Source organism: Carcharodon carcharias, chromosome 5, assembly GCF_017639515.1.
Source record: "Carcharodon carcharias isolate sCarCar2 chromosome 5, sCarCar2.pri, whole genome shotgun sequence".
In the NCBI taxonomy this organism is placed as follows: Eukaryota; Metazoa; Chordata; class Chondrichthyes; order Lamniformes; family Lamnidae; genus Carcharodon; species Carcharodon carcharias.
Window position 1 is genome coordinate 185,061,125 of NC_054471.1, and position 72,089 is coordinate 185,133,213.

The 72,089-nt window shown below is 43.8% G+C and overlaps 1 protein-coding gene across 1 annotated transcript; it reads right to left on the minus strand.

Annotated features, from left to right (window-relative positions):
• Positions 1 to 11,420: 11,420 nt before the first annotated feature.
• Positions 11,421 to 27,270, minus strand: LOC121277792 (tudor domain-containing protein 15-like). The gene is made up of 3 exons (XM_041187429.1): positions 27,235 to 27,270; positions 12,200 to 17,138; positions 11,421 to 11,965 (listed from the first exon to the last, which is right to left on the minus strand). Exons 2-3 carry the CDS (start codon positions 17,131 to 17,133, stop codon positions 11,524 to 11,526), a joined length of 5,376 nt encoding a protein of 1,791 aa, XP_041043363.1. The 5' UTR covers positions 17,134 to 17,138; positions 27,235 to 27,270; the 3' UTR covers positions 11,421 to 11,523.
• Positions 27,271 to 72,089: the final 44,819 nt, after the last annotated feature.

Here is a 72,089-nt window from a genome sequence, read left to right on the forward strand (position 1 = left end):
CCTTCAAAGGTATACTACCGATATCCTTCAAAGATATACTACTTCGAAATGGTTGCTTGTTCCACTTAATTCTTCACTTTTAATTGAAGTCTTCAAGTACGTTTAGCCAATTTTGAGCATGATTCAATGCAAGACATCAGTGAAGCAAATGACGTCACTAGAGGCCAATCTTGAAAGATCTGTTGTTTTGTACAAATATTAGAAAGTTATATCCATACCTAAAAATAAAAAGCATAATCTAGTACTATATATATATATTTCAGCATGCATTTGTTATGATTTATGCTAGTGTAAAACAAAAACAACTTTACTGGAGGATGCTAATTCATTAAAATAACATTTTTCACTTTTGGCATCCAATGTCAGCAGATATCGTTCTCTATTTTCCATCTTCTTGAACCAATTAGAACATTATTTCTGATTTAGTTACATTAAAATATTTTGAGAAAGGCAGAGCACAGTTGTTTATATGCTAAATAAAACATAACCGACCCATCAATGCATACAGTTTGCTGACTTTACATGGCAATAAAGAGACAAGTTTTAATTTTAACTGAGGAATTTAAAATTATATGAACACATAGGTTCAAATAGTTTTCACAATGATTTTTTCAAAATAAGATTCCAATTCCATGTGGAGACAGCCTGAAGAACTTTCAGGTCACTTTTCATTAAGGTATAGTTACTGATGTATAATTTCACCCATCAAAAAGGTAACAAACAAAAAGAATAGTAAAATTAGGTGTAATGGAAATGAGATACCTATCAAGCACCATTTAAATGTATCAAAGACCTGAGTATATGACACTTAAAAGTTAATATGGTGCTCCTGACATCAAGTGGTGTAGACATTAATAATATGCTTTAAGGAATTAAGTTATCTTAGAAGCAGGCAGAATAATTACTATTAACTGTACTAAGGCTAGTATCTCAAGAGCCATGACAATGGGAATTCTGTGGATAACAGTGCCAGTTGTCTTAGATATTATGTAACAATGAAAGGTCAATGTTAAGAGAGACCGTCACCTGAAATGATTAATAGCATGTAATCCAAATTTTAAAGTCAAGAGTTTACACTTTCTACAGCAAGGGTTAATCCAGCTTTTCTGAAATAGACCACTTTTCAAGATGATGCAAGTCAACAAAAAAAAACATGGAAACTTTTCAAACTATAAAATAACAAGAACGTTTCAAATAATGTGTCTCTCCCTGAGCTCTTTCTAGAAGAAATTCCGAATTTTATTTTAATAAAACAATAATGATGACTTGGAACTTCACTGATGTGGCAGACATACAGATTTGCTGCAACAGGAGAAAAATCTGTTGCAAAACGAAGCCTGGCAAACTGCAAAGTGGGAGATGCCCTAATCACTCAGCAAAAATCAAAAAAATATAGAATAGTCATGGCAGGAAAGGGCCAGCATTTGGGGAATCCATGCTGTTATATCTGCTGTACATTCACATATTTATCCAAATCTGTATAATTTCTGTGTCCTAGAGTTGAACTTTTTACAAAAGCATGATTGTGGGTTGTTCAACTTTCTGTTCAGAATAAATGTTAAGTGCATTTAAGCTATAAAATGGATGTTTTCTTGATTCATTTTATATGTAGTATACATGAAAATGTTGAAAGACCTACACAAAATAAATAAATGCCTTAACTTTGTTTGAGCTGGGTACACGGGAAATAAATTACAGAAAAACTATAAGCTCGGTCATCAGTTCTGGTTTTAGAACAGGTTAGTCTGTAGCTAATTGACAACAAAATTAATCCATGTCAGAACTTTCTTTCCTGCTAGGAAGCCCACAGGCAATTATATTATACTTTCATTAGAATACCAACGATCACCAAGAAACAGAAAAGTAATTCTTTACACTGGAATAAATACAATGAAATCAACATCTTTAAGCAATTTTCATGAATCATAGTTCAACAGTGACCAGTTTTGTTTTCTACCTTATTAAATAATGTGATTTTAAATCTTGATAACATTTGGCAGAGATACTACAGCACACATCCAGTTTATTCAGTGGATAAAATCAGAAAAAGGGAATTCACTATCCCTGCAGACTAATCTTTCACAAAGTTGAAACAAACTCAAAGTACATCCAAAGATAATTGGCCTATTAAACATATGTTTTTGTTTAATGCAAATAAAAAGTTTCATTTAGCAAACAGCAGGGTTTTAAACAAGTGCAGCCAATGATTTTCTCCTTTGTTACCTTAACAAAGTGAAATCAAAATTAGACAAATATCCAACACAAGTCGGATAATTTACTAGTAAATTATAAATATCTTTAAAATGTTTTTAATCCTCTGAAGTACACTATGCCATTATGAAATATCAACATCACATTCTATTTCTTGATTACTATTCCTTCATGCCATGCATTCCAAGATCAGATCACTGCTATTTTTTTTATTCATTCATGGGATGTGGACGTCACTGGTTAGGCCAGCATTTATTGCCCATTTCTAGTTGCCCTTGAGAAGGTGGTGGTGAGCTGCCTTCTTGAACCACTGCAATCCATGTGGTGTAGGTACACCCACAGTGCTGTTAGGGAGGGAGTTCCAAGATTTTGACCCAGCGACAGTGAAGGAACGGTAATATATTTCCAAGTCAGGATGGTGAGTGGCTTGGAGGGAAACATCCAGGTGGTGGTGTTCCCATCTATCTGCAGCCCTTGCCCTTCTAGATGGTATTGGTCATGGATTTGGAAGGTGCTAAGGAGCCTTGGTGAGTTTCTGCAGTACATCTTGTAGATGAAACGCACTGCTGCCACTGTTCGCCTGTGGTGGAGGGAGTGAATGTTTGTGAAAGGGGTGCCAATCAAGTGGGCTGCTTTGTCCAGTATGATAGAACAAGAATTAGGAACGAAACTAAACCATTCAGCCCCTTGAGCCTGCTCTGCCATTCGATAAGATCATGGCTGATCGAATTATGTCCTCAACTCCACTTTCCTTCCTTCCCTTCCCTGCTAACTCTCGGCTCCCTTGTTTATCAAAAATTGAACATTTGCAAAAAAGCAAAGCCTTGAGGTAAAAGTTGCAGAAGGGCTTACGGAGTGGCAATATGTAAAATACAGCCATTTTCAAAAATTAATTATTTCTCAAGAGAATTCTGTATGTTAATTGTAAATACATTGTGTTTAATTGTATGCAGGTGGTTAGCATTAACTGGTGACTCACCTGGGTTCCTATAAATAGACAGGTGGTGGTGTTCCTTAGTTGGTCAAAGCACCTCGCTAACAAGCAGTAGGTGCTGAGTTCAAAGGGTGGTCTGACCTGACTGTCTGCCCCTCTTCTGCAGCTATGTTCGCGGCCGAGTATCCCTGGAGAGGGAGCACACAGTGTCTGCCGGCACCATCGAGATCTTCCTTGCTAGGTGGGCACAGCGGGGATTGGGATGTTTTATTGACCCCCTTAATCACATTTTGGTTTGATGTTTGTATATTTCCTTTAAATTTTGCCTTTGGTTTTGCGGTTCCTTAATTTAGGGGCTGTGTTTATTTTGTCCCTCATTTTGTTAATTTAGTTCAATTGGTTGAGTCTGAAAGAGTTAAATAGACAGACTGAAATTGCAGTTGCTTTGGTTAGGCGGTGTATGCTTGTAATGTGTAACTCTGTAAATAAGTGTGTGGTTCCAGTTCTGTTCTTGTTCTGGAGAAAAACACTGTATACTGAAATTAAAGCACGCTTCTAACTGAACAATTACAAGCTACACTTCTCAAAATTTGATACTGTTTTGAAGTGTAGCTAAATACAGCATGATATAGACATAAATTATCTAACCCACAATGAATATTTATTGTTAGTACAATGGTCAGTCTACCACTGTATTCTCATCTTTGGTGCTTTTGGGCCACATGACTTTAATGAAGACATTCAAATATTTGAGAATAGTACCCTGATTAATATCACAACAGTCAATCAAGCTCTGAACTCAAAACTTCTGGGAGAAAAATTCTCAGGTGTGCTAATGTGACGTTACCCCACTTCATTTGTGTAGCCAACTGAGTACCCATCAGATCTGACATTGTAACCTTATTGTTTAAGACCTGTTTCCAAATAATCAATACAAGATAACTTTTACAAGTAAACTAAAGCTTAACAATAATAACAGGCTCAACTCTTATCAAGCCAGCTGAAGGGCTCAATCTGCAGCCTAACATCACTGTGTGTGTATCTACACCACTTGGACTGCAACAGTTCAAGAAGGCCACTCACCAGCACCTTCTCAAGGGCAATTAGGGATAGGCAATAAATGCTGGCCTAGCCAGTGAAGCCCAAATCCCTTGAATGAATTTAAAAAAGTGACCTTTGCTTTTTCTGCCAATTACTTTAAACCAGGGCTTTCTGGTTCTCGATCTTTCTAACAATAGGAACAGTTTCTCTCTATCTACTCTGTCCAGACCCCTCATGATCTTGACCACCTCTATCAAATCTCCCCTCAACCTTCTCTTCTCCAAGGAAAGCAGTCCTGACTTTTCCAATCTATCTTCATAACTTAAGTTCCTCATCCCTGAAACTATTCTGAATCTTTTCTGCGTGCTCTCCAATGCCTTCACATCCTTCCTGAAGTGCAGTGCCCAGAACTGGATGCAATACTCCAGCTGAGGCAAAACAAGTGTCTTATACAAGTTTAATATAACCTTCTTGCTCTTGTACTCCATGCCACTATTTCTAAAGACTGGTTAGTGAAGCATTCAGTATCCTACTCTTTCAATCTGTCCTATCACCTTCAAATATTTATGCATGTATAACACACAGGTTCCTCTGCTCCTGCACCCCCTTTAAGGTTGTAGCTTTTATTTTATATTGTCTCTCCCATGTTCTCCCTACCAAAATGAATCGCTTCACATTTCTCTGCATTGAACTTCATCTGCCACTTGTCCGCCCATTCCACCAATTTGTCTGTCCTTCTAATGTTCTACACCATCCTCCTCACAGTTGACAATGCTTTCAAGTCTTGTATCATGTCATCAATCCCCCATCATATTACCTAGAATGTCATATATTCTAAAAAGGTTGCCCATTCAAATCTACAAAACTAAGGAAACAAAGGGATTAAGCACAGTTTAAGAATAAGGTGCACCTTGGGAGGGTGGTGAAGAGGGAAACAGTGAAGTCAAATATAAAGTATCAGGATTAGAGATGAGCTCACGCGTGAAGGTGAGATAGCTGGGGTGGGGTGGGGGGGGGGGGGGGGGGGGGGGGGGGCAGATATTGCACATGGGTTGAAACATGGGGTTTGAAGTTCCGCTCAGGGTTAAGGCCGCACGGCGGTTAGTTGAATCCAAGTGAATACCAAGGAGAGGGGATAGAGTTGGGGCAGTAGTACAGATTGAGAAACTTCAGTTTTCTCCATGTTTAACTTGAGAAATTTGGGCAGTCTATCAACACAGGGTGGCCCTTGAAGAAGGTGGTAGTGATAAAGTAATTAATACTTTTATGATATGGCAGGCGGTATTTGCCAGGCTGACCAAATCCCAAAGGGAAACTTGGCCACACGGTCACAATGATTTTGCAATTTAAATTTATTACAAGAAGGTTTATGCATTAAAGTCAGAAGCAATGAGTCCAAAACCAACTTTAGAGATTTTAAAGATTAAATTAAAACATTTATTAAGGAAAGAAAACTTAAACACACAAGACTACAGTTACATTTAGTTTTAAAGCAGTTCTCTCAAGATTTCTACTTAATTAGACTCCCAACTACACACCCCTTTCAGGCAACAGTCCAAATAGATTCTTAATCTATAAAACATCCAGCAACAAACATCCATTGTTGCTGTAAGGGAGGTATTTCACAGCTTCTTATACCTCTCACTCGACAATGGAACTTCAAAGGCTTTTAAGGCAACCATGGTTATTGGAACGCAAACTTCTCTAGGGTAGCTAAAGGCTTTTTCCAAAAGTCTGTTTCACACAGTGTACGTTTCAAGATCTCACACAATCACACCACACACAGCTTTCCATCTTTCTTTAAGTATATGTTCACCCTTTTGATCTGTATATCCCATTGTTTCAACCTTCCTCTGGAAATTACTTTTCCCAGAATATAAAATCTTTCATGTTGTCATCATGGCCAGCACTTTTGGGAAAAATAAACTTAATAGTTTTCCCTTATTTATCTTGCCAGTTGTAAATATCTTATGTCCCTTTGAAAATTAAACAACCTCTCAATTTATCTAAAAATGCAAATGCCATTCACACTATCTGCTGAAGCTTCATCCTAGTTTACCCATCTCTATTTCAAATGCCTGTTTTACACCTAATCCCCTTCTGATGATTCACACCTTGCAGTCTGACTGTCTACAGTTTAATTAAACTAGACACACACAAACATACATACACAGTTCTCATAGGCCTTTGCTTCAGTATCCTACCATATTAGGGAAAAAATATTTCCTTTACAGTATTGTTCAAAATAATGAACTATTTTTGAGTCTTTTCAAAATAAGTGTTAATTTGACTGAGTGACATCACTCGCTTTTCAGTGTGCCTGGGCCAGTGTACACTGGGCAGACTATTTCTTCCTCCAAATTTTTCAGCTCCTAAATAAATTATATTTACAATTCTGGGAATGCAACTGTATTATAATTAAACTGATGCCATCAGAAAATCCATGGTGTGTTACTTCAAAAGAAACTTTTCTTCAAATCAAATGTGATTGCAGCATAGTGATGTCTACAAAGAACCACTAGATGGCACTGTCAATTAAATTTTCAAAAGATTCTTTTTAAAATCATTTACACCTTCAACAATAAACATAAGATGAGGTAAATTCACACTTTGTGAATTTCCCTTATGATTACTACAAATAAGTAAAGAAAACCAGCATGATGCTCTTCCTTGCTATGGGGCTGCTTGGGTTCTTTCTGGCTGCTTTAAGTGAATATCGATTACATCAAACCCCAACCTCGGTCTAAGTGCTCTTGATTTTGTGTTTCACTGTTACGCCATAAATTCAACAAGAGCTGCTCTGCTATAGCCCCTCACGATCTCTTTCTAAAGGCGGTCAACAGAAGCTAAGAAATCAGTCGAAATGTTTTAAGAATGACTCAATTAAATTACTTTTCTAATATTTGTCACAGAAATCAAAGAATGTCAGAACACTAAACAGGCCATTTGGCATATCAATTCTGTGCTCACTTAATTTATGGACTCTGCTTTAACAAAGATGTGTGGTAAAGAATTCTATATTCAAAGAATTCAAGGGGACATTAAAAAAAAAATCTGAGAACAAATAGAGTGAATTTGGTCAAGAATCTAGTTAATGACTAGGGACCGAATGGAACTAGGATGCAATGCCAACCAGTCGTTAACATAAGTGAGGAAGAAGTCAAGGAAAAGTCGGGGAAAAGAGTCCAAGTAGGACTCGTTGTATTGTACAAACAGGGGTATACCACTACCCATGCAGGTTCACACTAATACCATCCCCTACAAGGCACAAGTCAGGACTGTGATGTAATATCCAACAACAATTAGAACAAGGCATTTCACATGATCGGTACCCCAACCATCAGCTTAAACATTGTGCCTCCACCACCAACACAGCCTGGTTACAGTGTGTTCCATCTACAAGATGCACTGTAGCAAATTGTCAAGGCTTCTTTGACAGCACCCCAAACCCATGACCTCTACCACCCAGAAGGCCAAGTGCATCAGGCACATTGGAACACCACCACCTGCAAGTTCTGCTCCAAGTCACACACAATCCTAACTTAGAAATATATCTGTTCCTTCGTCCCTGGGTCAAAATCTAATGGTTCGCACCCAATTTGCATCATGTGTAGCACTCTCCCATATGCAAATATGAAAATAATTCTATTTGGGAATAAGCTAGCATCCCAATTTGTCATTTATAAGCCGCAACACACCACAAAATTGCCAATATCTACAGAATGGAAATCAATTTTCCTGCAATATTTGTTATTTATGACCAGGTCTACCTCCCAAAATAACTGAATATTACAAAAATGTAAAAAAAGCTGTGACAACTAACATTAGAATCCTGAACGAGTGTGTTTCACAGAATATATTTCCTGAACAAAGATAGATGGCAATGGAGTCATTAAATGACATTTATATTATTTAAAAATCGAACCTTCAAGTACTAATAACTGACTGCTCTGTACTGCAGTTGTTGCTGGGTCAAAGGAACGTTTAACCGCATGCAATATGAAAAAAAGTGACACAAAAATACAACTTATATCCTTCCCCTTTTCCATAGGCATGCAATAACAGAAGTATGTTATTCAACTTCTTGAGCTTGTTCAGTTAGATCATGTTTGATCGAATACTTCAACTCTATTTACCCATCTTTAATAACTATCTCTTGATACACTTACTGAACAAAGATCTGTCGATTACAGTCCGAAAATTTCAATTGGCTGAAAGCTCACAGCTTTTTGGGGAAGAGAATTAGAAATTTTCCGATGCTTTGTTCAGTGAAAATGCTTTCTGATTTCATCGCTGATTGGCCTGGCTCTATGCAACATTAAGATTGTGTAAAAGCAAAAATACTGTGGGTGCTGGAAATCTGAAACAAAAACTGAAAATGCTGAAAAAATGCTTGATCTTCTTCCACCTCTCCCAGGAAAATATGGCATCTTCAACAATTTGCATGCTTATAGCATTTTTAATATGTCTGAAGCACCTTGGCACATTTTGCTGAATGTTAAGACAAAATTTGACAGCTGGGGCTTGAGGGTAGAGTCTCTTCATATGATGCATAAGGCATCACAACCATCTGGACCAGCTAAGATAAAAGCAAAATACTGCGGATGCTGGAAATCTGAAACAAAAACCAGAAAACGCAGGAAAAACTCAGCAGGTCTAATAGCATCTGTGGAGAGAAAAATCAGAGTTAATGTTTCAAGCACATATGACCCTTCTTCAGAGAGGTAGAGTTGTGTTCCTGTTCTTTTTTTCCCCCCAGTAGAATTTGCTAATCTGCCTCTATCCCATCAAATCCTTATATCATTTAAACACCTCAATTGTATACTCTCATGAGTACCTGAATTTGGTAAAATGGGTCAGTTGCATGGCAGTCACACTCTGCAGGGCTGTGTGCCTCAAAATGGGGATGGGAACATAAACACATCTGCAAGGCTTACAATTGTTTCAGGGTCTTCTAGCTGATGTTGGAGCTGCTGCTCCAGGCCAAAAGACCAAAGGCAAGTTACAAAGGATACTACTTGCTCAATTTGCAGATGATATGAAAATTCATACCCGGTTTAGGACTGTGAAGGACTTCACAGGCTGGGAGAATGGGCTTGCATTTGGCAATGACATTTAACTTAAGAGAAATGCAGTGCTATTGTCCGAGGCCTGAATCAATGCTCAGCATACCTACAATTAGAGCTAAGACCTAGGGTAAAAGAAAAAGATCTTGGTAAAATGGTTCAAAACTCTCTGAATTGGTTTCAACAAATGCAGTGAAACCATAACTGAAGCAAATAAAGTCCTGTATTGCATTCAGAGGGCTATCCATGAAAAAAAATGACCTAATTTAGAATGATGTGTCGGACTTTAGTCCCCCTTACGTGGTAACCTAGAAGCTTTGAAAAAGCATCAAAGAAGGACCACAAGGATGATTCCCAGTTTAAAATCACTTTAGTTACCCTGACAGACTTAAAAAGGATCTACTTTCAAAGAAGCTTATATTAAAGGATGGATGATTTGATTGGGACGTATAAAAGAACAAATTAGATTGAAATAATTTGTCAATATGCGCCCAATTAGGTGGGTTGGAGAGGATGAGTCATATGCATAAATTATACTAGGGAAGAAATAGGTTAGATGTTAGGCAGTTCTTCTTTTCCCAGAGATCAGAAGACCTATGGAAAAAGTTTCCAGCTTTGATGTTTAGTGCTGAATCACTTGAAACAGCTGGGACCCAGTTGTTGGCTGAGGTAGAGATTGCATCATACAAGAGATATGTACTAAGTAATATTGTCACGGTCAGTGTAACCTCCTGGACTAGTATGCATTGCCTAGGCGGATGAGAGGGGAATGTTCAAGATCGCCCCACCACCCCACCCACATGCTAGCCTTAAGTTTTTGATCTTTTTCCACCTCTCCCAGGAAAATATAGCACCTTCAACAACAATTTGCATGCTTATAGCATTTTTAATATGTCTGAAGCACTTGGCACATTTTGCTGAAAGTTAAACAAAATCTGACAGCTGGGGCTTGAGGGTAGAGTCTCTTCATAAGATGCATAAGGCATCACAATCATCTGGACCAGCTAATATATAATCAAAATACTGCGGATGCTGGAAATCTGAAAGAAAACCAGAAAATGCTGGTAAAACGCAGCAGGTCTGGCAACATCTGTGCACAGAGAAAAAAACAAAGTTAACGTTTCGAGTCCATATGATCTTCCTTCATAGCCTCTGGACCAGCTGTTTTTTCCTGACATTTTTGTATTATTTTATACTCTGAAGCCTACTATCCCCACACATTAGACACCAGTTACTCAGAGGAAACTTTTTCAGAGGAAAGGGCCAAAAACACTTCCTCACAGTTCACCTCCTTGGCAGCCGTTGTTGTTAGTCCAAACCACATTAGGAAAGTGCTGGAAATCCTGAAGCAACATTAAGGTGGAGGATGAGGGAATGGTCCAATTGACTGAGACCCAAAATAGCTGATATTCACCCCATTTTCCTCTCCATAATATTTGGAAATTGAGCCACTATCCCAGATGCTATTAAGGAATAACGGACAATGACGTTTAGTGCCTTTTATAACTTCCATGCAACTCAAAAGATCTTCCTTATTTGTGATAAATTTTCAAAATAAGTTGAATTAAGTGCTTCAAGGACTTTGCAATATTTTGAAATTACAAAATAATTGTCAAATTTGAAAGGTACTCAGTTCTATTAGTTTTAAACAAACATATAGGAATGTCATGTATTACAACATGAAAATTTTAGAAAATACTCACATTTTGTGGAATAACTGGAGTCAAATTTCTCAATGATGGGCTCTTCATTTAGTGAAACGACTGTAAACTCATCATTTTTATACGTTTGTTGCTCTAAAATGGGTTCATCAGTGCTTGAAAGATCTCTTCAGAACTGATAAGTCTTTCATAGAATTGGCAATTTCCTTCAGAAAAGCAACATGGCCCGCAACAATCAAATCTTCTGCAGCACTCTTGTTATTTACAAGATGATCTACTGCCCAAAGCAAATCAGAAATATGCTGTCTGAAAAATACAGTCAAGAGCTGTTCATTTAAGGAGTTCTGAAAGAAAATTATGGCTTCGTCTGTGCAATTGTGTCCAACTGAAGGCGCAACACTACTTAAACTGCATCGGTTAGTTAAGTGCGGTACTTCTGCAAGTTCTTCTGATTTTCCCTTTGTCTGCCCAAATCTGGTGATGGCACAAAAATATAAATGTCCATAATCAATAGCTCTAACAAGAACAAACTGTTGAGACACTTCATAAATTTCCATCCCAGACCACTGCTTATCTGTGTCAAGCTTGATTAGCTACTTACACCAGGATTCTATATGTCTTGAGATGAAGGATGAAAATCCTCTGATAGTTGAGCTACAAGTAAAGAGAGTGTTTCCATCATTTCAAATGTATCTTCGATATGAATGTAGAATTCTGAAGGGTCAATCACAGAAGTAGCAAAGTCAGTGTACTCTATTTTAGTTTGGATAGAACCACACAAAATTGGGTTCAATGATGATAAGCATATCTTGCTGTTATCAACAGAAAGCAAAGTTTCTGATGACCCCAAACATTGTTTGTTTGCTATATTGATCGCCATTTCTGTAAAAGTAATTTTATTCATCCATCCATCCAAATCAGGTGAACAATTTTGTGAAGCAATAAGTGTGTCATTTTTGCGGACCATTGCTTGATATTTTTCAGCAAGAGAAGTAGCATCTTGGCCAATCACAGCCTCCCAAAATCCAGAATCCAATTTGATGTCAATTTCTGGTCAATTAGAACAATCACAGGCGATATTGGATATTTTATTAGCTGCTTAAGATTTTCAATGGTATTCCATGGACACGATGACTTGTTCGATAAAGTTCAAAATGCTGTCATTCGGTACTTTAGGCCATCGCAACAATATGTCAATACTACCGAATTCCATCAACAGCATCCTTTTATCTTCAACGTAAAGAAGTTTGATTATAGACTTGTCCTACTCAGAAAATTATTGAGACTGGAACAAACATTTTCTTCTTTCAATTGCATTTGAGGATAATACATTTTCTCTTTCTAAATCTTCATCAACAACCACAGTTAAGGGAAACAACTCCTCAGTGCTTGCATTAAGTTTAATACTGAAGTTTTCACCGTTTGCCACACTTATCAAAGTGACAGCTTTAATGAGCCAAATGATTCTTCCCCAACACATAAGTTTCTCAAGTAAATGTTTATCTATCCGAAATAGAAATTCTGTGTTGACTTTATACTGTTGTTCATAAGACATAATTTTTGTACAGTTGTGTTTATCCTCAACATCAATTTTCTCAGGTACGTTCCTTATGCCATGTAAAGATAGATCTAGCTGAGAAATAAATGTTTCTGTTTCTGAAGCCTTGTTGAGCATTAAAGCCTCTGGGCTGCTAGACATGCCAATTGCCATCTCACTTGTTAAGAATTTGCCAGCTGAGGATCCAGTGCAATGACTAAGATGTACTTTCCAAAACTGACTAGACTCTTGGACAAACTCACAAACTATATGTTCTCGAGTGAGCTCATTTGTAAAAAGTGAAACAACTTGAGAACACGGCAGTCCATCAGATTGTGTATGTTGCAATGTTGGCTTTAAGAATTTCTTAAACAGGCCCGTTTTAGAATAAGCAGAATCTGCCATGTTGGCAAGATCAACGAACTTTATGCAGAATGGGTTTAATGTGATTTCTTTTACAACAGCACAATGCCAAGCATCATTTTCTATAAATGCATCAATAACATCTCTCACCTGTGTATTCTGAAAATCCTTGAGTTTAGCTTCAGTAAACGCTGCACCAGCTCTCTCTTTTAGATGATCTGGAGTTCTGTGCTCATCATGTGCTAGTTCTATGAAGGAGTCTGAAGAACTATTTCCACATCCAATACATTTTTCAAACTTTAAGCTGATCACCAAGTTAGGTTGAGGCCCATCTATCAGATTTTGAAGAAGCCGTTTGCCCTGACAGTGCTTTCTAGTTTTACAAATCATTTCAAAGCGATCCCTTGTATTTTGTGCTGCCGGACTGTTTTGCACAACGTGACATATTATGGTAGACGGTAATGTTTTCCTGGAGGTAATCACATGATGAGATGCCATCTTAATCTTCCCTAGCTGAAATGCTGTCTTGCCTGCCTGGTCTGTTTCACCCGAGTTCTTTCTGTTACATATTTTTTTCAGTTTTTCTAACTGTGCAGTAAATTTAGGGATAGTTTCATTTTGGCAATGCTTTGAGCTTTTATTTTTGTAATGTTTTCCTGCCTTACATGGTGTATTTTCCTTTTTAACGCTGCAGTTCTGGTCTTTCTTTCTATGTCCCACATAGGAACGAATCAGTCTGTTTGTTTCCTTGATCAAGTGTGCTAAGTAACGAGGTTGCCTACTTATCAGTTGTTCTGTGGAAGGAACTGTTTTTGCTGGATAGTGAGAATTGCCACTTTGCCATTTTGTTTCATCAGGGCATATTACCTCTCTTCCACATGCCCTAATGTGCTGTTCTGTTATTTGAGCACCGATTTTCACACTTCCATCATAAAGCTCAAGAATCAACTGACCATCAGACTTCTTTGCTACCACAAAGGCTTTTAGAGGTTTTCCCATTAAAGTCTGTTTAAACAAGGCAATGGTTTCATCTGACAGTTTGGGAAGACTAAGAGACAAACAGCACTTCACTGCTTGCATTGGTATCAAAATCAGATCCGTTGCATCTTCAGGAATTGGGACCACGTCATTTTTATCAACTATCTCTGTGTTTCCATAGTCAATGAAAAACACTTTAAAATGTTCAGGTGAATGCACAGAACGGGCTATAGCACGATACCACTGACCGTCTTCAAAGTATTTTGCCAAGCACATGCTGGTTTTGTCAAGGTCTAATCTTTGTTCTTGCATTTGTTTACTAACAATGTCCACCCCAGTCCTAAGTACATCCAAAACTACTGTGTTTTTATCAAGTTGACAATAGAATTTTGACAGACTAGACACATGTGTTACATACACCTTCTCTTCACTTCCAACTTTTATACCATGGGCACCATAAAAAGGTGTGTATAGTTGAACTGAGGGACTAAATGAACAAGTTGATTCAACACAAGTAGCTAGTCCCATATCCAAAAGTAACTGGCATACATTAATAAGTGGTGTATGAAGGTCTACCACATTACATAGGCCCTTTCCATCCATCAGAGCCATTGCAAATATTGTGCATTTAAGACGCTCAGCAGAAATTAAACAATTGTCAATGAATTGCTTAAATTTATTACAGGAAACTTGATCCCAAACAGAAGGGTTGCGGCTTACAGATTGAATTATGCTGTTAAGAGTGCATCTAAATGCCTGTCCTTCTAGCTGAAGAAATTCTGGATTAATAGCATAAAGACTTTTCATAGCTACTTTTTGCTGCATACCATAATCAACAAACAATATAGTAACCTCCTCTTTTGGAAAACTCCTTTGAATAATTGATGCTCTATACCACTGACCATCTTTAGAGCACTTTGCAACACACCCAATATGTTCAGGTTGAAAAGCATCCCTTGGAGTACTATAATAATGCTGCATATTCCTCATAAGTAATTGAAGTTGATTTGAGTTACTTTGCAGTTGACACCAAAATTCTCCTGGAGAATTTACATGAGATACTCTCACATCGAGAACAGACCCAAGTTTAAACACTTGTTGTCTATATGGCGATGCTATTTTTGACTCTTTAATCCATGTTGGCATGATAAGATGTACACATGAAAAGTTATTATTCATTGTAACAGCTGGAAATAAAGCAGTAGACGCTGGGATATTTGAAACTGGAATGCTGCATGAATTTTTCACCTTTGTGTTTTTATCTGCACATATCCTTTTCTCACTTGTGGTTGATTTGGTTGTCCTAGCCCTCGGAAATTTCAGCATACATTTCTGTTGAAGCAACGTAGCATCTGCCTGTACATTCCAAAAATCAGCGTACCCAGCTTGAAGCATTAGTATACTAATAGATGACTGCTCCCTGCATTCCATATCTTTCATATCAATCATATATTTGCTGCCCTGTCTTGAGACTACTTCAATAAAAAGTTCTTTGTTGAATACAGCTTTCTTGAAGAAGTTAGTGGCATCTTTAGTCCACACTTCTTCAAAAGGAAAAACATGAGCAATGGAACAATTCATAGCCAAAGCAGGTAGACGTGTGTACTCAGGAAGCAGGGATTTCACAGCATTAAAATTTACAACTTCAGCATTTCCAAAATCAACAAAAAACACTCTGAGTTGGTTGTCAAGTACTTCAGTAATAACTGCTCTGTAATAATGTAGGTCTTTGCTATACCTAGCACAGCAAAATAAACCAGGTACTGGTTCCCGAATGAGTTCTTCATTTATGCCAATATTGCTGTAGTGGTTTGTAATGCTGATCATTAAGCATTCAAATTCATCATTGTGTTCCAATGTTCGAATCCAAAAGTCAGATGGGTTAATGACATACTCAACAAACCCAACGTAGAAAGCATTTATTTTCATCTCATCAGATCTTAATCTACAATATATTGATTTACACGTCTCTTTCCCAGTCGCTGTCATCTTAGTTTCTGGAAATTTTCCAAATTGTCCATTGATATCCTTATTTTCCTTCTTCTTTGGGCAACACTCAATCTCTGGATTTACTTCAGCCATCTGACTGATATTAATGTTTTTCTGCTTGTAGAGTGTAACATAGTATAAATGCTCTTCACAGGAGTAGGAATCGATGCAAATAGTTAAGGCTTCCTCAAACAGCGATTCCTTGAAAATTTCAGTCTGCAAACTTATCCATTGCTTTGTTTGGTTTGGTAAGCCAGTTAGTGCACAAGGAAATGACATCAGTGGCATCCTAAAAAAAATTGGCATCAATTTTTTAATATGATCAGGAAATACAAATTCAGTCCTTCCATAATCCATGAGCCAAACTTCTATCTGGCCAGAGCTTAAGAGTTGCTTTACAACTCCCCTGTACCATTTTCCATCTTTACCTTTTGCAGCACAAAGTGCACCAAAATTGTCAACAGGTTCATCGTTTAATTGTTTTCCTTTATTTTCATAGTAACACTGCAAGTCTCTCATCATTGCTTCTAGCTCTGAAGCCAGCCTTTTCAATTGGCAGTGGAAGTTATGAAGACCGGAAGCACATGTTATTTTTACTGTCTCTGTAACTCCAGTTTGCAAACTGGGGCTCAAAACATCCAAGATACGCTGGAAGCTAGGAGATAATATAATTGTTTCATCAAGCACAGGTTTCCTGCAGCATTTATTTATATACTGAGTTTTAGTATTTTCATAGCCAGGACATCCGAGTAAATCTTCTGAAATTTCCAATACAAAATGGAAAGTACTGCCATCAAGAACTTTTGCTAAACCAAGTTCAAAGAGCTTTTGGTTAATACTGGGAACTTCCACCAAAATAATTTGGTCCATTAAGATATCTTCAATGTAACCTTTGATTTGAAAAGTTGCTAGTGATGACAAATATTTGACTGCTGTTGGAGACCATATTCCTCTTACTGGTACTATATTGGCAAATATGCCACATACTACTTTTGGAGGCAATTGAAATAAATTCTCCTTGGCAAGGGCAATGTGTCTAGAATCAACTGTCAATACCATCCCAACATCTATGAGAAATACTTCGTATGATTCTTCATCTTTCTTTATTACCCTTCCTCGATGCCATCCTCCATTGTAAAGGTCTTCTGCAAAACAAAACTCACCAATTGCAATGTTGGCACTAGTCTTTGCTGCATTCTGCACTTCATTATGCAATATATGATAGTCCAATTCACAAACCTCACTGTACCGACCCCAGAAATGTACTAATATTTTTTCCGGACAACATTCCACATGGGTTATACTCAGATCAAGGAGCAAGTTGCGAGCAGGTGAAGTAAAGGTTGAACACATAAGGCCTGTAAAACAAAGGTTTGAAAAAAATAGCGATATGGGAAGCTTCAGATATTTGACAATCTTCCTTAAATTCAAAATATTAAAACAATTGGATTTTTGTTTGTCTTGGTGTTGAGTTGAACAAACCAAACATCAAGATTAGTTATGGTTAAGGATAAGTTATATTATGTATATACACACACGTCCACACAACACTGCTTTATTCCCATTGCTACTGTCACGAAAGTATAATAATTCTCATAATATTGTAATTTATTCTAAAAGTAGGTTAATACTGGGGTTTGGATAGAGTGTGTGTGTGTGTCGGTGGGGGGATTTAATTGAATTGGAGACAGCTGGTCTGGAGGCTTTGACTCATCAAAAGCAACTAGGTTTGAAATGCTAAATATGTAAACATAGCTGAGTTTTGGAATGTAAGGTGTGAGGAGAATTTTCATTTTTGGATAAATCAGGGCAGTTTGAATTTCAAGGAAGTAGTAGGATGTTTACACCTAGCTAAATAAGCTAGGCCAAGCAGTGTGTTTATTTTTCCCAAAGGTTACTGACAATATTAGCACCACGAAAAGTTTTATATTATGGGAAAGTACATTTTCAAGGCATATGAGATAATGGAAGTTACAGTTTAAACAGAGAAAATGTATATGAAAGGAGAATGAAAAGCTATGTGGAGAGGGGCCCTGTAACATCTAGCAGAAGCTTGCATAACAGGCTTAGAAATGCCTCCAGCATGTCTCCATAAGTTTGTTGCATCCAGCCCTTAAAAGATGACAAGTGTGCTGCCTGTCTTTCTAACATCAAAATCTATTTCAGACTGCTGCCTTAAAAAGCGGGTATTTGGGAGTCAGGGTAGGTTTAGTATTTACCATAATATTAAGTAGCTGGAATTGTATGTATGTGTTTGACGTCTTATTTGTTAATAAATATTTTAATTTAGTTTTTTTTTAAATTCTGAAGGTCTCAGTGGACTTATTACTTCTGAGTTCAATACATGCATTTCAAAATAAATACAAATTGCAAAACCGTTGTGATAGTGGGATCAAGTTTCCCTCGTGGATTTGATCCACCTGGCACACATCATCTGCCACGTCATAACACAACCCTTAAGCAGTCTGTAATCTTGGTATTGCAAACAATTGTGTTACATAAGCATAGCAAAATTGTAATTAGAAAGAATGCAAAAACTTGCACTAATATCACAACTTTCACTTCCTCAGGAATTCCCACATTCCTAGCCAGCCAACTGATTTTTTTTTTAAAAACATAGGCATTATTTTTATAATTTTAAAAGAAAACATGATATTACATTTACCCACAAGTTCCCATGGACAGCAAATGCATTGAGTGACCAGTTAATATGTCGGTGGTGTTGGTTAAGGGATAAATGTTGGCCAGCTCAAAGGGAGAACTCTCCTGCTCTTCCTTAGATAGCAGGTGAAGATGTGGAGTAACAACATAGGTTATATGCTGACATTTTAAAATGAGGCTTGAACCTTTTAAGTCAATGATGGAACGCTGCCACTTCAGTGTCTAAACATCAGCTTGGTTCAGTTCAAAAAAAAAAATTCCACACAAACAAAGACAGACACAGAATCTTCACAGGTCACCAAAATGTATCCTTACTTTACTACATGTAAAGACTACATGTAAAAGTAAAAGGTACAATGAATAACGTGTTTATTTTTAAAAATTCATTAATGAGGTGTGAGCATCGCTGGTTCAGATGCATTTATTGCCCATCCTAATTGCCCTTGAGAAGGTGGTGAGCTGCTTCCTTAAACTGCTACAGGCCATGTAGTGTAGCTACACCCACAGTGCTATTAGGAAGGAGTTCAAGGTTCTGACCCAACAAGTGAAGGAATTGCAATATACTTCCATATCAGACTGGTGTGTAGCTTGGAGGGAAACGTCCAGATGCTGGTGCTCCCATGTGTCTGCTGCCCTTGTCCTTCTAGATGGTAGCAGTTATGGGTTTAGAAGGTGCTGTCTAAGGAGCCTTGGTGAGTGTCTGCAGGGCATCTAATAGATAGTACTTGAGTTCAAGTCCAGGAAAGAGCTGAAATGTAAGCTGGTTTAAGGTGTGTGTGTGGGGGACGGAGAGATAGAGAGACAGAGAGGTGGAGGGGGGGGGGTGTGGTTGTAGGGACAAACAAGCAGTGATAGAAGCAGATCATCAAAAGATGTCAACGACAATAGTACAATAGAACACATAGGTGTTAAAGTTAAAGTTGGTGATATTATCTAAACGAATGTGCTAATTAAGAATGGATGGTAGGGCACTCAAGGTATAGCTCTAGTGGGGTTTTTTTTTTATAATGGAAATAGGTGGGAAAAGGAAAATCTTTATAATTTATTGGAAAAAAAAAGGGAAGGAGGAAACAGAAAGGGGGTGGGGATGGGGGAGGGAGCTCACGACCTAAAGTTGTTGAATTCAATATTCAGTCCGGAAGGCTGTAAAGTGCCTAGTCGGAAGATGAGGTGTTGTTCCTCCAGTTTGCGTTGGGCTTCACTGGAACAATGCAGCAAGCCAAGGACAGACATGTGGGCAAGAGAGCAGGGTGGAGTGTTAAAATGGCAAGTGACAGGGAGGTTTGGGTCATTCTTGCGGACAGACCGCAGGTGTTCTGCAAAGCGATCGCCCAGTTTACGTTTGGTCTCTCCAATGTAGAGGAGACCACATTGGGAGCAACGAATGCAGTAGACTAAGTTGGGGGAAATGCAAGTGAAATGCTGCTTCACTTGAAAGGAGTGTTTGGGTCCTTGGACGGTGAGGAGAGAAGGGGCAGGTGTTGCATCTTTTGCGTGGGCATGGGGTGGTGCCATAGGAGGGTGTTGAGGAGTAGGGGGTGATGGAGGAGTGGACCAGGGTGTCCCGGAGGGAGCGATCCCTATGGAATGCCGATAAGGGGGGTGAAGGGAAGATGTGTTTGGTGGTGGCATCATGCTGGAGTTGGCGGAAATGGCGGAGGATGATCCTTTGAATGCGGAGGCTGGTGGGGTGATAAGTGAGGACAAGGGGGACCCTATCATGTTTCTGGGAGGGAGGAGAAGGCGTGAGGGCGGATGCGCGGGAGATGGGCCGGACACGGTTGAGGACCCTGTCAACGACCGTGGGTGGAAAACCTCCGGTAAGGAAGAAGGAGGACATGTCAGAGGAACTGTTTTTGAATGCAGCATCATCGGAACAGATGCGACGGAGGCAAAGGAACTGAGAGAATGGGATGGAGTCCTTAAAGGAAGCGGGGTGTGAGGAGCTGTAGTCGAGATAGCTGTGGGAGTCGGTGGGTTTGAACCAGCTTATATTTCAGCTCTTTCCTGGAAAAAAACCAGCTTATATTTCAGCTCTTTCCTGGAAAAATCAATCTCTGGTGATAGACTGTCCACCAATATCCATTACAAACCCACCGACTCCCACAGCTATCTCGACTACAGCTCCTCACACCCTGCTTCCTGTAAGGACTCCATCCCATTCTCTCAGTTCCTTCGCCTCCGTCGCATCTGTTCCGATGATGCTACATTCAAAAACAGTTCCTCTGACATGTCCTCCTTCTTCCTTAACCGAGGTTTTCCACCCACGGTCGTTGACAGGGCCCTCAACCGTGTCCGGCCCATCTCCCGCGCATCCGCCCTCACGCCTTCTCCTCCCTCCCAGAAACATGATAGGGTCCCCCTTGTCCTCACTTATCACCCCACCAGCCTCCGCATTCAAAGGATCATCCTCCGCCATTTCCGCCAACTCCAGCATGATGCCACCACCAAACACATCTTCCCTTCACCCCCCTTATCGGCATTCCGTAGGGATCGCTCCCTCCGGGACACCCTGGTCCACTCCTCCATCACCCCCTACTCCTCAACCCCCTCCTATGGCACAACCCCATGCCCACGCAAAAGATGCAACACCTGTCCCTTCACTTCCTCTCTCCTCACCGTCCAAGGACCCAAACACTCCTTTCAAGTGAAGCAGCATTTCACTTGCATTTCCCCCAACTTAGTCTACTGCATTCGTTGCTCCCAATGTGGTCTCCTCTACACTGGAGAGACCAAACGTAAACTGGGCGACCGCTTTGCAGAACACCTGCGGTCTGTCCGCAAGAATGACCCAAACCTCCCTGTCGCTTGCCATTTTAACACTCCACCCTGCTCTCTTGCCCACATGTCTGTCCTTGGCTTGCTGCATTGTTCCAGTGAAGCCCAACGCAAACTGGAGGAACAACACCTCATCTTCCGACTAGGGACTTTACAGCCTTCCGGACTGAATATTGAATTCAACAACTTTAGGTCGTGAGCTCCCTCCCCCATCCCCACCCCCTTTCTGTTTCCCCCTTCCTTTTTTTTTTCCAATAAATTATAAAGATTTTCCTTTTCCCACCTATTTCCATTATAAAAAAAAACCCCACTAGAGCTATACCTTGAGTGCCCTACCATCCATTCTTAATTAGCACATTCGTTTAGATAATATCACCAACTTTAACACCTATGTGTTCTATTGTACTATTGTCGTTGACATCTTTTGATGATCTGCTTCTATCACTGCTTGTTTGTCCCTACAACCACACCCCCCCCCTCCACCTCTCTGTCTCTCTATCTCTCCGCCCCCCACACACACACCTTAAACCAGCTTATATTTCAACTCTTTCTTGGACTCGAACGCAAGTTCTGTCAAAGGGTCATGAGGACTCGAAACGTCAACTCTTTTCTTCTCCACCGATGCTGCCAGACCTGCTGAGTTTTTCCAGGTAATTCTGTTTTTGTTTTGGATTTCCAGCATCCGCAGTTTTTTTGTTTTTAATAGATAGTACACACTGCTGCCACTGTACATTGGTGGTGAAAGGGGTGAATGTTTGTGGATGGGATCAATCAAGCAGCTAGGAACTAGGAACAGGAGTAGGCCACTCGGCCCCTCGAGCTATTTAATAAGATCATGGCTGATCTGATTGTAACCTCAACCCCACATTCCTGCCTACCCCCAATAAGCAAGGATAGGAAGGTTATCAAGAACCTATTAGCTCTGCCTTAAAAATATTCAAAGACTCTGCTTCCATCACCTTTTGAGTCAGAGTTCCAGAGGCTCACTACTCTCAGAAAAAATTTCTCATCTGTCTTAAATGAGCGACACCTTATTTTTAAACAGTGACCCCTGGTTCTCGATTCTCCCAGAAGAGGAAATATCCTCGCCACATCCACCCTGTCAAAACCCCTCAGGATCTTTTCTGTTTCAGTCAAGCCCCCTCTTACTCTTCTAAATTCCAATGGATACAAGCCTAGCCTGTCAACCTTTCCTCATGAGACAACCCATACATTCTTGGTATTAGTGTAGCAACCTTTGCTGAACTGCTTCCAACGCATTTACATCTTTCCTTAAATAAGGAGACCAATACTGTGCACAATACTCCAGATGTAGTCTCACCAGCACCCTGTACAAACCATAGAACCACAGAAATGTTATGGCGCAGAAAGAGGCCATTCAGCCTATCATGTCTGTGCCAGCCAGAAAAAGATGAAAAATAAACCAACTGCTCATTTTAATCCCACTTTCCAGCACCTGGTCCGTAGCCTTGCAGGTTACAGCACTTCAGATGCAGATCCAAGTACCTTTTAAATGAGTTGAGCGTTTCAGCCTCAACCACTGATTAGGCAGTGAATTCCAGATGCTCATCACCCTCTGCGTAAAAAAGTTTTTCCTCATATCCTCTCTAATCCTTCTACCAATCACCCTAAATCTATGCACCCTGGTAATTGACCCCTCAGCAATGAGAAATGTTTTTACTGTCTACTCTATCTAGGCCCCTCAATTTTGTGCACCCCTCAGCCTTCCCTGTTCTAAGGAAAACAACACTAACCTATCCAATCTTTCCTCATTAGCTGCAATTTTCAAGCCCTGGCAGCATTCTTGTAAGTCTTCTCTGTACTCTCTCCAGAGTAATTGAAGCATAACCTCCTTACTTTTGTAATCAATTCCTTTCACAATAAATGATAACATTCTATTAGCTTTCCTAATTACTTGCTGTACCTGCATACACGCCGTTTGTGATTCATCCACTAGGACACCCAGATCCCTCTGAATCTCAGAGCTCTGCAATCACTCACCATTTAGATAACAAGCTTCTTTTTTATTCTTCTTGCCAAAATGAACAATTTCACATTTGCCCACATTATACTCCATTTACCATATCTCTGCCCACTCACTTAACCTATGTCACTTTGTAGCTTCTATGTCCTCTTCACAATTTACTTTCCTACCTACCTTTCTGTCATTAGCAAATTTAGCAACCATCCCTTCCTGCTTTGTCTTGGATGGTGTCAAGCTCCTTAAGTATTATTTGAGCTGTACTCATCAAGGGAAGTGGAGAGTATTCCATCATGCTCCTGACTTTTACCTTTTAGATGGTGAACCGGCTTTGGGGAGTCAGGAGGCGAGTTACTGGCCACAGAATTCCTAGCCTCTGATCTGCTCTTGCAGCCACAGTATTTATATGGCCAGTTCAGTTTCTGGTCTTTGGTAGCCCCCAGGATGCCAACATGGAAGGTTCAATGTGATAAAAGTATAATAATTTTCATAAATGTTTTTCTGGTTTATTGTGAAGTAGGCTTATGGGAGTGAATATAGTTTGGTCTGACTGCGTGATTTAATTACATTTGGAGTCAAGTAGACTGTAAGCTTGAAATCATCAAAAGAAGCTAGGTGCTTGACATGCTAATGAGTAAACATGGATGCTCGCTTAGCAAGCAAGGTATGAAGAGAGTTTGAATTTTTAGATAAATGAAGGGATTTGGATTTCAAAGGGGTCTTAAGCTGTTTAGCCAGATAAGCAAGGCTAAGGAGTGTGTTTCTTTTTCCCAAAGGTTACTGACAATATTGGCAACATGAAAGTTTTTATGTTATGAGGAAGATACAGTTGCAAAGACATCTGGGACAATAGAATTTACATATTAAGAGAGTAACATATGAGAAAGATAATGAAAGGCTATGTCAGAAAAGGCCCTGTAAAATCTAACAGGGGTGTGGGAAATAGCCTTAATGAAGCCTCCAGCCATTTGTGCATAAGTCTGCTATGTAATGTAACTGAAGTTGGGAAAAAAGCCATTTGGAATTCCACTGTCATGTGGGTACTGTGTTAACTTATTGGATTTGTTTTAAATCTAAAATATATTTTGGACTGTTGTCTTAAAGGGGGTGAAACTGGGGGTCAGGTTAATTAGAAATTTTAGGAGTTATTATAGAAGTAATTGTAGTCTTACGTTTGTGCTTGAAATCTTATTTTTGGTAATAAATATTGTAATTTAATTTTTAAAATTTCTAACAGTCTTGGTGGACTTATTACTTCTGAATTCAGTATCTTGTAATAAATGCAAATTGCAAAACAGTTGTGATGGTGCAACCAAGTTTCCTCGTGGATTTGGTCTGCCTGGCACACATCATCTGCCACGTCATAACATTCAGTGATAATGCCATTTAATGTCAAGGCATGATGGTTAGATTCTCTCTTGTTGGAGATGGTCATTGCCTGGCACTTGTGTGGTGTGAACGTTACTTGCCACTTGTCAGCCAAAGACTTGGTACTGTCCAGGTCTTGCTGCATTTAGACATGGACTGCTTGTCCAAGGAGTTGCAAATGTGCAATGTTCAGCACCAATCATCAGCAAACATCCCCACTTCTGACCTTATGATGGAAGGAAGGTCATTGATGAAGCAGCTAAAGATGGTCGGGCCTAGGGCACTACCCTGAGGATGTCCTGCAGTGATGTCCTAGAGTTGTGACCTCCAATAACCATCTTCCTTTGTGCTAGGTATGACTCCAACCAGCAGAGAGTTTTCCCCGATTCCCATTAACTCCAGTTTTGCTAGGCCTCAATGTCATACACAGTCAAATGCTGCATTGATGTCAAGGCAGTCATTCTCATCTCACCAATGGGCTGACATATGGCGCTAATGATATTCATCACCTAAATGCCAGGCAATGGCAATGTTCACCAAGAGCACCTAACCTTGATGTTCAATGGAAGTAATCACCAAATTTGCCCACCATAATACTCCTAGAGTTGTGATTAACCAAAGACCAGTCACATAAATGCCAAAACTACAAGAACACGTGGATAGTGTCTCATCTGCTTACTTCCCAAAACCTCTCCATAACCTACAAGGCACAAGAAGCGTAATGGAATACTTTCTACTTATATGGCATGCAGCTGCAATAACACTCAAAGTTCAAAATCATTCAGGACAAAACAGCCTGTTTGATCAGCAGCCCATCCACCAACCCCACCATCAACACACCATATCTGCAATAAGAACTATCCAACGATGTATTGTAACAACTCGTCAAGACTTCTTCAATAGCACATCCCAAGCTCATGACATCCAGCACACCGACAAGGGCAGAAGGTGCATGTGAACACCATCAACTACAATTCTACGAGCTCCTGTCCAAGTCTATCGCCACTCCAACTTGGAAACATACCACTGTGCCTTCACTGTTGCTGAATCAAAATCCTAGACTTCCCTGCTTAACAGCATTGTGAAGTACCTTCATCATATGGATTAACATAGTGCTGCGCTTTGCACTTATCTACTGTTTGGCTTGAAGTGCTGATTGATTTGGTAAGGGTGTGCAGGGTGGGGGTTGAATATTTTAAAAATCAGAGGAAAAACTAAGTAAACTATCATAGTGCACTTTCTAGCTAGCTTGCTGGAGTTCAGGTGAGATCACTCATTACCCTAGAAGACAGCTCAATAACATCTTAAGGGAAACTTGGGCAGACAATAAATGTTGGACCTGTTAGTGATGCCCATATCCTAAGAATGAACTTCAAAAAAAATGAAAGGAGAGGGTTTAATGAGAGCAATCAAGATGACTTTCTCTGAAAGGATAGATGCTTAATTTTATTCCTCTACTTTTATTAAGGTACCCAATGGCTGTGCACAAAGCACTAATTGGCAAGTGATCTCACCTGAACTCCAGCAAGCTAGCTAGAAAGTGCACTGTAATAGTTCACTTAGTTTTACCTCAGATTTAAAAAAATATTTAACCCACCCACCATCCCCCTGACTAAATCAATCAGTGCTTCAAGCCAAACAGTGGACAAGTGCAAAGGTTCACACTAGGACAGTCTGTCACTCCATAGAAAGATGCACAACACCTAGAGCAGATCTCCATCCTCTCCCCACTGACAACTTTTTCCAGGCTCTAAACGGTGTACATTTTTTTTTGGTCACCTTGCGAATATATTTCATTGCATCCTGAATGGGCATGGTAGAAATATAGAAATATAACAGAAATACAGTACTATGTGAAAGCTTAGGTTTATTGAAAAGCAATTATGATACAACGCTTTTATTTTAAAGCAAGTGGAATAGGTGCCACACTAAAATTGCCAAAGCAAACCACGATTTAACTCATTGGCTAAAAGAACGATGCTCCCAATGTTTTTGATTAGTAACATACGTGCACCCTTTATGATGTTCAATCTCCATCTCCGAGGTGTTGCACATAGTCATAGTGACGCAGAAAAGTATGAAATATCCCCCCACCCCCACCCCTACCCCTACCCCTACCCCATCCCTTTTAGGAGGTGCATCAGTTGGTTAAATACTGGACCGACAGGCAAGGAGCAAAGAGTAGAGATTGAGACGTCATCACAGCAACACAAGGTCAGAGTCAAAAACAAAAAGAAATGCTGTGAATTACTGAAGCGGATCGCTTTAGCTTTCGCTTCTTGTCGATGTGACGTGACCTGAGGAAGCCACAGGCAAAGGCGGCTCAATCAAGGGATATGATTGGCGAAATTAGGTGTGCCAAACGCAACAGCCCGTCTGTGTCCAGCGGATGAGAATTGGGAACGTGGGGAACTGGAGAGGTTTCATCTCCTTCAGTCAGCAATGTGGAGGAGCGCGAGCACTTCACCAACTTAACAGTGAACGAGATAATAAGCGGGGAGGAGGAGGAGGAGGAGGAGGGGGGGAGAGATGGAGGAAGGAGGGAAATAATTGCCAATATTGGTCACCACTGGAAATATTTACAGAGCTGAGACCAGGCACCAGACTATCTGCGCCCCAACTGGACTCTTCACATTACAACAACAACAACAACTTGTCCTCCTTACCGGCGCTCCCGCCCCTGAGGCTCAGCTCCACCGTCTTCGCTCCGAGCGCGCATGCGCCGGCCCTCGCTCTCCCAGTTATAGCCCCGCCCCATTACGGGCTCCACTTGACCCGTCACCAACCAAACAACACCTGCACCGCCCCCTCCCCTCGACCCCGCCCCCTCCCCTTTAGCCCGCTCCCTCCCACCTTGCCCCGCCCCTTTCTCCCTCTCCCCCCACCCCGCATCCAATCACCCCTCTCCTCACCACACTAAATCTCTCCCCCTCACCTCACCCCTCACCGCCCCACCCCTCACCCCCCACCGCCACTCATCCCGTCCCCTCCCACCACCCCTCTCCCCCCACATCTCTCTCCCCATCTCTCTCCCCCACCCCTCTCCTCCCTCTCCCACCCACCCCCAGCCCTCTCCACCCTCTCTCCCTCACCCCCCACCGCCACTCATCCCGTCCCCTCCCACCACCCCTCTCCCCCCATCTCTCTCCCCCACCCCTCTCCTCCCTCTCCCCCCACATCTCTCTCCCCCACCCCTCACCGCCCCACCCCTCACCCCCCACCGCCACTCATCCCGTCCCCTCCCACCACCCCTCTCCCCCCACATCTCTCTCCCCAGCCCTCTTCCCCCTCTCACCCCCATAGCTCTTCCCCCTCTCACCCCCATACCTCTTACCCCTCTCCCCCTCCCCTCTTACCCCTCTCCCCCCACCCCTCTTACCACTCACCCCCCCAGCCTTCTTCCCCCTCTCCACCCCCACCCCTCTTCCCCCTCACCACCCCCACCCCTCTTCCCCCTCACCACCCCCACCCCTCTTGCCCCTCTCCACCCCCACCCCTCTCCCAACCCACCACTCTTCCCCCTTTCCCCCCACCCTTCTTCCCCCTCTCTCCCCCCCACCCTTCTTCCCCCTCTCTCCCCCCACCCTTCTTCCCCCTCTCTCCCCCCCACCCTTCTTCCTCTTCTTTCACCCCCAGCCTTCTTCCTTCTATCCCCCCACCTCTCTCCTCCCTCTCTCCCCCCTTCTCCCCCTCTCCTGCCCACCCTTCTCCCCCTCTCCCACCCACCCTTCTCCTCCCTCTCTCCCCCAGCCCTCTTCCCCCTCTCACCCCCAGCCCTCTCCTCCCTCTCTCCCCCACTTCTCTCCTCCCTCTCTCCCCCACTTCTCTCTACCCTCTCCCCCCCACCCCTCTCCGCACTCTCCCCACCACCCCTCTCCCCTCTCTCCACCCACCCCTCTCCCCCCTCTCCCTCCTCTCCCCCCCACCCCTCTCCCCCCTCTCACCCCCCACCCCTCTCCCCCCTCTTACTCCCAGCCCTCTTCCCCTCTCATCCCCACCCCTCTTCCCCCTCTCCACCCCCACCCCTCTTCCCCCTCTCCCCCTACCCCTCTTCCCCCTCTCCACCCCCACCCCTCTTCCCCCTCTCCCCCCTCTCCCCCTACCCCTCTTCCCCCTCACCCCCCCACCCCTCTTCCCCTCCCCCAGCACTCCTCCCCCTCTCTCCCCAGCACTCCTCCCCCTCACCCCCAACCCTCCTCCCCCTCTGCCCCACCCCTCTTCCCCCTCTGCCCCCACCCCTCTGCCCCCACCCCTCTTCCCCCAACCTCTCTTACCCCTCTCACCCCTCTCCACCCCACCCCTCTTCCCCCCAGCCCTCTCACCCCCACTCCTCTTCCCCCTCTCCACCCCCACCCCTCTTCCCCCTCTCCACCCCCACCCCTCTGGCCCCTCTCCACCCCCACCCTTCTTCCCCCTCTCTCCCCCCAACCTTCTTCCCCCTCTCTCCCCCCAACCTTCTTCCCCCTCTCTCCCCCCACCCCTCTTCCCCCTCTCCACCCCCACCCCTCTGGCCCCTCTCCACCCCCACCCTTCTTCCCCCTCTCTCCCCCCACCCTTCTTCCCCCTCTCTCCCCCCACCCTTCTTCCCCCTCTCTCCCCCCACCCTTCTTCCCCCTCTCTCCCCCCAACCTTCTTCCCTCTCTCCCCCCCAACCTTCTTCCCCCTCTCTCCCCCCAACCTTCTTCCCCTCTCTCCCCCCCAACCTTCTTCCCCCTCTCTCCCCCCACCCCTCTTCCCCTCTCCCACCCCCACCCCTCTTCCCCCTCTCCACCCCCACCCCTCTTCCCCCTCTCTCCCCCCAACCTTCTTCCCCCTCTCTCCCCCCAACCTTCTTCCCCTCTCTCCCCCCCACCCTCTTCCCCCTCTCTCCCCCCCAACCTTCTTCCCCCTCTCTCCCCCCCAACCTTCTTCCCCTCTCTCCCCCCCAACCTTCTTCCCCTCTCTCCCCCCCAACCTTCTTCCCCCTCTCTCCCCCCCAACCTTCTTCCCCCTCTCTCCCCCCAACCTTCTTCCCCTCTCTCCCCCCCAACCTTCTTCCCCCTCTCTCCCCCCCAACCTTCTTCCCCCTCTCTCCCCCCCAACCTTCTTCCCCCTCTCTCCCCCCCAACCTTCTTCCCCTCTCTCCCCCCCAACCTTCTTCCCCCTCTCTCCCCCCCAACCTTCTTCCCCCTCTCTCCCCCCCAACCTTCTTCCCCCTCTCTCCCCCCCAGCCTTCTTCCTTCTATCCCCCCACCTCTCTCCCACCATTCTCCCACCTCTCTCCTCCCTCTCTCTCCCCTCTCTCCCACAAACCCCTCTCTCTCTCTTCTCTCCCCAAAACCCCTCTGCCCCTAACCCTCTACACCCTCTCTCCCCCAATCACCCCTCCCCCTCCCCGCTCTCCCCCCTCCCCGCTCTCCCCCTCTCCCCCTAGCCCCCCTCCCCCTCTCCCCCCTAGCCCCCACCTCCACCCCCCCACCTCCACACCACGTCTCCCACTCCTCTCTCCTCCCTCTCCCACTCCTCCCCCCTCTCTCTCCCCCCTCCCCTGTCTCTCTACCCCCCTCCCTCCCCCCCGTCTCTCTCCCATCCCGTCCCCCCGTCTCTCCTGCCCCTGTCTCTCCCCCCGTCTCTTTCCCCTCCCGTCTCTCTCCCTCGCTCTCCCGTCTCTCTCCCTCGCTCTCAGGTCTCGCTCCCCCCTCCCCCGTCTCGCTCCCCCCCTCCCCCGTCTCGCCCTCCCCTCCCCCGTCTCGCCCTCCCCCTCCCCGTCTCGCCCTCCCCTTCCCCGTCTCGCCTTCCCCCTCCCCGTCTCGCTCCCCCCTCCCCGTCTCGCTCCCCCCCTCCCCCGTCTCGCCACCCCCTCCCCCGTCTCGCTACCCCTCCCCCGTCTCGCTCCCCCCTCCCCGTCTCTCTCCCCTTCCCTTCTCTCTTTCTCCCCTCTACCCCTCCCTTCTCTCTTTCTCCCCTCTCCCCTCCCTCTCCCCCTCTCCCCTCTCCTTGCTCTGTCTCTCCCCTTCCCCCTCTCTCACCCTCCCCCTCCCCTCTCTCTCTCTCTCCACCCCTCCCGCTCCCCCTCTCTCTACTCCTCCCCTCTCTCTACTCCTCCCCTCTCTCTACTCCTCCCCTCTCTCTACTCCTCCCCCTCTCTCTACTTCTACCCCTCTCTCTCCCCTCTCCCTCTCTCTCTCCCCTCCCCCCTCTCTCCCCTCCCCCTTTTCTCTCCCCACTCCGCCTCCTCTCTCCCCTACGCCCTCTCTCCCCTCCCCCACCCTCTCTCCCCTCCCCCTCCCTCCCCCCTCTCCCCCTCCCTCTCTCCCCTCTCCCCCTCCCTCTCTCCCCCTCTCACATTCTCTCCCTCCCCTCCCTCTCTCCCCCTCCCTCTCTGCTCCTCCTTCTCTCCCCTCCCCATCTCCCTCTTTCTCCCTCCCCCTCCCTCCATCTCTCTCTTTCCCTCCCCTCTCCCCCCTCCCTCTCCCCCCTCCCTCTCTCTCTCTCATCCAAGCTTTTGGTCATCTGGCTTAATATCTCCTTATGTGCATCAGAGTCAAATTTTGTTTGATAATGCTCTAGTAAGGCACCTTAAAGGTGTTATCTAAATTCAAGTTGTTGCTGTTGTAATCCAAATTGACTTGGTGCCACTTTGCCATGTTTCATACCATGGGCATCCTATTTCTGCAAAGGTGGTAAGTATTAGCTACCCTGGAGACTATCATTAGGTGCTACATGTCTTGTGGTTCCCAGAAGTTCAAAATAATCAGTTTTTTAGACAAATACAAGAGCTTCTCATTCAATGTACTTCACAGATCTCACCACAACCTGTGGATTGATATATTATTGCTCAACACCTGACTGATGCAGCTGTGAACGTGGCACCCTGGACACACATGTACTCATTACACATAACACAATCTTCAAATCATACTGGAACAGCACAACAATATAACATCCCTCTTTCTTAAAAGAAAATGCCCCTTCACATCATCATAAACTTTGCAATAACTAATGTTTTATGTCTAAAGAAAATTAACAATCAACTTTTATAATTAAATTGAACACCTGTTTATGGCCTGTTTTCTTTTCTCAAAAATATTATTCATGGTATTGTTTACATGGATGCTTTGCTTCCATCTTATGGATTTGCCATCATGCTGTTTGAAGTGTTGATCTCTTCCTACCTGTGAGTCAGTGAGTTGTTCTCTTGCTTTCTCCATTTGGAGAGTGCACTATGCTTTGCAAAGTCATCTTGTACTTTCTGCCAATGAGGAGCTGTGCAGGCGATTTCATGTCAGATTTGAGAAGTATAGCTCGAAGTGACAATAAGGCAATGTTTGGGTCTCCCTTTGTCTCTTGACATTTCATGAGGGATTTCTTGACCATCTGAATGTGCCTTTCTATAAAGCTGTGCCCCCTTACGTAATGTGGTGATGAGGTGATGAATATTGTGAGAGAGAATATGCTGATGAGTAATTAGCGAGGATGCAAACCATGTAACCAGCAAACATTGTTCAGAGTTGCATTCAGCTAGCAATATATGGTGTGAAGGAGTTGCAGCTGTACTTCCCTGTTGACAATAGCTGATGAATCTTTTTAATAAATCTGCTGAGCAATTCTATACCACATATTCAAATAAACCAAACCTATATTTAGCTTATCAGGCCAGTATGAGATTGGTAAATTTGTATGAAGCAAACATAGAAATACAACATGGTGAGCAGCAGTGATTCCTCTAACACAAAATTACGAAAAATTGAAGATCACAGGTAAAGCTACAGACAAGATTTTGTGCATCCATTGAAGACCCTGGGAGGTAGAATCCCTCTAAAGACAGTGTTTCACAGAGCGGCGAGTATCTGATTTTGGGGTAGCCGGATCGGTGGTGAATCAGGCAGTCGATTTTGAGTCAAACAGTACAAGCTGCAGGACCGTTGTAACATCCTTGGGTGCCATTCTCATGCAATAGAGAGAAAGCATGCAAAACAGAGAGAAAAAAACAAGTTCTAGCAAACTAAAAAAAGGGACGACAAAAGAAAAACACACATCTGCTGCATTGCTTAATCTCCCCAAGGTGTAGAGAAGCTGAAAATCCCCTACACATCAACAGCATTTGTAAAAGACAGCAAACATCAGGAAGGTGACAAAATTCTCTTGCATGAACTGAAAGGCCACAGGTGTCCCACCGAAATTAGGCTTTCTAAATGGAGCTATGCTAGTAGCATCACAAAATTGGATAAAGAAGCAGTGAAAATAAAGATATCCATTGGAAACCATGGGGTTGCGCAGAGTCAACACTTTGGGATAAAAACAGAAAATGCTGGAAAAACTGAATAGATCTGGCAGCATCTGCGGATAGAGAAACAGAGTTTGACGTTTCGATTCTGTCGGAAGAAGAGTCATACAGACTGGTAACATTACCTCTTTCTCTATCCGCAGATGCTGCCAGACCTGCTGAGTTTGTCCAGCATTTACCATTTTTATTTCCCATTCCCAGCATCCGGGGTATTTTGCTTTTATCTTAATGTCAACTCTTTAGACCTGTCTGAGGGTGATCAGAAGGATCCTGCAAGTTGGCAACATGCTGGAGGATCAGCTTCATGTAAAGGTGAACTTTAAAATACAGCGTTTAGAGCTGGTGGCTTATAGACAACAGCCCCGAGAATCAATCAATCATTATGTTAACAGATGTTGTGATGAGGGTAAGGACTGTGATAACTCAGAAGCCGAGCTGTCCGAACGAATAATGGATCTCGTTATAGCTTCATTGCCAATTGAAGCTTTCCAAAATGATCTTTTGGAGGAAAAGAAAGGCCATGATGTTGACACACTGCTAAAAGATGGCCGAAGATATGAAACCATTGTAGCTGGACAACAACACCTCTGCACGCTGCAATTACTAGTATTGGAGTGGTAGTCAGGATGCAGAAAGCAAGCAAGTCATGTGGGAAATGTGATCTGTGGCACCCACCGCGAAGCCTTCCTGTGTTCCAAGATCTTTGTAAGTTATGCTGTATAAAAGTATGTTGGACTCATCTATGCAGGAAATCTGGTTCTGGAGGTGCCACCAGAGGAAATATGCAACCAAACAAATGTGTGTGCAGCGTACTGACAGCAAAAGAAGAGAGTCTGCCAGAGACCCGCATGAGTGCAAGTATATAGACGGCATTAGCAGCAAGACAGACCCAGGTGAAGACGCAGAGTGGAATGATCTTCAACTGGAAAACGAACAGGGTTTTGAAACATTGTGACCATGCACAAAATCACCTAGATACTAACCACAGCGGAAGAGTTCAAGAATAATCACATTGAGTTAGTCCATGATCTATAACAGATATACCCAGACAGATTCGAACCATAGGGAACTTACGAGGTGATGCTGTAACACACCATTGATTGATCATCGTATAACGTTCAGTGTGCTCATACAGGAGAAGTTAAAGAATAAGTTGGATGACATGATGCATAATGGCATTATCTGTGGAATGCACAACTGCTTGCAGTTCCATCACATGTGTACTGAAAAATGACGGCACAATCCAGGTATGCTTGGATCCAGAATGTCTACATCTCACTTTGTGCCCACACAAGATTCCACCATTAGATGGCAGTGGCTTGTCATGAAGGACTCATCTTCAACAACAAGAAATGCCAGATGAATGTGGGTCAGATTAACGTTATTGATTCTATCTATTCTGGGATCCATCCTGACTCAGGCAAACTCAAAGATGTATGAGACATAGCTATTCCTCAGGACAAAAAGTCTTGGATTTTTCAACTTCTTAGCACCAGGCATACCCAACTCTGCCAATAGAACATCATCATTTAGAGAGATGCTGGGAAGGATGTTCCCTATGTACAGCAGGAGGACTATCAACATGTTTGAATCACTTTAAACAGGCGTTGTCAGAAGAGACATGTTCTATAATACTATGTCCCAAGAAAGGATATGATCTTGGAGATCGATGCATGGCAAAAAGGTTAGGCATGTGCATTATGCAAGAGGGCAAACTGACTATGACAAGCACAGTCCAATTATTTGAACATAGAGTGTGAGACACTCACTCTGGTATTTAGTACCAGAAGGTTCCATATCTATCTATTTGGTAAATGATTAATTGTGGAAACTGACCACGAACCATTGGAAATGATTTGATGCAAGCCACTGAAAAAGGTGGCACCCAGACTAAAACGACTTCTGTAAAATTACAGGGCTACGAATTTGAAGTCCGTTACAAACCTGGTAGCAAAATGGTTACCTCAGACGCACTGAGCAGTTTCCCAATTCGAAAAAAAAGGCTGCAAATGTCTTGCTAGACCTACATGTAAACAGCGTAGACATCAATGTAGGAGATGTGCTCAACATTCATCTGATTAATTTTGATCAACACAAGTGTAACTGACTTCAGGAGAAAATAGCAAATTATCAATGACTGAAAGCATTATGAAGAGCCATTGTAGAAGGCTGGCCTGATATGATACAAAAGTGCCAGTTACCCTTGAGATATTTTTGGCCACACAAAGATGAACTAGGTATTCAAAGAGGCGTGATTTTTCAAGGGTAAACAGGTGCTTGTACCTGAAACTTTTCACCAGGACATATTTTCACAGTTACATCAGGGACATGTGGGTATGGAGCGAACAAGACGCCTGGCAAGGTATGCTGTGTATTGACCAGGGATCAACAATGATAGGGAGAAGACAGTGAGGATGTGTGAAGCATGCCAGAGACACCAGCCACATCAACACAAAGAACATTGATAACCTTATAAAGTTCCATTGTACCCTTGGTCTAAAATGACAACAGATGTATTCACTATCCATGGTGACAATTTTCACCTAGTCATTGACTATTTTCCCAGGTTTCCAATTATCAGACAATTGAAGGATACCTCAAGTGCGTCCATGGAAAACCCAGTGGGAGGAATATTCCACTCTTGCCAGCAGCGGGAATCGTGGCGGGTGGGGGCATTTCATTTGGCGTGACTGGAAAAAAATCAGTTTCCCACCAGCAGTAAATTAGGTGGGAACTTTATTCCCCCGATTTTTAAGGCCAATTCAATACAGGCCGAGTTTCCTGCTGAGCAACATCGGGGAAACATTTGCCTTCATTAGCATTTCATTAATACTCATTAAAAGGCCAACTCGCTATAACCATGTTCCCCCTCCAAATAAAGTGCCCAGCCAGCGCCTACTTAGAACATTCTGTTTGTAAGTTTCTGTATATGTGAGGTACACCGAGCAAATTTCACTTCAGCTGTGACTTGGAGGTCGGTAGACACTACTTTCGCCTCCCTTTCACACCGTCGCTTGAAATATATCGGATGCCTGTAGCACAGCTGTTCCACCCTTCTTCCCCCTCTTTCCCCCCCACCCTTCTTCCCCCTCACTCCCTCCCACCCTCCTTCCCCCTCACTCCCACCCATCCTTCTTCCCCCTCTCTCCCCCACACCCCTTCTACCCTCTCTCCCCCACGCCCCTCTCCCCCCTCTCTACCCCACACCCCTCTCTACCCCACACCCCTCTCTACCCCACACCCATCTCTACCCCACACCCCTCTCTACCCAACACCTCTCTCCCCCTTCTCTACCTCACACCCCAGTCCCCCCACTCTCCCCCCCCCCACCCCTCTCTCCCCCCCTCCTCCCCCTCCCCCACCTACCTCCCCTACACCCACCCTCTTCCCCCTCCCCCACCCACCTCCCCCACCCCCACCCTCTTCCCCCTCCCCCTTCCCCCTCACCCCACCTCAACCCCTCCTCCCCTCCCCTCCCCTCTCTCTCCCCCCTCCCCACCTCTCCCCCCCTCTCCTCCTCTTCCGTCTGTCTTTCTCCCCCTCTCCTCCCTCCGTCCCTCCCCTCTCTCCACTCTCTCTCTCCTCCTCTCCCATCTCACTCCCCACTACCCTCCGTCTCTCCCCCCTCCCCTCTCTCCCCCGTCCCCCCTCTCTCCCCCCTCTCTTTACCCCGTCTCACCCCAGCTCCTCTCTCTCTCCCCCACCACCCCTCTCTACCCCCCATCCCTTCTCTCTCCCCTCTCTTTGCTCTCTCTCTTGCCCCCTGTCCCCTCTGTCTCCCCTGTCCCCCCCTCTCCCCCTTCCTCCCTCTGTCCCCCGTCCTCCCACTACCCCCTCCCCCCTCTCTCCCCCCCTCTCTCCCCCCCTCTGTCCCCTCCTCCCCTCTCCCTCTCACCCCCCTCTCTACCCCCTCTCCTCTCTCTCCCCCTCCCCCCTCTCCCCCCTCCCCCCTCTCCCCCCTCTCTCCCCTCCTCCCCTCTCCCTCTCACCCTCTCTCCCCTCTCTCTCCCCTGTCTCATCCCCGCTCCCCTCTATCTCCCTCACCTCCCCCCCTCTCCCCCTATCCCTTCTCTCTCCCCTCCCTCTGCTCTCTCTCTCTTGCCCCCTGTCCCCTCTCTCTCCCCCCGTCCTCTCTCTCTCCCCCCGTCCTCTCTCCCTCCCCCCATCATCTCTCTCCCCCCGTCCTCTCTCTACACCCCGTCCTCTCTCTCTCCTCCCCATCCCCTCTCTCTGCCACCTCTCCCCCCCTCCTCTCTTCCCCCTCTCTCTCTCCCCCAGTTCTCTCTCTCCCCCCCTCTCTCTCTCTCCCTCCTCTCTCTCTCTGCCCCTTCTCACCTCCCCCCTTCTCCATCTGCTCTCTCCCCCCCTCTCTCCCCCTCCCATCTCTCTCACCCCCTCCTCTTTCTGCTGGAAAAACTTAATTCCGTCGGAAGAAGAGTCATACAGACTGGTAACATTAACTCTTTCTCTATCCACAGATGCTGCCAGACCTGCTGAGTTTTTCCAGCATTTACCGTTTTTATTTCCCATTCCCAGCATCCGCAGTATTTTGCTTTTATCTTAATGTCAACTTTTTAGGCCTGTCTGAGGGTGATCAGAAGGATCCTGCAAGTTGGCAACATGCTGGAGGATCAGCTTCATGTAAAGGTGAACTTTAAAATACACTGTTTAGAGCTGGTGGCTTATAGACAACAGCCCCAAGAATCAATCAATCAGTATGTTAACAGATGTTGTGATGAGGGTAAGGACTGTGACATCTCAGAAGCCGAGCTGTCCGAACGAATAATGGATCTCGTTATAGCTTCATTGCCAATTGAAGCTTTCCAAAATGATCTTTTGGAGGAAAAGAAAGGCCATGATGTTGACACACTGCTAAAAGATGGCCGAAGATATGAAACCATTGTAGCTGGACAACAACACCTCTGCACCCTTCAATTCCTAGTATTGGAGTGGTAGTCAGGATGCAGAAAGCAAGCAAGCCATGTGGGAAGTGTGATCTGTGGCACCCACCGCGAAGCCTTCCTGTGTTCCAAGATCTTTGTAAGTTATGCTGTATAAAAGGATGTTGGACTCATCTATGCAGGAAATCTGGTTCTGGAGATGCCACCAGAGGAAATATGCAACCAAACAAATGTGTCTCTCCCCCCCCCACCTCTCTCCCCCCCACCTCTCTCCCCCCCCAATGTACTGACAGCAAAAGAAGAGTCTGCCAGAGTCCCGCATGAATGCAAGTATATACACGGGATTAGCAGCAAGACAGACCCAGGTGAAGATGCAGAGTGGAATGTTCTTCAACTGGAAAACGAACAGGGTTTTGAAACATTGTGACCATGCACAAAATCACCTAGATACTAATCACAGCAGAAGAGTTCAAGAATAATCGCATTGAGTCAGTCCATGACCTATAACAGATATACCCAGACAGATTCGAACCATAGGGAACTTACGAGGTGATGCTGTAACACACCATTGATTGATCATCGTATAACGTTCAGTGTGCTCATACAGGAGAAGTTAAAGAATAAGTTGGATGACATGATGCATAATGGCATTATCTGTGGAATGCACGAGTACTTGCAGTTCCATCACATGTGTACTGAAAAATGATGGCACAATTCAGGTATGCTTGGATCCAGAATGTCTACATCTCACTTTGTGCCCACACAAGATTCCACCATTAGATGGCAGTGGCTTGTCATGAAGGACTCATCTTCAACAACAAGAAATGCCAGATGAATGTGGGTCAGATTAACGTTATTGATTCTATCTATTCACGTTCTGGGATCCATCCTGACTCAGGCAAACTCAAAGATGTATGAGACATAGCTACTCCTCAGGACAAAATGTCTTGAACTTTTCAACTTCTTAGCACCAGGCATACTCAACTTTGCCAATAGAACATCGTCATTTAGAGAGCTCCTGGGAAGGGTGTTCCATATGTACAGCAGGAGGACTATCAACATGTTTGAGTCACTTTAAACAGGCGTTGTCAGAAGAGACGTGTTCTATAATACTATGTCCCAAGAAAGGATATGATCTTGGAGATCGATGCATGGCAGAAAGGGTTAGGCGTGTGCATTATGCAAGAGGGCAAACTGACTATGACAAGCACAGTCCAATTATTTGAACATAGAGTGTGAGACACTCACTCTGGTATCTATTACCAGAAGATTCCATATCTATCTATTTGGTAAATGATTAATTGTGGAAACTGACCACGAACCATTGAAAATGATTTGATGCAAGCCACTGAAAAAGGTGTCACCCAGACTAAAACGACTTCTGTAAAATTACAGGGCTACGACTTTGAAGTCCGTTACAAACCTGGTAGCAAAATGGTTACCTCAGATGCACTGAGCAGTTTCCCAATTCGAAAAAAAAGGCTGCAAATGTCTTGTTAGACCTACAAGTAAACAGCGTAGACATCAATGTAGGAGATGTGCTCAACGTTGATCTGATTAATTTTGATCAATACAAGTGTAACTGACTTCAGGAGAAAAAAGCAAATTATCTATGACTGAAAGCATTATGAAGAGCTATTGTAGAAGGCTGGCCTGATATGATATAAAAGTGCCAGATAACCTTGAGATATTTTTGGCCACACAAAGATGAACTAGGTATTCCAAGAGTGTGATTTTTCAAGGGTAAACAGGTGCTTGTACCTGAAACTTTTCACCAGGACAAATTTTCAGTAACATCAGGGACATGTGGGTATGGAGCGAACAAGACGCCTGGCAAGGTATGCAGTGTATTGGCCAGGGATCAACAATGATAGGGAGAAGGCAGTGAGGATGTGTGAAACATGCTAGAGACACCAGCCACATCAACACAAAGAACATTGATAACCTTATAAAGTTCCTTTGTACCCTAGGTCTAAAATGACAACAGATTTATTCACACAATTTTCACCTAGTCACTGACTATTTTTCCAGGTTTCCAATTATCAGGCAATTGAAGGATACCTCAAGTGCGTCCATGGAAAATACAATGGGAGGAATATTCCACTCTTGCCAGCAGCGGGAATCGTGGCGGGTGGGGGCATTTAATTTGACGTGATTGGAAAAAAATCAGTTTCCCGCCAGCAGGAAATTAGGTGGGAACTTTATTCTCCCGATTTTCAAGGCCAATTCAAGACAGGCCGAGTTTCCTGCTGAGCAATATTGGGGAAACATTTGCATTCGTTAGCATTTCATGAATACTCGTTAAAAGGCCAACTCGTTATAATCATGTTCCCCCTCCAAATATAGTGCCCAGCCAGCGCCTACTTAGAACATTCTGTTTATAAGTTTCTGTATATGTGAGGTACTCTGAGCAAACGTCATTTCAGCCATGACTTGGAGGTCGGTAGACACTACGTTCACCTCCCTTTCACACCGTCACTTGAAACATATCGGATGCCTGTAGCACAGCTGTTTCAAAGCTGGGCATAGGCAGCGTGTCCAGAGGAGAGGAGTAAGACGAAGGCAAAATTTGGGGGGACGAGGGGAGTACGAAAGTGGAGGGATGAGTTGGAGGCAGGACTATGGGGGAGGGTGACACAGAGGCAGCATTGGGGGTTGGGGGAAGCATGAGGGTGGAAGGGTGAGACAGAGGTGGCACAAGGGGGTGCATGGCTCAGACAGGAGGGTAAGATGGAGGTAGGATTGGGGTGGTGGGGAGGAAGATCGAGAGGGGAGGCATGAGACTGAGGCCGGAGAAGTGGGGACATGGACCAGAGGGGAAGGGTCAGAAGGAGGCGGGACTGGGGAGGGGGAGGACAAGAGGGGAATGATGAAAGACTGGGGGAAATTTTAACAGACAGTCTGGGGGAGGGTGAAAGTCTGTTCGGGGGAGTGGGCATGTTTAGGAGACTGTCTATGGAATGAGACCACACTATCGAGGGCATGTTTAAGGAACTGTCTAGGGAATGAGTCCACGCTCTATCTGCCGCGTTAGAGGGACCTACATGGTACGCATGTTTAGGTCCCCCTCTTGGATGGGGGATGTTCCCTCTGATTGTGCACAGAATGGTGTCTGGGTTGTGTCATTCAACTAAGGCATTTGATCCTGCAATTTCAAATCATAGTTTTGAGAAGCAGAGGGCATAGGTACATCCAGGGGGGACATCTGGATTTGATAAGTTGGCAATTGTAAAGTCATGGGGGGTTCTCAAATGGTCTTATGGGGCGGGAGGGAGTCTCAGAAAGTAATAGTGCATGTGGCCTAGACAAGGGGAGGGTCAGTTCAACAAAGGGCATGGGAATATCAACATTGAAGGGAACAGGGGTAGAACAGGAATATCCACGTGAACAATGATGGCATCAAGGGTAATGGGGAGGCTGAATCATAACAAGAGGGATGGAAATTAGCAGGCTGTAACAGTGGAGGGGGATGTGAAGAACTTGGATGATGGGGGGGTTAGAAGGTATTGGTCACACTTGGAAAGGTTAGCAGCACCATCGTTGCCTTGAGAACGAGGCAGGGAAATAATAATGGGGAACCAGGAAATGACAGAGGAGTTGAATAAATATAAAAACAAAAAAACTGCAGATGCTGGAAATCCAAAACAAAAACAAAAACAGAATTACCTGGAAAAACTCAGCAGGTCTGGCAGCATTGGCGGAGAAGAAAAGAGTTGATGTTTCGAGTCCTCATGACCCTTCGACAGAACTTGAGTTCGAGTCCAAGAAAGAGTTGAAATATAAGCTGGTGTAAGGTGTGTGTGTGGGGGGCGGAGAGAGAGAGAGAGAGGTGGAGTGGGGGGGGGTGTGGTTGTAGGGACAAACAAGCAGTGATAGAAGCAGATCATCAAAAGATGTCAACAACAATGGTACAAAAGAACACATAGGTGTTAAAGTTAAAGTTGGTGATATTATCTAAACGAATGTGCTAATTAAGAATGGATGGTAGGGCACTCAAGGTATAGCTCTAGTGGGGGTGTTTTTTTAAAAAAATAATGGAAATAGGTGGGAAAAGGAAAATCTATATAATTTATTGGAAAAAAAAGGAAGGGGGAAACAGAAAGGGGGTGGGGATGGGGGAGGGAGCTCACGACCTAAAGTTGTTGAATTCAATATTCAGTCCGGAAGGCTGTAAAGTGCCTAGTCGGAAGATGAGGTGTTGTTCCTCCAGTTTGCGTTGGACTTCACTGGAACAATGCAGCAAGCCAAGGACAGACATGTGGGCAAGAGAGCAGGGTGGAGTGTTAAAATGGCAAGCGACAGGGAGGTTTGGGTCATTCTTGCGGACAGACCGCAGGTGTTCTGCAAAGCGGTCACCCAGTTTACGTTTGGTCTCTCCAATGTAGAGGAGACCACATTGGGAGCAACGAATGCAGTAGACTAAGTTGGGGGAAATGCAAGTGAAATGCTGCTTCACTTGAAAGGAGTGTTTGGGTTCTTGGACGGTGAGGAGAGAGGAAGTGAAGGGACAGGTGTTGCATCTTTTGCGTGGGCATGGGGTGGTGCCATAGGAGGGTGTTGAGGAGTAGAGGGTGATGGAGGAGTGGACCAGGGTGTCCCGGAGGGAGCGATCCCTACGGAATGCCGATAGGGGGGGTGAAGGGAAGATGTGTTTGGTGGTGGCATCATGCTGGAGTTGGCGGAAATGGCGGAGGATGATCCTTTGAATGCTGGGGTGATAAGTGAGGACAAGGGGGACCCTATCATGTTTCTGGGAAGAAGGAGAAGGCGTGAGGGCGGATGCGCGGGAGATGGGCCGGACACGGTTGAGGGCCCTGTCAACGACCGTGGGTGGAAAACCTCGGTTAAGGAAGAAGGAGGACATGTCAGAGGAACTGTTTTTGAAGGTAGCATCATCGGAACAGATGCGACGGAGGCGAAGAAACTGAGAGAATGGGATGGAATCCTTACAGGAAGCGGGGTGTGAGGAGCTGTAGTCGAGATAGCTGTGGGAGTTGGTGGGTTTGTAATGGATATTGGTGGACAGTCTATCACCAGAGATTGAGACAGAGAGGTCAAGGAAGGGAAGGGAAGTGTCAGAGATGGACCACGTGTAAATGATGGAGGGGTGGAGATTGGAAGCAAAATTAATAAATTTTTCCAAGTCCCGACGAGAGCATGAAGCGGCACCGACGTAATCATCGATGTATCGGAGAAAGAGTTGTGGAAGGGGGCCGGAATAGGACTGGAACAAGGAATGTTCCACATACCCCATAAAGAGACAAGCATAGCTGGGGCCCATGCAGGTACCCATAGCCACACCTTTTATTTGGAGGAAGTGAGAGGATTGAAGGAGAAATTGTTCAGCATGAGAACAAGTTCAGCCAGACGGAGGAGAGTAGTGGTGGATGGGGATTGTTCGGGCCTCTGTTCGAGGAAGAAGCTAAGGGCCCTCAGACCATCCTGGTGGGGGATGGAGGTGTAGAGGGATTGGACGTCCATGGTGAAGAGGAAGCGGTTGGGGCCAGGGAACTGGAAATTGTTGATGTGACGTAAGTTGTCAGAGGAATCACGGATGTAGGTGGGAAGGGACTGGACAAGGGGAGAGAGAAGGGAGTCAAGATAACGAGAAATGAGTTCTGTGGGGCAGGAGCAAGCTGAGACGATCAGTCTACCGGGGCAGTTCTGTTTGTGGATTTTGGGTAGGAGATAGAAGCGGGCCGTCCGAGGTTGGGCGACTATCAGGTTGGAAGCTGTGGGAGGGAGATCCCCAGAGGAGATGAGGTCAGTTACAGTCATGGAAACAATGGCTTGATGTTCAGTGGTGGGGTCATGGTCCAGGGAGAGGTAGGAGGAAGTGTCTGCGAGTTGACACTCAGCCTCTGCGAGGTAGACGTCAGTGCGCCAGACAACAACAGCACCACCCTTGTCAGCGGGTTTGATGACAATGTTAGGGTTGGACCTGAGTGAATGGAGTGCAGTAAGTTCAGAGAGAGACCGGTTACAATGGGTGAGAGGAGCAGAGAAATTGAGACGACTAATGTCGCGCCGACAGTTCTCAATGAAAAGATCAAGAGAAGGTAAGAATCCAGAGGGAGGGGTCCAGGTGGAGGGAGAATATTGGAGATGGGTAAAAGGATCCGTTGAACTGGGAGAGGACTCCTGCCCAAAGAAGTGAGCCCGGAGACAAAGACGGCGGAAGAAGAGTTCAGCATCATGCCGAGCCCGAATTTCATTGAGGTGAGGGCGTAAGGGTATGAGACTAAGTCCTTTGCTGAGCACTGAACGTTCAGCATCGGAGAGGGGAAGGTCAGGGGGTACAGTGAATACACGGCTCGGGTTGGAATTGGAAGATGGGGTGGGGACGGAGGGACAGGCAGGGGTGGAGGGTCCTAGATGGGTGTTGGTGTCGATGAGTTGTTGGAGCTTGCGTTCCTTAGCACTGGAGAGAAAGAGAAAAAGTTTCTTGTTGAGGCGTCGGATGAGCCGAAGGATAAAATGAAACTGGGGGCACGTGCAGCTTTGAAAAAGGGTACAGCGGTACTGCTGGAGGGAGAGGTCGAGTGTGTTCATATGGTGGTGCATGGCACTGAGTGTGGATTTCAGAATGTGACGGGAACAGCAGTCCGAGAAACGTTTTATGTCCCGGAGATACCTGTAATCCTGGGTGGGTTCGAAACATGAGGGGTGGAATTTCAGTTGAAATCCACGTGGGGTAAGTCGGAGATGGAGACAGTCACTGAGAAAGGAGATATGGCTGTGAAAGCGGGTTTTAGTAAACACCTTGTCAAACACCTGGAGGGAAATGGAAAGCAAGGAAGGTGAGCAGGGCAAAAGAGAGGAACGGAAATCTTGTCGCAGAAAAGAACAGAACTTCTTCAAGTAGGTAGGCATTTCTTGAAGAGCAGTGGCAGTCAATTAAACACAGAGATAAAAACAAAAAAACTGCAGATGCTGGAAATCCAAAACAAAAACAAAAACAGAATTACCTGGAAAAACTCAGCAGGTCTGGCAGCATCGGCGGAGAAGAAAAGAGTTGACGTTTCGAGTCCTCATGACCCTTCAACAGAACTTGAGTTCGAGTCCAAGAAAGAGTTGAAATATAAGCTGGTTTAAGGTGTGTGTGTGGGGGGCGGAGAGAGAGAGAGAGAGAGGTGGGGGGGGTGTGGTTGTAGGGACAAACAAGCAGTGATAGAAGCAGATCATCAAAAGATATCAACAACAATGGTACAAAAGAACACATAGGTGTTAAAGTTAAAATTGGTGATATTATCTAAACGAATGTGCTAATTAAGAATGGATGGTAGGGCACTCAAGGTATAGCTCTAGTGGGGGTGTTTTTTTAAAAAAATAATGGAAATAGGTGGGAAAAGGAAAATCTTTATAATTTATTGGAAAAAAAAGGAAGGGGGAAACAGAAAGGGGGTGGGGATGGGGGAGGGAGATCACGACCTAAAGTTGTTGAATTCAATACTCAGTCCGGAAGGCTGTAAAGTCCCTAGTCGGAAGATGAGGTGTTGTTTCTCCAGTTTGCGTTGGACTTCACTGGAACAACGCAGCAAGCCAAGGACAGACATGTGGGCAAGAGAGCAGGGTGGAGTGTTAAAATGGCAAGCGACAGGGAGGTTTGGGTCATTCTTGCGGACAGACCGCAGGTGTTCTGCAAAGCGGTCACCCAGTTTACGTTTGGTCTCTCCAATGTAGAGGAGACCACATTGGGAGCAACGAATGCAGTAGACTAAGTTGGGGGAAATGCAAGTGAAATGCTGCTTCACTTGAAAGGAGTGTTTGGGTCCTTGGACGGTGAGGAGAGAGGAAGTGAAGGGGCAGGTGTTGCATCTTTTGCGTGGGCATGGGGTGGTGCCATAGGAGGGGGTTGAGGAGTAGGGGGTGATGGAGGAGTGGACCAGGGTGTCCCGGAGGGAGCGATCCCTACGGAATGCCGATAGGGGGGGTGAAGGGAAGATGTGTTTGGTGGTGGCATCATGCTGGAGTTGGCGGAAGTGGCGGAGGATGATCCTTTGAATATGGGGTATGTGGAACATTCCTTGTTCCAGTCCTACTCCGGCCCCTTTCCACAACTCTTTCTCCGGTACATCGATGATTGCTTCGGTGCCGCTTCATGCTCTCGTCGGGACTTGGAAAAATTTATTAATTTTGCTTCCAATCTCCACCCCTCCATCATTTTCACGTGGTCCATCTCTGACACTTCCCTTCCCTTCCTTGACCTCTCTGTCTCAATCTCTGGTGATAGACTGTCCACCAATATCCATTACAAACCCACCGACTCCCACAGCTATCTCGACTACAGCTCCTCACACCCCGCTTCCTGTAAGGATTCCATCCCATTCTCTCAGTTCCTTCGCCTCCGTCGCATCTGTTCCGATGATGCTACCTTCAAAAACAGTTCCTCTGACATGTCCTCCTTCTTCCTTAACCGAGGTTTTCCACCCACGGTCGTTGACAGGGCCCTCAACCGTGTCCGGCCCATCTCCCGCGCATCCGCCCTCACGCCTTCTCCTCCTTCCCAGAAACATGATAGGGTCCCCCTTGTCCTCACTTATCACCCCACCAGCCTCCGCATTCAAAGGATCATCCTCCGCCATTTCCGCCAACTCCAGCATGATGCCACCACCAAACACACCTTCCCTTCACCCCCCCCGGCAGCATTCCGTAGGGATCGCTCCCTCCGGGACACCCTGGTCCACTCCTCCATCACCCTCTACTCCTCAACATCCTCCTATGGCACCACCCCATGCCCACGCAAAAGATGCAACACCTGTCCCTTCACTTCCTCTCTCCTCACCGTCCAAGGACCCAAACACTCCTTTCAAGTGAAGCAGCATTTCACTTGCATTTCCCCCAACTTAGTCTACTGCATTCGTTGCTCCCAATGTGGTCTCCTCTACATTGGAGAGACCAAACGTAAACTGGGCGACCGCTTTGCAGAACACCTGCGGTCTGTCCGCAAGAATGACCCAAACCTCCCTGTCGCTTGCCATTTTAACACTCCACCCTGCTCTCTTGCCCACATGTCTGTCCTTGGCTTGCTGTATTGTTCCAGTGAAGTCCAACGCAAACTGGAGGAACAACACCTCATCTTCCGACTAGGCACTTTACAGCCTTCCGGACTGAATATTGAATTCAACAACTTTAGGTCGTGATCTCCCTCCCCCATCCCCACCCCCTTTCTGTTTTCCCCTTCCTTTTTTTTCCAATAAATTATAAAGATTTTCCTTTTCCCACCTATTTCCATTATTTTTTTAAAAAAACACCCCCACTAGAGCTATACCTTGAGTGCCCTACCATCCATTCTTAATTAGCACATTCGTTTAGATAATATCACCAACTTTAACTTTAACACCTATGTGTTCTTTTGTACCATTGTTGTTAACATCTTTTGATAATCCGCTTCTATCACTGCTTGGTTGTCCCTACAGCCACACCCCGTCCCCCCCCCCCCACTCCACCTCTCTCTCTCTCCGCCCCCCCCACACACACACCTTACACCAGCTTATATTTCAACTCTTTCTTGGACTCGAACTCAAGTTCTGTCGAAGGGTCATGAGGCCTCGAAACGTCAACTCTTTTCTTCTCCACCGATGCTGCCAGACCTGCTGAGTTTTTCCAGGTAATTCTGTTTTTGTTTTTGAGTTGAATAAATAGTTTGCATCAGTCTACACGGTAGGAGATGCTAATAGCATTCCAAAAATGCTAAATAATCAAGGGGCAAAAGTGGGGGGGCTGGTGGGGGGGAAGAAATAAGTGCAATAACTATCACTAGAGAAAAGGTACTAGTGAAAGTAATGGGACTAAAGACCGATGAGCCCCCTGGACCTGATGGGCTGTATCCTAGGATATTAAGAGAAGTAGCTACAGAGATAGTGGATGCACTGGTAGTAATCTTCCAAGGATCTTTAGGTTCTGGAAAAGTCCCAGAGGATTGGAAAACTACCAATGTACACCCTTAGTCAGGAAGGGTAAAAAACAGCTAACTATAGCCTAGTTGGCTTAACATCCACCATTGGGAAAATGTTAAAGTCTATTATAAAGGATGTAATAGCAGAGCATTTAGAAATGCATAATCTAATCAAGCAGAATCAGCATGGCTTCATGAAGGGGAAATCGTGCCTGACAAACTTATTAGAATACTTTGAGGAGCTAACAAGTAGGAGAGATGACGGGGAGCCAGTAGATGTAATATATTTGGATTTCCAAAAGGCATTCTATAATGTACTGAACATAAGGCTACTTAATAAGATAAGAGCCCATGGTGTTGGGGGTAGTATATTAGCATGGATAGAGGATTGGCTAACTAATAAAAGACAAAGAGTTTGGATAAGGGGGGCATTTTCAAGATGGAAACCTGTAATTAGTGGAGTGCCACAAGGATCAGTGCTGGGGCCACAATTATTTACAATATATAATAATGACTTGGATGAAGGAAGTGAATGTACTATCGCCAAGTTTGCAAATGACACAAAAATAGATGGGAAGGCAAGTGGTGAGGATGACATAGAGGGATATAGACAGATCAAGTGAATGGGCAAAAACTTGGCGGATGGAATATAATGTGGGAAAATGTAATGTTATGCACTTTGACAGGAATCATAGAGGAGCTGAATATTATTTAAATGGAGAAAGACTGCAGAAAGCTGCAGCACAGAGGGATTTGGATGTCTTCATGCATGAATCCCAAAAAGCTACCATACAAGTTCAGCAGGTAATAGGGAGGGCAATGGAATGTTGGCCTTATTTGAAAAGGAATGGAGTGTAAAAATAGGGAAGTCTTGCTAAAACTAGACAAAGCACCAGCTAGACACACCTAGAATACTGTGATCAGTTTTGGTCCCTTTATCTCAGGAAAAATATACTGGCATTGGAGGCAGTCCCAAGAAGGTTCACTAGGTTGAACGTAGGTATGGAGGGATTTTCTTATGAGGAGAGGTTGAGTAGGTTGGGCCTGCACTCATTGGAATTTAGAAGAATGAGAGGTGACCTTATTGAAACATATTAGATTCCCAGGGGGGCTTGACAGGGTAGATGTTGAGAGGTTGATTTCCCTATGGGTCTAGGATCAAAGGGCATAATCTCAGAGTAAGGGGTTGCCCATTTAAGATAGAGATGAGGAGGAATTTCTTCTCTCAGAGGGTAGTCAATCTGTGGAATTCTTTGCTGCAGAGGGCTGTAGAGGCTGGGTCGTTCAATATATTCAAGGCTGAGATGGACAGATTTTTAATCAGTAAGGGAATCAAGGGCTATGGGGAAAAGGCAGGAAAGTGGAGTTGAGGATTATCAGATCAGCCATGATCTCATAGAATGGTGGGGCAGACTCAATGGGCCGAATGTCCTACCTCTGTTTCTACTTCTTATGGTCTTTACTGACTAATGAATTGGAAAAACAAGCCAGAGAAAAGCAACATTGAAGTAATCTCAAGGTCCACCCTATTAATTATTTGCTCAAACCATGGAGAACAGGGCTCATCTGAGTTCTAGTTTTGAGGGTCAAATGTCCATTGAAGGAACATTGCTCCATGACTAATGGTGCGCATTCATGCAAAAATCCTTTAAGTTTTGGTAAAAACATTGGAGAGACCAAACGTAAACTGGGCGACCGCTTTGCAGAACACCTGCGGTCTGTCCGCAAGAATGACCCAAACCTCCCTGTTGCTTGCCATTTTAACACTCCACCCTGCTCTCTTGCCCACATGTCTGTCCTTGGCTTGCTGCATTGTTCCAGTGAAGCCCAACGCAAACTGGAGGAACAACACCTCATCTTCCGACTAGGCACTTTACAGCCTTCCGGACTGAATATTGAATTCAACAACTTTAGGTCTTGAGCTCCCTCTTCCATCCCCACCCGCTTTCTGTTTCCCCCTTCCCTTTTTTTTCCCAATAAATTATATAGTTTTTTCTTTTCCCACCTATTTCCATTATTTTTAAATATTTTTAAATCTTTTATGCTCTCCCCACCCCCACTAGAGCTATACCTTGAGTGCCCTACCATCCATTCTTAATTATCACATTCGTTTAGATAATATCACCAACTTTAACACCTATGTGTTCTTTTGTTCTGTTGCTTGTGACATCTTTTGATGATCTGCTTCTATCACTGCTTGTTTGTCCCTACAACCACACCAACCCCCTCCACTTCTCTCTCTCTCTCTCTCTTTCCCCCCTCCCCCCTACACACCTTAAACTATCTTATATTTCAACTCTTTCTTGGACCCGAACTCAAGTTCTGTCGAAGGGTCATGAGGACTCGAAATGTCAACTCTTTTCTTCTCCGCCGATGCTGCCAGACTGCTGAGTTTTTCCAGATAATTCCGTTTTTGTTTTCTTTAAGTTTTGGAGTTACATTTGAGCTGGTCTGATTGGCCAACTATTCCTGCAGAGATATGTAAAAAGGGAAGGAGGATCAAGCAATAAAGTCCCTTGGCTGCAGGACAGAACCTATATGCATACTACAAGCCTCAATATTCCCAATTTAATAGTCATGGCTTACAAGTATTATGACACAACGGATGGTAAGGGCTGAGTTGTTCAAATCCCAGAGGGAAGCTGGAAATGACTGTCTTAACCCAATTTTAGAATATGTATGTTTCGAGATGCAGGCTTTGAATTCAGTAGTAATAAGACCACCGAATCTCAACAGGGTTTTTATAAAACTAAATTAAACATGTATTAATACAAGAAAAATTGTAAGCATATACATATGCCTACAAAATTACTACTATAATTACAAAAGGCCCCTAATTAATCTGACTCTTAGTTATACCCCTGTTAAAGCAACAGTAAAACTCATAGATTTAAAGAGACACCTGACAGAGCACAACCTGGAGAGTCACATTCAAAATGTGTTTCTTTCAGCTCTGGGTCCTTGCAGGCAGACTTGAGGTTTACAGGCTGGAGGCTTCTCACACTTGATGGATCTTAAAATGCCTCTCCCTTACACACAATCTCCTTTCTCCTTTATACATATCATTCTCTTTGAATGTGAATATTCCATTGTATCACCAGGCTTTTAATGTTACCTCGTCTAACAATAACATCCTTTGATTCCACCAATTTTATTAGTAAGCTGAAAAAAATAAACATATTGCTTGGCATCTTCTAGCTAGATGCAAGATTTCATCCATTCATTTGATTAGTTTATTTAAAAATGCAAATTGCCCCCCTTGACACCTATGTTTCTAAACTTCCCCATGTTTATCTAATTACCATTTCAAACCTACCTCTTTATATACACCAAACCCTCCAGACCAGCTGGCTTTAATCCAATTAAGACACACACAGACATACTCATAAATACAGACCCCACTAAAACTCTATTTTAAGGAATAATTTCCAATAACATTATAGACATCAATCACTTCATGGCATCACCCTCCTTATCGAAAAATGAACCATCATAATTTAAAAGACAGCTTCATTTTTAATAACCACTCTTACACTATCTCCTACACTTATCACGCTTTTGCATTACCAGATGCATGCATTAACATAACAATATATATATACAAATCCTTGGTATCAGCAGAAATCATTCCAGTTCAGTGTCCAGGTTTTAAAATATCCAATTTTCCTTTAAGCTTCAAACTAAATAATACACCTGCCAACAGATTCTCTCATCCAGTGATATGTATTATCTGTAGATTAAATGGTTGAAGTAATAAATTTCACTTGAACTGCCTTTCACTTATGCCTCGAAATTTGTCCAGAAACTTTAAAGAATTGTGGTCTGTATACACAATTCTTTCTGACAAATTGTTTGACACATACATGCCAAAATGCTGCAATGCTAACACCAAACCCAACGTCTCCTTTTCAATCGTTGAATATCTTCTCTGTTGTGCATTCAACTTCCGTGAAAAATACCCTATCGGTTTTTCAATTCCAATGTCATTTTCTTGTGGCTGTACGGCTCCAGTGACTATATCGTTTGTGTCAATGGCCAACTTAAATTGCTTGGCGTAATTGGGTACTGCCAAAGCTGGTGTCGTAGTTAATGCAGTTTTTAAACTATCAAGTGCCTTCTGACACTCCAGTGTCCATTGAAACTACTTGTTCTTTTTTAATAGTTCTGTCAGTGGAGCAACCACTTGGCTAAAATTTGGTGCAAATTTCCAATAAAACCCACTCAACCCCAGAAATCTCCAAACTTCTCATTTTGTTGTAGGCATTGGGAAATCCATGATAGCCTTAGCTTTCATATCTTTTGGAGCCACCACACCACATCCAATGGTATGGCCTAGATGCAAAACTTGTGTTTTTGCAAATTCACTTTTAGCCAAGTTCATCACCAAATTAGCTTCTTATAACTGAGTAAATGTTTTTTCCAGATACTGTAAATGCTCATCCCACATCTGACTGATAACAATTAGATCATCAATATAAACAGCACAATTGCTTAGACCCGCAATTACTTTGTTTGTCAGTCTTTGAAATGTCGCAGGTGCGTTCTTCATACCAAATAGTATGACTTTAAACTGATATAGTCCATTTGGCATCACAAAAGCCAATATCTCCTTTGTTCTCTCCGATAACGGTACTTGCCAATACCCTTTTAGCAAGTCAAGCTTTGTGATCATTTTTGATTCTCCCACTTTATCAATACAATCCTCTGACCGTGGTACAGGATATGAATCTGCTTTTGTCACCAAATTCATCTTTCGATAGTCCATACAGTTTTTGTGTTCCATTTGGTTTTGGTATCAGTACAACAGGTGAGCTCTAATTATTGCAACTAGACTCAATGATATCATTTTGAAACATGAAATTCAATTTCTTTCTGTTCTTAAGATAACTTTCCTGGATTTCATCTAAAAGGATGTTGCTTTATTGAAGATGAAACTGTTTCAGAGACATCATGTATAGCTAAATCTGTCCTCCCCAACTTATTCCCACAAATAGGTTTGTGCGACTGCAATAGCTTTTCCAAATCACTTTGACACTTGTCTGGAAGGTAACTCAATATTGCATTTAGTTTTTCAAGAACTCCCTCATTATCTAATTTGATTAGAGGAAAACCAATTTCAGAGTTTGCATTTCTACCTCTTTCTCATCATCGACCACCACTAATATCTCTTTTTGGCCCTCTTCCCTGTCAAAGAGCTTTTTAAGCATATTTACATGACACACCCTCTGCTTCTTTCTTCTATCTGGAGCATTTATTAAATAATTTAATTCACTCAATTTCCTTTCAATCCTCTAAGGCCTAAACCTTGCCTTTAATGTGTCACTCTGTACTGGTAACAGAACTAGCGCTTTCTCTCCTGCAATAAAACTGCGAGCTTTGGCTTTCTTATCTGCCTTCGCTTCCATCATTTGCTGTGATACCTTTAAATGTTCCCTAGCCCTCTTGCGTGCTCTGTCTAATCCGTCTCTGAAATTTGAAACATAATCCAGGTGAGTAGTTTCTGGATTTTGACCCACCAATTTCTCATAAATCAATTTCGGTGGTCCCCTCACCTCATGACCATAATCTGGTTCAAAAGGACTAAAACCAGTCGATGCACTAGAAGCGTCTCTAATAGCAAATAACAAGAATGGAATTCCGCTATCCTAACCCTGTGGATAATCCTGACTGTATGCTCTCATCATAGTTTTTAAAGTTTGATGCCATCTTTCCAAAGCACATTGTGACTCAGGGTGATAAGCTGTCGACTTAAACTGTTTTATCTCCAAACTGTTCCTTAAACATCTGTGATGTAAAATTTGAGCCCTGATCTGATTGTATTTCTTTAGGTAAACCATATCTTGTAAAAACATTTAGTTAACTCTTCCACAGTCTTCTTTGTTACAATATTTCTTAAAGGTATCGCTTCAGGAAACCTGGTAGGCACATCCATTATTGTCAGTAAGTACTGATTTCCACTTTTAGTCTTGGGGAGCTGTCATACACAATCAATCATGGCCCTAGTAAAAGGTTATTTAAATGCTGATACTGGGATTAAAGGCTTAATCACTGCTTGTGGTTTCCATATCACCGGACATGTGTAACGTGTTCTACAGAATTTGACCACATCCTTATGCAATCTTGGCTAATAAAAACGTTTCTGTACTTTTGCCTGTGTCTTTCTAATTCCACTAATACCACTGGACAAGCCTTATCTCAGGGTGGAACCCAGTTTGCTAGATCCTAACTTTTATTTGTTCGTTTAAATATTTGGAGAGGGTACCGGAGTCAGCTAATGAACTCTTAACAAAAGCATAAAACATTTATTAAACAAGAAAAGATGAACTACGTTACAGTACTTCTTCACCCAAAACTATACCTTTACAGACATAGACAGATTTGTAAGGATAACACAAGTTATCCTTATCTAATGCTTTAATGTTTACAGTAAGCACACAGTCCATGTAAACCTATAGGCAACCTGTGATCAGGCACACCACATGTTGAAACCAAGTGACAGATGCCACCCCAAATAAATGCTATGGATGTCTTCTCAACTCCCCAGACACTTGTCACACCATGAACCAATCAGTCTCACCGAACTCTCTCTTTTACATGGGGTTTCCAATCTCCACTCTCTGAGAACTCATTTTGGAATCTTCTCCCAAACTGATGCCTTCTCTCAGACAGCTTTCACAAAAGTTCACCTTCAGGGTTTCAAACTCTCCCTCCAATGTTCCTCCTCTGTGGGTCACCACCTGCATTCAAGCTGTCTTCTAAGCACTCCCTCTCACCAACTCAGCTCTCAATGGTACACCACTGCTTCACTTGCCCACAGCAAAATGTTACAGACCTTTAAGCGTCTCTTTGGACCTTCTTGCCTCTTGCAAGCTGTTCTTGCTTTAAATCTGCTTTCTGCAGCTTTTGTCTCTTTAAATCTGAAGCTTGGAACATTTCTCTTTGCCCCTCACTCTTAACTTTACTTAACAGGATCTTTTCCAGGTTACTGTCCTTCTTTTGGCTAGAAGGTTTTATTAGGTTTTATTATTATCCACTCTCCTGGACTTAGGGACTTTCTTCTTCAGCTTGGGTCTTGTGATCTGCCTCTTTTTCCCCAGTTTCTCTCTGGCTTGGTACTGGCTATCTGTCCCTTCTAGGTGGCGTCTTTTTGGCAGCTGTCTTCAAAGTAAACTCAAAACTGCTGTTTCTTTAGTTTTTGTGTGTCTGTGGGAGGGACCTGCCTCTCTGGACACCTTTTACTAGGCAACAGCCCAGTTTCTCTAAACTTAGCTGCCATAGTCGTAAAACTCTCATTAGAAATGCAGGCACCTTTCAAAGTGAAGCTAAAACTCAATTTGACCTTTCTTGACACAGATACAGAAATACAAATCAAACTTAAACATTAAAGATAAAACTCATTCCTGAAACCCACAAATACAAATATAACTTACTTAAACTGTCTCTATTTCCTAACAGGCCTCCCAAGCTCAGAGGGCACTTGGCTTCACCCCCAATGCCAACCCCCCCCCAAGTCTAGGGCATTATTGGCTGCACCCATGACTTCATCAGGGCACCCAATGAGAAATGGGAGAGGTTTGTTAACAGAAAAGCCTGCCACTCCCTGAATGTGCAGCTGGTCTGCAAACACAAGAATAGCTTTGCATGTTTTTTTGAAAGCTGGCATAACACTTTGATTAGGGGCCAGTCAAGTCCTCCACAGCTATTCCACCCTACCCCGGGTCTGTGGATGGATTTTAGTAGACAACGGCTAACCTTTGAGGAGGTGACTCCTCGCTCCTCTGTGAGTGCCAAGAACAGAGGTGTTGCAATAACAGCTATCTGCTCACCAGCCTCCCCTCACATTAATTGTGGTCTGCTGCATTCTTCATAATGAGGCTCAGCAAAGGATGAGTGACCTTTGAAGGTGCGGAGACAGTAGAAGGTGTGATCTCATTGGAGGAAGAGGAAGAGTAGGCTGTGGGTGAGGATGGGGCAAGGGTCATGGGGGAAGCTTCTTCTGCATGAGGTGGCCCACCATGGACATGGCCAGGCTTGAGGTATTAGGATGAAATCTTTCCAGGAAGCTATGATTGCAAGGGACAATCTGATCCATCAGATGCTCAACTGATGAACTCTGAGACTTGAGGGACTAACGATATGACTGAATGCAGTGGGCCTGTGCTGGCACAAGAAATACGGCTGTGTATGAAGCCTACGTAATCTTTCAATCACAGAGAGCTGGACTATTGCCTGGAGTTTTCACTGTTTTGTGCACACACTTGCACTACAGTTTAGCACAAAGTTAATATAATCATACATCCCAAGGTAACAAAGAGTGATTTAATTTACAGAGTAAGCCTTACTTATTAATAACATGCAACTCAACATAATGCCACAGTGAACCACTAAGTGCTGAGACCAATGCGGGGTCCTCTTTGGACACTTCTCCCCTTGTGGTCACAGAGGAGGTGTAGGCTGTCTGTTTAGATCCTTGGCTTCCTGGTGGTGAAAACTGTGGCAGTCACCCTTTTCTTGGTGGGGTCTATTTGGGCCTCTTCTGGAACTGCTCTGCCAGCATTTCTGTAGGAACAACCCTTATCACCAGGGCCTCCACTACAGATGTTCCCTCTGTGCCAAGGAAGCTGGGGATGGTAAGGGTGATGCAACAAGAATGGGACCCTCATCTTTTTAAGGCACATTCTGAACTCTCCTACTGCCTTGAGGGAGGCTGCCGGAGTGCAGCCACCTGCAAAACTGACATGTGCAGGCTGCATTGTGCTTCATGTACTCCATGGACATCAGTGTTCAGATGTTGTACTGACTGGTCCAGATTACACAAAACACCAAGCATTTGATGCATGACAGTGCATTGCTCTTGCAATCCAATGTTGCTGCATATTACTTTCCATGAGATTGGTGTAGTATAAAGGATTAATAGCTATTATACTAATAGCTAATATAGATCATCAGTAATGTCAGGTCATGTGTCACTGGACCTCAAAGAGAGATGGTTCTAGAAGGAGCCTCGTGCTCATCTATCCCCGTACACAGTTGTATATATTTAATAAATGTTTGACAGTTCTGGCATACACATGTGCGAAACCCCCTATCAGGACTTGGAGTTCCCAGGCCCCCCACTTGCTAATGAGGTAAGTTGGATCTCATCACAATGGGAGTGGGAGTGTCAATTCTTTCTGATACTGTCCAGTGGCTGAAGCCTGAGTCCCTCCAGCCATCCACCATTTGACTCCAGTCCAGGGTAATTCCATTGAAGGTGCAAGGGCAAATTGCTGCCACATTTGGTTATAAGGGAAGAGAGATTGTGGGAATTCTTTATGCTATCCAAAATTAGGTGTGCTCATTACTGAGCCAGAGAGCTTGTTCAGATTTGCAACTTATTTACGATTTTTGGAAAAGCTGAACAACCAGGACCAGCTGGATAAACTTGGGGAATTTCTGAAACTATCCACAGGTCAGGGGAAGCTCCAAACAACTTACCATATTACCTTAAAGGCGAATGCCAAGCCAGTGTGTTTGTTTGCCCCTAGAAAGGTCCCATGCCCACTTTTGAAAAAAAAAGAGGAGGCAAGAGATTGACTCCATGTTACACCAGGGGGTGATGTCGCCTGTAACATAACCCACTTCTTGGTGCCCGTACCCAAGCCTAATGGCTCACTATGCATTTGTGTGGACTTCACACAGTTGAACAAGGCAGTAGAAAGGGAGAGCCACCCTATGGCATCTGTCAACGAAAGCTTGACAAAGCTCAAGAGGAGGCCGGTTTTCACTGGATGCAAGCATGCTGGCAGCTCCTGTTAGAAGAGGGGGCCAAACTGTTAATGACAGTCATCACACCCTTAAGTCAGCGCTGCTTCAATGGCCTACCATTTGGAATTGCCCCTGTGCTCAATGTGCTGTAACAGGCATTTTGGAAGGGCTGGAAGGAGTCATCTGCCGTATGGATGATATCCTTATTCATGGATCTACCACTTTGGAGCACGATGCCAAGGCGCGGACAGTGTTACAACGCTTGCAGGCTGTGGGCCTTACACTTAATCATAAATGCGAGTTTCTTAAACCCACTATCAACATCTTAGGCCATATTGTTCACATACCTGGTGTCCAAGCGATCCTAAAAAAACCGTAGGCATCAATGATTTCCCACTGCCCCTTAACGTTACAAATCCTCAATGTTTTTTGAGCATGATTAATCAACTGGGTAAGTTCCTGTCCAATCTTGTGCACATCAACAAATTTCTACAACAACTCCTGAAGCAGGACTTGATCTGGTATTGGGATGCGCAGCAACAGAGGGTGTTTGACACAATCAACATCTCCTTTTGAAGGAAACACTGGCCCATTACAACCCAGACCTACCACCATAGTTGCAGCTGATGCATTGTCCATTAACCTAGGGGCCATATTGTTCCAAATTCAGCAAGACGCCACTTGCAGACCGGTATATTAGGCCTCAGGGCACTGAGAGATACAGAGCAGCAATATGCTATCATTGAAAAGGAGGTCATAGCATTCACATGGGCTTGCAAAAAGGCTTTGAGTTACATTCTAGGGCTCAAGCTTACTATCCAAATGAATCATAAGCCATTAGTCACCCTGCTTAGCCCCAAAGAATTAGTGAAGATGCCATCCCAAATTCAAAGGTTTTGATTATGGCTCATGAGGTTCGATGCCATTGTAGAATAAGTCCAGGGTAAGCACCAAACCACAGCTGATGCTTTGTCCCATATTCTTGTGAGGAAGCCCTCACTGAACAATGTACTCCTTTTGGAGCACATGAAATCCTACATCTCCTTGTCTACCAAGTTTCTCCCGGTGACCACCCAGAAACTAGAAGAAATTGGAAAAGTCCAGAAAGCTGATGCTGAATGTGCACAGATGTGTTATTGGATGGTCTGCATATATTCCTAGCTATTGTATTCTGAAGCAGTACTTTGAACAGCATAGTCACCATAGTCTTCTGGATGACTTGTTAGCTTATAGTGACTGAATTGTCATTCACAGGATTATGGGGATAGATGGGATTCTCCAACAATTACACCAAGGGCACCTGAGTATCATCAAGTGCAGGGCTAGGGCCTGCAATGCACTTTGATCCAAGGTATCTCTAAAGCTGTTAAAGACATGATTCCCAATGTACTACTTGTACTTCTGGGATCTATGTGAGTTACAAGAGAAACCTATTAGAGTTAATCTTGGAGACACTATAGGCTCTGCAGTTCTGAGGCCTTCCACACCACCCAGTGCTTGGTATGCTTTTCGATGAGGTGTCAATTGAGACCGATATCTTCCCACTGTTCCCACCACCTCACCCAAATACACCACAAGTGCATGGGCCTCTTTAACAGCCAAGTGCACCTGCAGTGGCAATCTCACCAGCAGCAACTTGCTCCACCTGGAGAACCCTGGTAATATCCATAGTTGCCGCCTCTTTAGGTCTAATGTTATGCAGCAGTGGTGTCCCTCCCCCAGTCGTAGCCATTTCCTAAGTGTTGTGTACCCATTTCTCCTACAAGGAGAAGGAGATAAGGCACTGCAGTCCTGCACAGGGAAGGGCAGCTCCTCCAGCAAGCAGGAGGCAGCATGCTGCCATTGTTACCTTCTCCTGGAAGCACTTTGTCTCAGAGCTTCTCTGAGGGCTGAATCCAAAGATGAGGAGCAGAATGTGCCCTGTGTCTTCTCAGCTGCTGTGAGTGCAGCAGGTTCTCCATTCAGGGGCTGGCTGATTTATTGGAGGTTTCACTCACCTTTCTAGATTGCAAAAGGTCAATGAGCTGTTTACAGCACTGAAGCTATTTATGGCTTCCCCATTCACACTCTGACCATGTCCGTGTTTTCAAGCTAGGCCCTCTTGGTTATGATTGGGATTTGTCCATTGCAAGACTGGAAGATAATGCTGCTCCTCTTCCTGTTCCCATCAACCAATGCCTGGAAGTCAGCATCCATAAACCTGTGAGCTGGCCTGCCATGGTTACCCTGGCTGCTCCATGTCTGTGACATTCTGGCATTAGAGTGCAGGTGGTACAGAGATTAGACGTGTGTTTGTTTCATTCTAAGTATATCATTAGCTAGGCAACATTACAGGAATGTGAGGAACTAGTGAGTTCTGAGTTGCATTCAACTGATGGGTGTCTCTTGCGAAGGCTTGCTTGCCTCACTGTGACTATATGTAGGTCATCATGGGATGAGTTCCTGCTGTGTGGGAAGGTTATTGAGAATCCTCCTTGTGGTCTTCACTCTCATTTGGATGGCATGAGGTAGGAGTGTCCAAGGCATTGTTCAGTAGCTGACCTCAATTCTTTTAAGGTGGTCAAGTGATGCTACAGGGAAAGGCACTTCACTTCAAGGTTGCATATGGAGAGTGGCCCCTCAAATCGGATAGTTTGCTGGGACATGTTGCAGCTGTATATAATAGAGTGCGCAAACGTGCAGGAGAGGGGAGAGAAAGTTGGACCATCACTGTACTTGTAAAGGGGCTCTGAGCCAGCCAGGTGAAGACTCAAAGGTTCCATCATTTCGCTAGGGTTCCATTAGGTGGGGTCAGCTTTCAGAGACAGCAGAGAGAGGCAAATTGACATTTTTTCAATTTACTTGCAGAACTCTAGCCGGCACTTGGAACACACCTTAGAAAGTTGAACAACAATGGCAGGCCTTCTATCAGGCCTGCCCCAGAGTCAGCCCAACTTCACTTACACATTGGATCTGCCAAGGCAAATAAGAGAACAACCCCAGGAAAATCTCACCTAACTGCTGATATCTGATAGAGGCAGGATTCCAATCTGGAATCAGATCCCCTCCTGTTTCCTGCCTAGAATGGGAAAATGTGGTCTCCAAGTGTAGGTTGTCATCAACTCCCTATCAAGCAGACGAGTGGACTTCAGAGAAGAAAGAAGCCTTGCACAAGCCTTGCACATTCTACCAACTAGACTGGAACTGCCTTCACAGACAGGTCATCAGCACATAATAGTGCCTGGCAGGAAGATCTCTTACTGAAGCTTTCAATCATCATTGAATGCCACAAAACCCTTCGACTAATCCCTAACAAGCAACCCTATGCTTTATGTCTATCTTGGTGACAAGACCAGTCAAGCACTGTGTGTCACAGGGGTCAGTGCTTGCACTGGCCTATTTATATGGCAAAAATGCCATGCATTATATCCCAGAAATTAGTTTATACTGATGAATTAGCTCTGTTGATACAGGCATCAATGGTAGAGGGAATAAGTAGCGCTCTCACAACAACCTGTACCCATTGGAATGCCACTTCTGAATGAACCCTCCATCCCAATCCAGAGAAAACCATTGTTTCAGTGTTCAACCTGAACAATAACATTGCATCTCTCAAAAACAGTATGCAACCAGATCCGTACAAGGCTTGGACGATGCAGCCACCTGCTTCATAAGTGGAAAGTGCAGTTGTGACCATGTGTCCCAGGCCATGGAATGCATCACATCAACCTGTCCACTAAGATCTATTGCAGGACACATCTCATTTTTCCATTCAGCACCTCGAGAGACTGTGAAATGGTTAGTCAAACCATTTATATGCTTTTCTTGTCATCTGAAAGTAGTAGTAGCCAATATTGGAGTAAAGATTTAGTTCCTCGAATAATGAATTATGCAATCTATTGTTATCGCTACTGTGATATTTCTTCTGATTAGTTTAAGTGCTCCTTTGATTAATGTATATACAGAGATACATTGTGAATATTCCTTCTGTCTGCCAAAATTGTTAATATTACTTTTAGAGCTCCCTGCTGTTAACTGGTAACAATCACACCCCTGAGTACTAAGCTTTTGTTTAATTTCCGCTATGGACATGATCCCACGATCCATGCTTGGACTACAATGCTGTATTGAAGCTCACTACTTTCCAGTTGACACTTTAAAATGAGGCTTTATTTGCTTTCTCATGGATCCAAAAGACAACATGGCATTTTTTGAAGAAGATAAGAACTTCTAGTTTCCTGGGCAAGATTTCTTCCTTAACCGTACTATAAATGCACTGGGCTGCTGTGTGTATCATCTACAAGGTGCACTGCAGCAACTTACCAAGGCTTCTTTGACAGGACCTTCCGAACCCGTGATCTCTTGCTCCCAGAAGAGCATGGGCAGCAGGAGTATGGGAATACCAACATCTGCGAGTTTCCCTCTAAGGGCGGAATTTTCCCATCCCACCCGCGGTGGGTTTTGTGGCAGGTGGGAATGGAGAATCCAGCAGGCAAAAAGTCAGAAATCCTCCAGCATTAAATCAGTCTGCAATTCTCCTGTGGGTGGAATTATGGCAAGTCGGTTATCCTGCCGACTTGTGGCATGAACCCCATTTGCATTCATTAGCATCCCATGAATGTTCATTAAAACTCACCGGAATCTTGTCACGCCTTGTCATCTTGTTACATTGGCCTCAAACCCATCTGAAAAGGAGTGGCGTGCACAAGTCAGACCACAGTTCACTCGTAATGTCAAGGTGAGTGCAACATACATAGCCTACCTGCCTTGGCGCTGCGCCAGTCTTGTTGTGATGGTCGCCACACTGTTGGGATGCAGAGTTGGTCTGCTCCTGCTCTTTGCCTATGTTGTCCAGAAGAACACCACTGTGCTGTGGTACTCATGCAGACCTCCACTTTCAGACAGTGACCAGTACTGCAGCCGGTGTTGGGGAGTGCAGGGGTCTTCTGCTCCTCGTATCTGAGACCGTTGTCCCCAAGGACACCACTGTGCAGTGGTAGTCAGGCAGAACTCCACTTTCAGAAACTAGCACTTCAACTGGTGGTGGGCTGTGAAGCGAGGTTGGGGTTGATGAACACAAGATGGGCAATGGGAAGGGAAAGCTGTAGAATGGCAGTGAGGAGGAAGGGGGAACACGAGTGGGCCTTTATAAGGCCACCTTCTAACCTTTTGTTGCTGCAGGACTGAACAAGAGCCTGTTTCAAAAGAAAGGAGGAAGATCTCCTTGAGATGAAAGCCACTGAAAGCCAATGGCTTCATTAACACTGTTAAAGGGCTACTCAAAATTCAGTGGCTTCACATCACAGCCACTGCATCTCAAGAGCAACACATAGGGATTTAGAATTTGGGAATGCGAGCAATAGTGAAGGAGGTACAGCTGTATCATATATGTCATTCCATCAATGAAGGCCTGTCATGTGTTCACCAAATTTGACACTCCTAATGGGCCAAAGAGCATTCAAAAGCAAGATCCCAAGGCCACAGCATTGACATGTCCCCACAAAGCAAAAGGGTGGTACTGCCAAATCTAGAGTCCCCTGGTTATCCAGAAGCATACAGGGTAAGATAAAGCAGAAAAAGGAAGCTTATGACAGTTACAAAAAGCTTAATACTGTAGAAAGCCTAGAGGAGTATAGGAAGTACAGGGGTGAAGTAAAAAAGGAAATTAGGAAAGCAAAGAGAGGATATAAAAAAAATCGACAGGTGAAATCAAAGAAAACCCAAAGATATTTAACCAGTGCATTAAGAGCAAGAGAACAGCAAAGGATAGGGTAGAGATGTATGTGTTAACTTATGCATTGATGCTAAAGATGTGGGCAGCATTCTCAATTAATACTTTGTCTCTGTCTTCACTAAGAAAAGGGGTGATGCTGACATTCCAGTAAAAGAGGAGTGCAAGGGGTATACCAGAAAATTATAGACTGGTCAGTCTGACTTCAATGATGGGCAAATTATTGGAATCAATTCTGAGAGACAGGATGACACTGTCACTTAGAAAGGCACAGGTTGATTGGGATGGTTTTATTAGGAGAAGGTTGTGTCTTCCTTAGCTTAATCAAATTTTGTGAGGAAGTAACAAGGAGGTTTGATGACGATAGTGCAATAGATGTTGTCCAAACGGAGCTTAGTAAAGCATCATACAGACTCGAAAATGTTAACTCTGTTTCTCTCTCCACAGATGCTCCAAGGCCTGCTTAGTTTTTCCAGTGTTTTCTGTTTTTATTTCAAATTTCCAGCATCTGAAGTATTTTGTTTCCATTTTATATGTAGAACCTCATCCTTTGGTGAGCTTGAGCCTATGAAAGTCTTGCCCCTGCCTTGATTGCAGGCCACTTATGCCTGGAGTGTCAGCACATGCAGATATGCTATGCTATCCTCTATGTTATCCTCTAAATTATGCAATGTGTTTCTCAGCTGGTGGCTGTGTGCACTGACTGTCACTTTAAGATCATTTTGACTGAGTAGAGGTCACGTGATTTGTTCAACCAATGTGTAGCTAATGTGGGGGAATAAATTCTAGAGGAGGAGTTCCCTAGAAACTGGTTGTATGAGGGGCTGGCTATATACAAGCAGCTGTAGAAGCTCTCATGTAAATAAAGTTCATTTTGTTTGACTAAGAAGCCTCCCAGAGCATGTTTCTATATTTGGCAAAACTTTTCTGGCACTGTCTCCCATCTGCATCTGTGAACATCATGTTTAATCGATGACTGTGAATAGGAAATTATATTGCTCACTGAGACGATTCTTTTTGGCCAAATAGACACATTTGACTCCTCTACAGAGGAATGGGGCAATACATCAAGCGCCTTGGATTCTACTTTCAGGCAAATAAAAAAAGGGACAAGAGGAAGCATAAAGTGATCCTCCTGAGCATTTGTGGAAGCCAGACTTACAGTCTGATCCACAGCCTTATTGCTCCAAGCGCACCTGGCTACAAATCATTCAGTCAGTTAGTGATTCCACTTAAGGGTCATTTCCAAGGAAACCTTCAGTCATAATGCAAAATTTAATGAGCCAGTGAGAGCCCCAGGGTCTTGAGTGCCATTATTCCAGGAGAATCAATTGTGATGTACGTTGTGAAACTTTAACAACTATCAAAGCATTGCAATTTTGGTACAACCCTAAGTGATATGCTGGGGGGATCGATTAGTATGTGGCGTGTGTAACGATGCCATACAATGTAGGTTGTTAGTGGAAGTTGATATCGATTTGAAATGTGCTATAGAGATTGTGTTTGCTATGGAAAGCTCTGGGGCAGATGTATTGGAACTGCAGGACGCATATAGTGGCGCCGTACACCAATTAGGTTGGAAACCGGCAGCCAGCCATAATGCCAAATCAGCCGAAGCCATTGGAAAAGGGAAAGCCATTCCAGTAAGCTGCAGAACTAAAAGATACAGCGGCGACAGTCAGGCAGTGATTCTGAAGGTCCAATGTTATTGATGTGGGAGTAACCACACTCCTGAATTTGTCGATTTAAGGAGGCTGAGTGCCATTATTGTGGAAGAAAAGGACACCTGAGGAGACAATGCAGTGCTAGGTCCAGGCAGCCGAATAGCCAATCCAATAAGATGTTACAAGTACAGTGTAGAAGACCCTGGTACCAGTAGGTCTGATATTTACTCCCTTTTCAACCTCAAGAATGTTAAGCTAGACCCAATCACCATGATACTCCATGTAAATGAGAAGCCTCTAAATATAGAAGTAGATACAGGTGCATCAGCCACTGTGGTGAGTGAGCACACATTCCAATATTTGAGCCCAGCCTTTAAACTTAGACAGCACTCCAGCCAAGCTGAAAACATACACCAGAGGAGAAATAAAAGTGAGGGGTACCAACATTGAACCTGGAAGCTATGGACATCAGTCTGCCTAGCTTCCTATCGTCATGGTAATGGATGAAGGACTAAGCCTGACTCAAGAAAATGAGGCTAAATTGGGCTGACATTTCCAGATGAGGACAAGGAGATTGTCAGAATTGTTAAGAAAATTTGACAGTGTCTTCTGGGTCAAATTAGGCAAAATTAAGGGATTACAAGCCAAAATCTACGTGGATTTGGAAACCCCGCTCCCTGATTTTTCAGAGCTAGACCGGTACCATATGCCCTGAGTGGGAAAGTGGATGCTGAATTAAAGAAGTTAGGAGAACTAGGTATTATCCAGTCAGTTCAGTTTTCAGAATGGGCTGCACCCATCATCCCTGCCTTGAAGCCCGACAGTTCTTTGCATTTGCGGTGATTACAAACAAACCATCAATCAGGCCACAAAGCTGGACAAGTATCCTGTTCCATGAATAGAAGGTCTTTATGCAAAACTTGTCAGGACCCAGTCATATACCAAGGTGGGCATGAGTCACGCCTACCACAGCTTGAGTTGGATGACGGTTCCCAACAATATGTCACGATTAACACCCACAAGGGGCTTTTTCAGTACACGCGCCTGCCTTTTGGTACCTCGTTGGCATGTGCAATATTCAAATGCACAATGGAGAGCCAACTACAGGGGTTGCCACAGGTTGTGGTGTACCTCGATGATGTACTCATCACTGGGGCCACGGAGGCCGAACATCTGTCAAATTTAGAGGAGATCCTAAAAAGATTTCAGGAGGCTGGAGTCCACCTCCAGAAAGAAAAGTGCACTTTTCAAGCCAAGGAGTTGACTTACCTGGGACACAGGGTCAATACTTAAGTGTTACACCCTGTCAAGGAGGAAGTCAGGGTCATAAAAGAAGCACCTTCCCCACAAACGCATCTGAACTTAAATTGTTTCTAGGAATAGTCAATTATTATCAGCAGTTTTTGCCAAATCTATCCACTGTGCTGACCCCCTTGCACACCCTACTGAAAAAGCACCACCGCTGGTCTTGGGGAACTCCTCAAGAAACAGCTATCAACAAGGTGAAACAATTGCTGAATTCTTCAAGCCTACTTGTATACTTTCACCCATTGAAGAAACTAATAATGATGTGTGACGCCTCTCCATATGGTCATGGGCAGTGTTGTCCCATGAGATGATTGATGGCTTAGAAAGGCTAATATATGTGTCAAGAACACTAAACACTATAAGTAGCTGAAAGAGGCTATTCACAAATCAAAAAAGAAGGCCTATAAATAGTTAGTGGTGTCAAAATGTTGCATCAATATCTACATGGGAGACATTTCAATATTGTTTCAGACCACAAACTATTGTTGGGCCTTTTTAAGGAGGACAAGGCTATTCCACCAATCGCCTCTGTGAGGATTCAGAGGTGAACATTGATCCTGGCCACTTATGAATACACCTTCAAACACCAACCACTATACATAACACCTGGCTAGCATTTTCATTTTCAAGATACCAGGGTGGCCACTGTGTAGTTCCGAATGTGGGTGCCTTGAGTCGCCTGCCCTTGAGAGAAAGTGTTACATGTACACCTATTCCTCAAGAATTTATCTTGGCCTTAAACCTTTTGGATATGCCATCAGTCTGTGCGAAACAAATCAAAACCTGGACCAGTCGGGATTCACTGTTACCCGGAGTGCAAGATAAAATCCTTATGGGATGGGGAAATGAGGCTGTTTCAGGGGACATGAAACCCTACTCCATCTATAAACACAAATTTAGTTGTATTCTGCTGTGGGGAATGTGAATGGGTGTTCCTGTTCCGGCCGGCCTGATGGAACTACACAGTGGCCAACCTGGTATCTTGACAATGAAAATGCTAGCCAGGTGTTATGTATAGTGGTCTGGAATCAACACTGAAATTGAAAACAGAATTACAGAATCACGGTGTAGAAGCGGCCCTTCGGCCCATCGAGTCTGCACCGACACGTGAGAAACACCTGACCTACCTATCTAATCCCATTTACCAGCACTTGGCCCATAGCCTTGAATGTTATGATGTGCCAAGTGCTCATCCAGGTACTTCTTAAAGGAGGTAAGGTAACCTGCCTCCACCACCCTCCCAGGCAGCGCATTCCAGACCGTCACCACCCTCTGGGTAAAAAAGCTTTTCCTCACATCCCCCCTAAACCTCCTGCCCTTCACCTTGAACTTATGCCTTCTTGTGACCTTAAGGTTGGCGGGCAGGCGAAGAGCCCAGGCAGCCTTCGCATTTTTCATGAAATCTCATCCACGGGTGGGTTGAGGTTTCATGAATGATTTATAAGTGAAAAAAAGATTTTCATTAAAATTCATAGACATGTCCCAGCTCATGTGACACTTTCACTTGCGGGGACGTGTCCTAATTTTTTTTTAATTCAAAGTTTTGAAACTCAAACTGATCTCACTGAGGCAGCTCTGTGCCCAAACCCAGAGGGGGAGAGAATTCTCCCCATAAAGACAGTGCTGTACCATCCAGCATCAACCAGCTTAGCATGAAGAAACTATCAGGTGGATTTTTAGCAACAAGAGTCTCACATTTTCTGTTGAGTTACTGTCCCACTCCACACGCAACAACAGGTGTTCCTCCTGCTGAACTGTCAGTGAAACGTCATCTCAGGATGAGGTTAAGTCTTGTGTTTCCAAATTTGCAGGGGAGGATAGAGTCAAATCAGTGCAGCTAGAAGACAAATCATATTTCTCACAGTAGAGTTAGGAAGTTCTTGACTAATGTCATTAACCCCGACTTCAATTACATAATACATACAATGGATCCTGTTGTTATAAACTAAGTCTTTGGGATGGATTTCAATATTGCATCGAGTGGCATAGTTCTACAGGTTGTGAGGCTTCTACTGGATCGACATTTTCTGGAACTGTACTAACAGGTACCGACTATTGAAAATGCATACGTGAGAAACTTTGGTAGTGGTCCTAGATGGATTCCCGGAAGTCTCTGAGACCGGACCTCTTTCATATCAAGTAAGGAGAGAGGGACTGATCATTCGGAAGCACATTGACCGCTTGAGGGATAGAGAGGCACTACACTCCTGCATTCAGTGTTACCACCGAGTGCTGGTGAACTTGTGTGCACCGAAGATTCTGGTCGACCTGTAATAAATGTCAAGAACCAACACTGTGGAAGTTAATGATAATGAGTTGTCTGTACCAAAGGACTACTTGTTAGTACAGTTCTGGAATATGTCGATCCAATAGAAACCTCACAACCTGTCTAACTACACCACTTGACACGAATTCGAAACCACCCCATTTATAACTATGGGGTCTATTGTATGTATTGTGTAGTTGAAGTCCAGGCTAACAACAAATGTAATTATTTCTAGAAGTCAAAAAATTCTTGGTTCAATTTTATAAAGCAATTGTTAACTGAAAAGATTAAATCAGAGATTTCAGACACAGCATGGCTTTGTAGAAGATAAATGAACACAAATTTTAATCTATCTTTTTAAAACCTTGGCAAAAAGGGTACAAAAGAGTTAAGGGGGGAGGGTTGAGATGACTGTCACTTTAAGATAAGTTTGACTGAGTGATTTGTTCAATCAATGTGTAGCTAGCGCAGGGGAATAAATTCGAGGGGAGGAGTTCCCTAGAAAATGGTTGTATGAGGGGCTGGCTAGATACAAGCAGCCACAAAAGCTCTCATGTAAATAAAGTTTGTTTTGTTTGATGAAGAAGCCTCCCAGAGCATGTTTCTACACCATGAGCATTAAATCGAGTGATGGTGCATCTTCTTCATCAGTGTCTTATTGCTGAACCACCTGCTGATCACAGAAGAAATGATAGTTGATGGAATAAAGGAGAAAAGCAAAGTGGTCAGAATCGGAATATCAAAGATTGAACCAAGATATAAAAACAAAGTGCATAGTATATGTTTGAAAACAAAGGATGGTTTGATTCCAATGGAAAAGGACAAAATCAGAGAAACATGGAGTGAATTCACAGAAGAATTATATGACGATGACAGAGCACCTCGACCACCAATCAAAAATGAAGACACAAGCCCAGAAACTTAGTGAGAAGAAATGGAACTTGCGCTGAAGGTGATGCAAAATAAGAAAGCACCGGGGCCAGATGAAATCACAAAAGACATTATTGAAGTAACCTGAGAGTTAGGAATTGAGAAACTGACTACTATCACCAACAAGACGTACAACACTGGCATCATCCCTGAAGATCTAACTGAGTCTGTTTTTATCATTTTGTGAAAGAAACCTGACACAAGGCGCATTGAACAATCAGCCTAATGAGTCATGATCACCTTCAGAATCCTAGTCAGAGTTAGAGAGAAAATTAAATCAGAGATTTCAGACACTCAGCATGGCTTTGTAGAAGATAAATGAACACAAAATTTAATCTATCTTTTTAAAAACTTGGCAAAAAGAGCCGTTGAGGTGTCAAATGACCTCTACCTATGTCTTAATGACTACACTAAAGCATTTGATAAAGTCTAACACAATCATCTCATGAAAATGCTGAAAGACATCAACATCAACATCAACAGGGAAGATCTTCAACTCATCAGAAATATTTACTAGAATCAGATAATAACGATCAGATTTGAGAACAAACTTGGTGATTGTAAAGCGATCAGCAAGGGGGTTAGACAAGGCTACGTTCTATCACCAGACTATTTCTCCCTGTACGCTGATTACATTCTCAGAGAAATTGAAGGGGTGCAAGGTATAAAGGAAGGAGGGAGAGTCATTGATAAGACCTGCTATCCAATGACACCTAGCAACAAAGTAAGAAGACTTGCAAAAATTAAGCAGTAGTCATAAAGGAAAGTGGTAGATAAGGGCTTACACACAACTGTTAGAAAACAAACACATTGGTAATGACAAAGAAAAGGACATTCCAGTATACAACATCACAATAAGTCAAAGCAAGTTAGAACACGTCTATCAATTCAACCATCTAGGAAGCATAATAACATCCATTATCAAAAGCAATATTGAAATCTGAAGAAGAATTGGACAAGCCAAAAGTGTATTTGCAAAATTAAGCAACATTCCAAGAAACATCAGCTTGAGTCCTGAAATGAGAATCTGTGTACTAAAGTGTTATGTCTGGTCAGTAATGAAATTTGGATGTGAAGCTTGAAGCATTGGGAAAGAGGTAAAAAAGGAAATCAATAGCTTTGAAAGATGGCGCTTAAGAAGCGTCCTAAAGGTAAGCTGGAGAAAAGAACTAAAGAAGAAACACTGAATGAGGCTGGAAGAACAAGAGGACTATTAAATAATATCAAAAGAAGACAAATGGAGTTCTTCAGACACGTTATCCATGCAGGAGGGTTGGAGTGCCTAATCATAACTGGAAAGAGTAACAGAAGGAGAGCAAGAGACCAACAGTAAAGGAAGCAGCTTAACAACATTAAAAATTGTTTTCACCAGAATTCAAACAAGAGGAATCCACTTTTTCTGTGTTTGGAAAGTTTGGAAGACTATGGTTGCCTACGCCCCTTGGCATGGCACTTTGAAAATTACCTGTTGCTCTTCTACCACTGCTTGGCCAAGCGGCAGCTTTGGGTTACCTGAAAGGAGTAAGGCACATGCATAAAATTGTAGGGCTATAGGAGGGAAAGCTACAGGTGTATGCTTATACCATCTGCAGAAGAGATTGTGGATTGATGTGTAAGAGCTTTGAGAAGGAGGATGAGGTTTGAGGACACTGCCATCTTCTGTAATTCAACCATGTCACTAGCCATGACTTCATTAATGGCCAGTCCAATGACGGCAAGCATCATCTCCTCCAAGTGGTTAGGGACAGTCATATTTGAATAGCTGGCAGTCTATGCATCCTATAATATCTGAATGTAGAGCTTGCAACAGTGCTGAGTGTGGAGGTATGATTCAGCTATAAATGTTAGGTAAGAGTCCAGATTGATAGATAAAAGCAAAATGCTGTGGATGCTGGAAATCTGAAACAAAAACAAAAATTGCTGGATAAACTCAGCAGGCCTTACAGCACCTGTGGAGAGAAAGACAGAGTTAATGTTTTGAGTCATAGATGCTGTCAGACCTGCTGAGTTTTTCCAGCAATTTTTGTTTTTGTTCCTGATTGGTAGAGATTGTTGCTGGTGAGTCATGAGGGTATCATACGTTTTGCAGTGCCTGAGTCTGGTGGTACAGTTGATAGGATATGGCTTTTGAAGATTCATTCATTGACCTTGACCATTCATGTGAAATTTTTGGAACTCATTCATCAAGGAGTGAATACTAAGTCAACTATGATTGTTTGTGAAGACTTTTGGCTTAATTATGGTACTCACTTCATGTACTGAGGGAAATAGAACACTGTTGTACTTGGAAAGCCTGCCCCTATACTCTGTAATATTGTTGGAAATTCTTATAATTATAGAGAGTAACTGAGTTGGCATCTGAGGGCTGGGGAATGGGCCTTCCAATAGGAATTCCTCTCTGCATGATATATACTGAACGAAGAGGAGCATCAGGAGCTCTAAGGGAAGCCAAATTAATTAGCATGAATTTATACTGCTGCTTCAAACAATGTGGCTGGTCTTCCTCCTGCTGCTCAAAAAAGTGTTACCCCCCTTAAACTAGCTGCAAGCTTTTAAATTGGAATTTTCTTCCTCCCAGCAATGGAAAATGTTTCAGAAGTGATATTATTGCTCCAAATTCATCTTACATAGGAAACGAGGGCCTCTGAAGAGAATTACAACAGGTTAGTAGTGGAGTCATGTTGCCAAATGTTACTCCAACTCTGCCACTAACTTGCAAATTGAAGGAATCGTCATCCCTAGAGATTTGTAAAACTATTATCTTGGATGAAAACACCTATATACAGATTGTAATTTAAAATGAGCATTCCATCCATAATGTTAAACATTCA

Bases quoted from the DNA above. Each gene is read 5' to 3' on its own strand.
- LOC121277792 (XM_041187429.1), bottom strand. From the start codon at position 17,133: ATGTGTTCAACCTTTACTTCACCTGCTCGCAACTTGCTCCTTGATCTG. The intron at 11,966-12,199 runs GTCTCAATAATT...TTCTAATTGACC, and splicing joins AGAAGAAAATGTTTGTTCCA to AGAAATTGACATCAAATTGG.